Source organism: Amphiura filiformis, chromosome 7 (assembly GCF_039555335.1).
Source record: "Amphiura filiformis chromosome 7, Afil_fr2py, whole genome shotgun sequence".
Taxonomy (NCBI): Eukaryota; Metazoa; Echinodermata; class Ophiuroidea; order Amphilepidida; family Amphiuridae; genus Amphiura; species Amphiura filiformis.
Window position 1 is genome coordinate 15,747,611 of NC_092634.1, and position 72,089 is coordinate 15,819,699.

The following is a 72,089-nucleotide window of genomic DNA, read 5'->3' on the forward strand; positions in this document are numbered from 1 at the left end:
TATCTAGACCATTTGAGGTTTGTAAATTGGGATCCCAAAAATTTGGCATACGCAAGGGGGGGGCAAAGAATTTTTGGCAGGCCGAGAGGGGGGAAGCAAATTTTGGCGGGGCAAGAAGGGGGGGGGGCAAGTGATTTTTGGCGAGCCGTTTGGAAATCCCCCGGTTCATAATTATTGCGCAGCATGTCAATGATGGCTGCAGAAATATGCAGATAATTTGAAAACAGTCATTTGCCCATAAAACTTAGCTAATTTTTGATATACAGACATGGTGGCAAGACCCCTCATTTTTTTTAGTTAAATCATCACCTTTTTAAACAAAATAATTAAATGTAAAGGACCGTTCACAAACACTTGTAAGGGGGGACTTTACAGACCTCGAAAATTTCAGGGACCTCCCTTTTTGACATGAAAATTATGGGTCAACCCCATAGAAAAGCATAAACTCAATTTTTCCAAGAAAATTTGTGGTCATCACCTGGTCATTTTTTTCAGGTCCCCCAGCCCCCTTTTATAGAGAGGGTCAAAAAATTCAGGGCCACCCTTTTTGCATCATGCCCCCTAACAAGTGTTTGTGAACGGTAGACTTAGACTATAATATTTACAGTATTTTCTTGGCCAAACTGGAACATGTGCGTTGCGTCCTTGTAGCGTACTAAGCGTGTACGCAATGTAAGGCGCGTGTATGCTTTCTTCTGTACCACGCTATATTCGCGTGTGTTTATCGCGGAGCCACTAGCGTTTATAGTGTTCCAGTTTGGCCAAGAAATTACTGTAAATATTATAGTATTGGTTATATAAAAGAAACCCACCTTGCAGAGTCGTGTACACAACAAGCAACACAATCCAACATACAGCATGCTCAGCTAGATGTACACACAGACAAAGGTATGATCAATTGATGCATATATGAAAACATACGGGCAGGGCAGTGCAGTACATGGTAGTCAATGGAACAAATCTCGATATCTCGTCATGTTTTCGCCGTCTATTCGATGCGGGATGCGATGTCCGTGGCAATATTTGTCCTTAGTCCATCTTATTATTTGCTTCTCTGACAAGATGAATTGAAAACCTATTGCAAACTTGTCAAAGCACGTCGGTAAACGAGGCAAATAATGCGATTGATTTTCACAACTATCGTGTGTATTGCATTTTGTGTGTGTGTGAATGTCCCACTGGGCGCAGCCATGTTTGTGATCGAGGTCAGAGGTGAAATCTGTCAATCAAACTACTTTGCGATATTTTAGGGAAATATTTTGCCGAAGGCATTGAGGTGGTGTGTCCCCTTCCGAAGAAAATGATAGCCCCCTAAATATAGAACAATCATCATTCTGTTCAGATATTACTTTAATAGCACCTATACCATTTTTTACTGATATACTACAGATAATTTCATTTACAAAAATTAACAACGTAATATTTGTGAGAGAGGATGTTTACATCAGCTCCACGTGTTTAAAACCGCGAATCTGATTGGTTAATAAGCTGCACGTAACGAGAAAGAAGTTGCGCGTAGCTAGTCCCACGTTCTGAGCCGCTTAGCTTGCCATACACGTATGGAACATCGTTATCTCTCACAGTCAAACGCCAACAATACAAGATGAAACTAGATTATTTTGATACCAAATGAGCAAAAACTCAACATAGGTTGACCTGATACTTTTCTTGTTTTAACGCATACCTTAAACTATATTTCAGCTCCAGTGACACCTCATTAATTTCCCTAGACCTTTATAATCTAGCATTTCAATATATCAGGACTGTACGTGGTGTTAGTTTTCATGTAACTCCATTGAACATTGGGGATTATATCCTACCCAGGGTAATTTGCATGAGGTGTCACTGGAGTTAGAACCCGGGGGGGTCACTCCCATTGTGGCATGTACACCATCCGCGATAATCAACTTTTGAAAAGCACCCTAAACAAGGATTTTACCCTTGGCTGAAACGACACCCTAAACAGGGATTTCATTCATAGTATCAAATTTCATACCCTAACTTCATTTCCGCGTATTTAGCAATTGCAATTTTGCTACCCTTTTTTTTTCTTCCAATTTTTCATGTTTTTGACACCCTAAACGCGATACGCGCGTATCGTGCCTACCCACGAAAAACGACCTTTTTACGCGTTTTCATTATCGCGGATTGTGTACAGGCCACAATGGGAGTGACCCCGGGAGTTAGAACAAATAATAAAACCCGATGACGTTCGAATGAATTGTTGTAATATAATGAAAAAAATATATCATTTCGAAGCATAAAACACAAAATGTACATTTTTGTTATGTAACTTGAACAATTACAGTGATTTTAAAAGCAGCCTTTTCAGATGGCCCAGTAACAAAATAGTTCCACGTCGTAATTCCATGCATCGCCCAGACATATTAGTGGTATATAACCATATGGCCACAAGAATATTAATGTCAGGCCCCTTTTTAGGACTTGTTTGTGTTGCATTTTAGTTAATGTGTGCTTGCGATCTTCGTTCCCGCTTCATCCTTTTTAAACAGTTGCAGGCCTTCCACATTGTTGGCAAATTGTTATTCTCTTGCAAAAAGGGTCAGCATAGGAAAAAATATCAAACTTTTATAAATCAATCATCAGTGCTGGACAAACTTTGATTTGACAATATTTGATTTGTGGCATATAGGTAACGGTCCTGTACATAGTTAAGGAAGCTGGAGACTATAGACAATAAAAATCCCTTTAAAAAGGGATGCGTCTGGTCCAAAGAGAAGATTGGGTGCGTTGTGGGCATGGAAACAGACTTGAAGAATCAGGAATCAAATACTAGTATAATATGTACTCTCATGGCGTTTTATTATTCGACATATAAAAATAATTGTAGTTAGTGGTAATTAAATATAAAAATGATAAGAAAGTTTTGATATCTTGACAAGTATAGTGGTATTAGAGATATAAGATGCACTTGAGTTATGTCTGAACAATTATAAAAAAAAGACTTAAGTGAATGTGCAAATTGTATTTGTCTAACTGATTGTATACTGTTTGAATAGTTTAGTAGGCCTAAACTGTTTGAATAGTAATATAGCAGCGACAGGTGTTTTCTCTAATTTGATAGATACTTTTTGACACCATTGACCCCATATGACCTTTGACCAAGGATGACCTCTGATTGATGACCTCTGACCTTAGATGACAATTAATTAATTAATTCATTCATTCGTTAATTAATTAATTAATTAATTAATTAATTAATTAATTTTTTTTTTTTTTTTTAATTTATCAGTTTTCAGTTAAAACTGAAAACTCTTTCTGTCACCATTTATTAATTTATTAAGGGTTAACATATTTTTAAACCAATCCCTGTCACAAAATATGGCCACAAAAATTGTTGTGTACTTGAGGGCAACACAACAATATATTTTTTTGGCCTAGTTTCATATCGCCAGTCTATTAAATGGTGGGATGGAGAAAGTTCACTGACATCGACCTAGGCCAGGTACGCATGCTGCCCGTCTCTGTCTCAGACACTGTATGTATATACAGGTCCCGTGGGACCAGACGCGAAAAGCTAGTCACAAGCGCAAAGCCTTTTTTTCCAAGTTGACCTTCTCGTTATACATATAGGCTACGCTTGACGATTTGGATTTCTGTCAATTAGGTGCAATATTTTGTGGTTTTGAATTCTTATTTTTTTAGTTATTGTTGTCACCATACGCATCCTGTTGGAAATACCTGAAATTCTTTCAAATTAAAATATTGTGCAATTTATTGTTCGATAAGTTGAAAAAGCAAGCAGTCAGTATTTCGAAGATGGTTCACTAGATAGTGCCCTGAAAACACCCTTTCAAATTTGTGACCCGTTTTACGGTACAATTGCCAGCCTTTAGGGACCGTTCACAAACACTTGTTAGGGGGGGGGCATGATGCAAAATGTGGGGGGGGCTGAAATTGTTTGACCCTCCTAAGGGGGGGGCTGAAAAAATGACCACAAATTTTCCTGGAAAAATGAAGTTTATATGCTTTTCTATGGGGTTGACCCATAATTTTCATGTCAAAAAGGGGGGCCCTAAAATTGTTGAGGTCTGTAAAGGGGGCCGGAAAATTTTTCGCGATGAAATTTTTTTGCATCAGCCCCCCTTACAAGTGTTTGTGAACAGTCCCTTATTAGCAAAATAGATTGTGTTACGATTCAGAAATGCCTATGGACCCTCCTGTTCCAATGTTGATTTTTCTATAGCAATTTCCGTATAATAACCATCAGTAATGTAGCCTATAGGGAAACGGTATGTAACACAGACTAACTAAGCAGGGTTGGGAAAAACGACGATGCACTATTTCAAATGTTCAGTTTTCGCGAAGCGCGGGATTCGCGTCATACGTCACAGCGTCACGGGGGATGTCTGGGTACCGGGTGAGGTGCCCCCTAAGAAGTTGGAAACTGTTTCAAAATTAAGGACTGTTTGAAGCCATTTTGGCACGCGGGCGTCCAACAAAACAGACGGCCAAAACCCGAAATAGGAATTTTTACCCGGTCTTATGAGGAGTGTCACCCCGGTTATAAATTCCGCCCAAAAAAGTACACAAAGGGAACGTACCAGTGCAATAAGCACTATAGTGTATCAGTCTATTATAGCCTGTTCAATAGAATCTTGTGATCAATCCGTATAAACATTACTATCCAATTAAGTGATGTGTAGTAGACATTAATATCAAGTTCTGGGTCTTTGTAGGCCTACTCAGGATTGAAAATCCATAAATGAAACGTTAGAGGTGTTTATACACTTCACAAATTTGCAACAAACGAAAAATGACTTCACTAATCCCCACGATTTAAGTCAGACGCCTTACTCGAGGTACTACACCCCTGGCCAATGTTGTGCCTATTTTTGCATTTTTCTCAAAAATTATAGCGCATTGGTGACAAGTAAGGTATGTATATTATAGGGGCAAGGACTACAACTACTGCACTGAAAATTCAGCAACTAAAGGCAAGTAGTTATTGATTTATTACTAAAATATTGGTTTTCCCTCATTTTTGACTGTAACTCCACAACAGTTTACTGTTGTCTATGCTCAAATAAAATTTCCAGTGCAGTAGTTGTAGTCCTTGCCCCTATAATATACATATCGACCAAAAAAACGTTGACAACGTAAAGAAAGCAGCAAGTTTAAAAAGCCCTCACCTCGGCTCACTTTTTGAAACTTGGTCCCATTTGTAAATTATTAACTTAAAACATTTCCAGAAGTGTTATATATCTTTAATGTGCCGATGCGATATTAAGTTGTTAGCATTCTGGAACGACCAGAAAGGTTATTATGTTGTTCTTGGCCAATATCCTATATATGTTTTGTTTCATAATAATTATTAAGTTCATAATCAATGATTGCATTAAACGAATAACAAGTAGGCATGTTAATGGCAATGATTCTTTTGTTTAAATGTTAAAAACACCGAGTTGCTGTTGATATTCAAAAAAGTTTCAAAAAGTGAGCCGAGGTGGGGGCTTTTTGAACTTGCTGCTTTCTTTACGTTGTCAACGTTTTTTTGGTGGATTTTCCTTCTTCTTATGAATGTAGCCAAACAGCTCTAATATTGGAAAGTCATCGGGTTACGAAGTACTCCATAAAACGAATTTGAAATTATGTTATCATTGATTTATGACAGTAAATAATTTAATAAAACTTTATCAGCCGTTTATTTTTAAAACTTGCTGGTCACAGCTACCGCGTGACTGTAATGTTAATAGGGATACATATACATTTTAATATACTTTAATTATTCAAGGCAACTAAGAAAATGTAAATATGAACAACACATACCCAATGTTGACGATGCCAGCGAGACACAGAGTCAGTCCGATTTACCTCAAATTGAAACTGAGAAATGCGCGTATATGTAGCAAGGCTTATACTACGGAAGCGTCTAAGTTCCACGACTTAGCAAGATAATTATGTTTTAATGATTGTGGTTTTTGTAGCCCTGCGGGGCAATCTAGTTGGATATCCAAATTTCGCGGTTGGTAGTTCTTTGTAGCCCTGCAGGGCAATCTAGTTAGAGTTCCCTATTAAGCGGCGATTGTTGGCGGTTTTTCGCAGTTTGTAGTTTTAATATCCCTCATTCTTCATGCCCTACCCTCTATCGGGGTTAATTTATAGTTTAAGCGTGTTGGATAACTATACTTCGCGGTGTGTGGTTCTTTGTAGCCCTGCGGGGCAATCTAGTTGGATATCCAACTTTCGCGGGTGATAGTTATTTAGATTTATAGATCTAGTTGGATTTCCTATTAAGCGGCGGTTGTTGGCGGTCTTTCGCGGTTTGTGGTTTTTATTTCCCTCATTCTTCATGCCCTACCCTCTATCGGGGGTTAATTTATAGTTTTTAAAAGCTTAAAAGCTTGTTGGATAACTATACTTTGCGATGTGTGGTTTTTGAAGCCCTGCGGGGCAATCTAGCTGGATGTCTCTATTGAGCGACGGTTGTTGGTGATCTTTCGCAGTTTATGGTTTTAAATTTTGTTGGATATCCAAATTGCGCGGTTTGTCGTTCTTTGTAGCCCTGCGGGCCAGACTAGTTGGATATCCATAGTGAGCGGCGGTTTTTGGCGTTCTTTCGCGGTTTGTGGTTTTAATTTCTCTAATTTTTCAGGCCCTGGCCTCTATCGGTGGCTAATTTGTCTTTTAAACTGGTTGGATATCCATATTTCGCGGTTTGTGGTTCTTTGTAGCCCTGCGGGCAATCTAGTTTGACATCCCTATTGAGCGGCGGGGAAAATTCAATAATATCATAATAGCACTGGATGATTAAAATTGTGTTATCCTTGATTAATGACAATAAAATTATTGTTTAATAAAATATTGAAAAAATCAGTTGGTCATCGGATTTCGAACTCGAGTCCCCGGAATAGGCGTCCAATACCTTAACCATTAGACCACGGGACTCGGCTGTGCAATAGCGTGTCGATGTATAATATTTATTATATGAATTGATGTGTCGTCCGAAAAGAACAAAAGAATTGTGAAAAACTTGATTTTTTGGCGAATGGGGTTCGGAATTTGTATGTACGGTAGATCTGTAGCAGTGTCTAAAATTCTGGATCAGTATGATTTGCCACTAATTTTCGCTATGAAATACCGCGTGAAATGGAAGCAAAAATATTTGTTTATTAAGAACAATGATTGACTGTAGGATTGGTGGCCCTTTTGAATTAATGAGTTGTCAAGATATTACACCTGGGACTGTAAATAACATTTAGCATGGTTTTAGATACATTTTGTACCCAGCGAAAAATAACATCGAACAATAGAGTGTTTTAATGTTTATAGGTGTAAATATAGTCTCGCGGGAGCATCTGTTATTAGTCTTCTTAACAGTCTTTTTGCTGGTCACGGCTACCGCGTGACTCTAATCTTACTTGTCGCCAATGCGCTATAGTTTTTGAGAAAAATGCAAAAATAGGCACACAACTGGGCAGGGGTGTAGTACCCCTCTTACTTAAATTTGTGAGGGACGGAGTGTCAATACTAAACCCCTCAAGAAAAGTTTGGAACGTTTTTTCAAGCATCTATATCTCAGATTATTTGTTACAAGTTCATATCGTGTTGCATATCAATGAATAGCTACTTTATTCCCCTTTACAATAACACCAAATTTGAAACGGTGCCCAAAACGTCAATGCCAAAAATCGCTTCCTTCTTTCGACCTTACACGGCTATGTACACGTCTTGTGAATGGAGTGGGGTCTCAAACTGAATGTGCCAAATTGACCGTGCTCAGACAACACTAGTCACTAACCTCAATAGCGGGTAAGGTAGCGGGCATGCTGCCCCGGGGATGCTGCACACCAGCCTGGTAACACGTTGCTGTGAGATGGTATTGGGCTATTCCAGAAAATAAGTGCACACCCCCTATAGAGTAGTTAATTTTCAATCAAAGAAATGTCTGGATTTCTAAGTTTGCTTTCTGAGAACGACTGGAATGCCAGTTGCCAATGCCCGGGTGCCAATGTCACATGAAAAAGCTTGGAAATCCAATTTAATGAAGGAAAAATCACGGAAATGTCCAAAATGAGCTCTCAAATTGAGGATTTCTGATTTTGAACGATTTTTCTGTCGGATTTGTTTTGCGTTTGGACACTTTAAAAGTCTGGATTTCCAACAGTCACGATTGGGCAAAAAGTCCGGAAATCCGAACTCCTCTATAGGGGGTGTGCATCTATTTTCTGGAATAGCCCATTCCATTCTTCAACCAGGATTCGTCGCTGATCATTCAATATGGTTCCATTGGCTACTCATGGCACGCACAGCACGATCAAGGTGGTCCAACAAGACAGTATTCAATTGAGTTGAGGTCTGGGCTGATGGCAGGCCATTCCATTCTCGTAGGTAGTCGTTGACTACCCTGGTTTTAAAGGGGCGAGCGTTGTCATCTTGGAGGATTGCATCGGATCTCAGATTGTGAAGACGTGGGATTGTATATAGTTTGCTGCATAGAATAATGGTCAATTTGGCACATTCTGTTTGATACCCCACTACATTCACAAGACGTTTACTCAGACGTGAAAAGGTGATTATTTCAAATTTGGTGTCAGTGTAAAGGGTAATAAAATAGCTATCCATTGATATGCAACACGATATATCACAAATAATCTGAGATATAGATGCTTGAAAAAAAAATTCCAAACCATTTTTGAGGAGTTTATTAAAGTTATTAAATTCTTGACTGTTTTACAGAAATTTCAGGTTTCCATCTTAATAAATCAAAAATTAACCTAAGTACAGATTGGATTGGCGCAAGTAAAAGTTTAAAAAATGTGTCACGCGTTTTTCATGATTTCTGTTAGAATGAAACGTAGGACAATTGACTTCATTGATATGATGTTATCGATAGAAGTGATTATTAATATTCATAAACTATTTAATATGTTTTAACACTAACTATACCCAGAAAACACACAAATGTTTTTTAAAAGTTATAAACGTGTTAAAAAATGTCGGGATATATAAAGGTCATAAAGAAAAATGAAAAAATACTACAACGTAACAACATTTGAAGAATGGTGTTAAAATATTATTACCAATTTTCGTTCTTTCTTACTTATATTATGTTAAAATGTTTTGGATCAAGTTTTCACAAAGGTTTTCTGAATGTTTGTGCCAGTGGAAAGCGCCATCTTTGGCAATTAGAAAATACTGTTGTGACATGATGCTTACATCAACGTCAAGGGAGCAGTCCTAGCTTTCAAATACCGTTAGTTTCATTCATTTTGGTTTCGGCAATCCAGAGATCTGCCTCACCAAACACAAATGTATGAAAATGAACCCTTTTGTGCCACTTTTTTGAAAATTGAATACGATGTTATCTTGGTTATTTCCAAATACATGTACAGTACAGTTAATAAAAGAACATTCATTTGTAGGATTAGAAATGATTATGTAACAATTGCTCAGTAACATTTCAAACGTACGGTATACGATATGCAATATTTTGTTGACATGATTTTAATTTTCAACAGAGTGTGCAATATTTGTTTGCATTTTAACATGTCATGAGTGACAAAGAGAACAGTATTTATCGTGATAAAATCATTGATATGTACATGTATTTAATTTCACATCAGAAAGTGAAATATTCATCTGTTCAAGTGGCAAAAGAGAATCATTATGCCCGTATCATGATAAAACACAAGTAAAAGCAGAAAAAACTATTTTGTATTGTTGCGTAATCAATGCATTTCTTTTGATTTCAAGAAGGAACTCTTGATAAACTTGATGCTATCATTTATATACATGTACAGCCCTAAAGTAATAAGTGGCACAATTGTGATTTTACCCTTTCGTTGTTAACTAATCTGGAGATAAAAACAAACAAATTGAACAGAACAAACAAGCTAAAACTTCGCCCTTGACGTTGATGTAAGCATCATGTCACAACAGTATTTTCTAATTGCTTTTTTACTTGCACATTTTTTTTAAAGACAGGCTGTATAACGCAACATATATGGAGCAGAGGAATGCGTTTAAATTATGAATACTTCTGGTTGGTTTCGTTTCAGCTTTTTATCTTCCATATGGAACTGATGCAGACAGCGAGATGGAGGCTTGTGATGATTGCTCCAACGGTCCTGTCGACATCAGTCCTAATACATTTTACTTTTTCGGGGAACAATACAGCTCACTTTGGGTTCGTATATTATTAACCACTTTATTCTGCGGGGGGGCACTCGACCAGGGGCGTAGCCAGCTTTCTTGGCCAGGTAGGGGGGCAAAATAAAATTTTGGGGGCACAGACGAAAAAAATTGCAGTTGCATCATACAATACATAGATATTATATGTCTTCGAGCTTCCCGAAAAGGACCTTATTGGGATAATGTGCGCGCGTAGCGCAAAAAAATGGTATTGTACACTATTTTCGCCCATTATCCGGCTAAAAAGGGCTTTATTGTTACAATGTGCGCGCGTAGCGCGGAAAATGTTTGTATTTTACACTATTTTGGCCCTGAATTTTGCTAGAAAAGGGGCTCCTTGCCCTTTTTCTTTTCCTTTGCCCTCTTGATTTTCTCTTTCATTTTTTGTCAGAGGGGCACTTTTTCTTTCATTTTTTTGTCAGGGGGGCACTCTGCCCCCCCTGCCTCCCCGCTGGCTACGCTACTGCACTCGACATTGGAAGTGACGGGGATGTGCAGACAGCAGTTCAAAACTAGGGGTCTTTTGGTGAGCACCTAGGCACGAAAAAAGGGGTCTTTCGGTGAGAAGGCCCCCAAATAGGAAGTCTTTCCGTGACACAGGGAAAATTTTGGGTCAAAATATAAAAGTTGATACAAAAGTTTCAAATAGTCATGAAAATTTGAAATTGTTTGAAAAAATAATGAAAAAATGGGGTTATTCGGTGAGAGATTATCATAAATTTGTCCAACATTCTTGAAAAAGGGGTCTTTTGGTGACAGGAAAAAGGAGGTCAAAGGGTGAGAGGGAGTTGAAAAATAGGGTGAATGCACCCCCGGGTTTATTCTATGTTCCTTCCTTCCTTGCCCTCCCTTCAATCAAATTTATTTATTTTCCATCAATAGTGAACAACAAAATACAATAATTTTATCATTATATATATAAAAATACAACACGATGGAGGCGGTACAACGATAAGCAAAGCCTGTAACTGTTGCCCCCTGTATAATAGTTAAATCACACAATTAAAACAAAACATAATAATGGTTAATGGAAGGGGGGGTAATGATTTTCGTAGTCATACCAAAATGGGCTGAGCATGCACCGAGGGGTGGCCTGCACACGTGTTGCAACATGTTGCATAGGAAATTACCACTTGTGCACAGGCTTTAACGCGGCTGTGTACTCAAGACATTGTTTCTTTCGCGAATTTTTTTTGATATGTATGTACTTTGTTATGTCTTTTATAAATACAAGGAATGAAAATCCAGATTTGTAAACTCCAACTGCAATATTTTACGTATTTTATTTCACTATTCCACTCGTGTTTGAAATTTAAAAGGAAAGAAAATCTTTGTTGTACCAGCAGGGAACACGCGCGCAATAACGCATCGCGTTACGTATCGCGCAATTTGTTAACGCACAGATACGCTACGCATACGCGACGCCTATCTGCTTGCGCGGCGCATCTTATGGAAGCACCACGGAAGCACTGATTTCACAAAATCCTAGTTGTCAAATCGCTCCGTTTTAGCTGATAAAATGTGGGTTTTTTCAAGTTCTTTTCTCCGATTTAAATATCAAGTTATGAATGGATTTTGCTCAAACTTCTCAAGGGTCTGTGGATTTACCCGATGTTCACGTAATATAAGGTAGAAAAAACGAAAACTGCCGCATTCTCCTGTGAGATTCGATGAAAGTGCAAAATGTGACCACTTTAAACTTCAACGGCTATTATTTCAATGATCATTTTCTCGGTAAAATGACGATTTAGGTACACGATAACTCAATAAATACAGCATCTGTAGGTAAGCAAATATGATCATCTTAAAAAGCATGATCGACTCAAGAAACAGTTTTCTCATTTTTTTATATTTTGGTCTATTTCCGATTTTAGGCATCATTTTGTGCAAATAGGCGTTTGTGAATTTCAAAAAGTTCAATTTGATACCTTATGGTCAATATCTCAAAAACTAAGGCCAATATCAAAAAAATAAAAAAACTGTTTTTGGAATGGAGCCTCAAGATTGAGCTAAAAACAAAATAAAATATTTTGGAAAGAGCGTTTTTTGTTATGATGTACCTAACAAATGTTGCCAAAAACTCACTTTTTTGTGATTTTCTTCATAATTGTTGTTTTTACCCCAAATCTGTATTTATATTAAGATTTATTGATGTCTTGCCTTTATAAAAATGTATACTTTTATATGTCTTGCGCGAATAATTACAAAGTTATTGCACTTTTACTACATGCATGTCTGAGAGTACACAGCCTCCTTAATTATCGTTATTTTTATTTTATTTTCAGGTCAGTTCTAATAATTGGATTTTCCTGGAGTACGATTATTGTTGCGGTTGGGGATTTTCAGGTGGGAGTGGTCAAGCCAGTATAGCACCTCATGGTATGGACTACAGCCTTAAGGACGCTGGGACGGGGTATTATCGAAGCATGATACGCGATTCATGTACTGAAAACCAGTTTTTACGTGTAGAAAATTTACTGAACTTGTTTACTGGTGTTACTGTAGTCGCCAGCTGGATATTCGTATTTACTTTTGATGACGTTCCCTATTGGAGTGATTCGGGCGGACTGGTAAGTTTACAATGATAATTCGGCTGGACTAGGCCTATTGTTTTTCAGCAATTACTAGTATCTATGCCTGTGTAACAGGCCATAGATATTCTGCTTATGCTCTTTAGTTGTCTTCTTCGCCTTCTCCTTTTCCTTCTTCTTTTTCTTCTGATGACTCTTCTTTATCTGCCTCTAGCTCAAGAACCAAAGTAGCCTCAGGGCCCATACTTGATACAATGATGGCCCATGGCCCCTAGAAATATTTGGGGGTAGCCTCGACCCTAAAGGTCAAACGTCAAGGTCATCCGAGTATAGGTTGTGGATTTTAATTGTCTAGTAGGAAAGTATAGGTTTCGGCTTATAGTGCCGAAAGTGTCAAAGTCGTCCAAGTATATATAGTTGTAATGGATTGTCATCAAACTTGGTGGATGTGATCACCATCGAGTGCCAAAAATGGTCAAGGTCATGTCAAGGTAATCCGAGTATAGATTGTTAGATTGCTATCAAACTTGGTGGATGTGATCATCATTAAGTGTCAAAAATGGTCAAGGTCATATCAAGGTCATCTGAGTTTAGCGTTTACATTCTTGTATATGAGTTTACCCCTGAACTATCCCAATACCAAGTAAACATCTCGGGTTCGCAGCATTTACATGGCGGGAAGGCGCTATGAAAATTTGAACTCGACAATGCCCGAATACATCGTAGAGTATTACTAGTATATAATATTATAATGGAAGGAAAACGGATAAAAATGAAGAAAATATCACCAGGATAAAGGCGAACGTCAATGTACGCTACAGAAAATAGCCAGAGAAACCAACCATGTTGAACAGCAGCGGATTTGTATTTAACAATTGATGATTTGACACTGAAACAAATGATAAAAATAAAATTCGGACTATAGAACCCGTTTACCAATTCGGACTAAAGAACACGGTATCCGTTTCGGACTATAGAACCGTTTTGTAATTTCGGACTAGAGAATCTTTTTTCAAATTCGGATTAGAGAACCTATTTCTATATTCGGACTAGAGAACCTTTTTTAAAATTCGGACTATAGAGCCTATTTTCATATTCGGACTAGAGAACCGTTTTTAAATTCGGATTAAAGGACCTCTTTCAATATTCGGATTAGGGAACCTTTTTTTAAATTCGGACTATAGAACCTTCGAAATAAAGAACCGTCGGAATAAAGAATCTTCGTAATAAAGAACCATCGGATTAAAGAACCTTCGGAATAAAGAACCGTCGGAATAAAGAATATCATATAATATAAACGCATCTGACATTGTAGCCAATATCTAGCTTATGGAGTATACACATATTTTGGGTTAAAGGTCATTTGGGTTCATATCCAAAGCATTGATCAAGTACTAATTCGATCATTTGTCATTTCGCCAGTATGCTATTCATGTAGCCAAAGGTAATCCCTCCAATTATCTTTTATATTTAGAAAAACTCGTGGCAGTGTATTCTAGTGACGTCAACCACAGAGTCTTACGTTATCTTTGATTGGGATAGTATGCAGCGGACGAATGGCGCTTCAGATGGGGTAAGCGTGTAACTGTTTCTGTGTTTATGTGACGCGGAGGGCATGTGTTATGGGAAGATAAAATAACATCATATTGTAGCTGTAAATGTTTGGCAGAATATGTTTGTTTCTAAAGACATGTGTCACATACTGCAGTTACTGTCCGTTTTCCTATACACAATACACAGTGTTCTCACCATTGACGCGTGACCTCTACAAATAGTGTATGTTAGAAGTATAGGCCATTGCCTAGTTAACGTCACTGTGTGAAAATAACCGGCCAGTATTTAAAGTATTCTCTGAAATGCTAGAAAATATAGTTTGTAACATGTCCTAAATTTTTAGCTAATTTAGATGTTTGGAAATATTCGCACGTGGTGTTTTAGTGTATGTTATAGGTAATAGGCCATTGCCTAGTTAACGTCACTGTGTGAAAAATAACCGACCAATATTTAAAGTATTCTCTGAAATTCTAGAAAATATAGTTTTGTATCATGTCCTAAATTTTTAGCTAATTTATGTGTTTGGAAATATTCGCACTTTGGTGTTAGGAGGTACCGGTATATGTAAACGACAGATAACACCAAAAAATATGAAGAAATTATTTCCAAACCGTGTTAAGTCTACAACCATTATGTTTCTCATTTTCAAGAATGCTGGTTAACAATACGCAGAATATTGTCTCATTTCGTAAACAAAGGCTCACAGAGTATTGTTACCTTGCGTTTGCTTTATAATCGGTTACCCAACTGAAACTATAATACCAGCTCATTGCAATATCGGTCAGGTAAAACAGAAACATGTGTAGCGTGGATTTAACCAGAGAAGATATGATTTAACATAGTCGAGCTGTTTTCAATGAGTTTAATATCTTTTAATGGGGTTTAAGTCCTGCAAAGGTCGTGGTGAATTCTACTGTAGACATGACTGCATTATGATCCCTTGGTACCTACATGCATGCAGTGCTGGATGCCTCTGCGACCAGCCCTCCCTATATAAGGCCAGATCCATCTGGAGGTCAGAGGACATCAATTGAGTGGTGTAATTCCAAGGTCTGCCAGTCAATTTCTGGCAGCTTAGATCTATAGCTGATAGCTAAACAAACAAACAAAAAAACAACTGTCCTAACGTTCTGCTCATATATTTTACTCACGACTCGACATGCAGCTCCACCATGCGTTTCAAACGGTGTACCATTCACGTCACATCTGGGGTTTAGCTTTAGTTTCTATTCTGGATATTCAAGTTGCTGCTTGGTCTTGTATATCCATCAGTGGAGGCGGGTGACGGACATGCTTTGACAAAAATCATGTTTTTGTCGGTACAGTCATATGTTAGAGCCCTCTCCTTGTTCCAAAAGATGGCTACACCACTCAGGTAGCCCCCCCCCCCAGGAGTAACCCATTGAAGACCATCAATGTTGATCTGTGTTGGCTACGCTCACGTAGGCAACGGTCCAAGAGATAGCAGGAATTTCTTTGACAAAAATGACCAGGTGTCTTGTTATAATAGTTGGATAGAAAATCCCATGGGACATCTGAAAAGTGAAGTCTTGAGTGTCGTGAGCGGTGGAGCGTGACATCAGAGGTCAATGACCTCAAATTTGACACGTTTTCCTGTATAGTTCGTTTTATGCATGCCATTTATTAACAAAAGCCTCGATTTTCACATTTATGGTGTCTAATGAAAGATATTAAAATAATCCATCAAACAAAACCACTATCAATGAGATTTAACAATGTTTCGACCCTAATTTTGAGCCAAAAATGTCAAAATTTAGCATTTTACCCATATTTTGCAAATTGACCTGACATAAAACTTATAATTTCCTGAAAAGTGTGGGTCTATTACTTAAACATTCTTCCTCAAAAACCAGAGGATGATTTAAGCACTTCCCAGAAGTCTTGCAGTTAGCACAGCTGTGTGAGTGAACATGACACCACTGCCCGCCCACTGCATACACACGTGCATGGTTAAATTTGAATTTGGACAGATATATTTACAATAAAAACACCTTCAAAAGGTTGGTCGATTTCACATTTTATGTTATCTACAGAAGGTGTGAATTATCCTTCATGCATACATCACTTTAGATCTAAAATCGACCAAGTAATGACGACACACGGGCAATTCTAAAACAACATCTTTTGCACAGAGTTCAATGGGATTTGAAAAGTAAAGTGGCAGTTGAAACTCTAGTGATAACACTTTTACAGTACATGATGGGGCTTCCTTAAATCATCCTCTGCTCATAAACTGACCCATTATGTTCACAAAAAGATGATAAAAACAATGTGTGTGGGTAAAGTCGTTTTTGGGCAGGGACATTTAAAGTGCAATGACCTCTTAAATTTCCCGTGTAAGAGGTTTTCTGCACATATAGACTGTGGGCCATGCCAACCCCCTCCCCCTAGGAGGATTTTTGGAATCAGGTATTTTTGGGACCCTAATGAATTGAGGTTTTGAAATCCGCTTGCCTGCACATTGGCCAGCGGTGAGTGAGGCGGTGAGGGCGCTTTTTTTCAAAATGGCCGGCAAAATCACAAAAATCAACATAACTAGACCTGTGAAGCTCCTAGCAGCATAATTATGATGTCTACACCCATGTTTTCAGGGTCAAGGAATCCAATAGTATCACCTACAACAATATGGGACTTAAATTTCCAAGACACATACTTCAATTGAAAGATGCTTCATCAACACCAATCAGCAATGTATTGGAAGTTACTTCATCAACGCCAATAACAACAGTAGATAGCTAAACCCAGCAACAATCAGCAATTGTTAGCTACTTTATCATCAGCAATACCAGCAGCAGATCGATACCCCAGTACCAATCAGCAGTTGGTAGCTACTTTATCAACACCAATATCTGAATACCTTAACAACAACCAGCAATTGGGAGCAACTTTATCAACACCAGTATCGTATCACCAGTACAGTAAACCCAGCACCAATCAGCAACTGGGAGCTACATCATCAAGCTACTCTTAGCTAGCGTTTCATTTTTGTTCGTTTGAAGAAACTCCTGGAATTAATCCTTTTACAAATATAGTTACTGAATATGATTAGATTACTTGTTGATCTTGGAGTTGGGACATCGACTGTTCAGCGCCCAAGTGGGTACGTGCAATAGCCGCCATGTGAAGCTGCCATTGTGTATGTGAGTACAATATACAATATATTGCCAAATGTTCACAGGACAGCTATTGCACTTACCCACTTCTGGCACTTAGCAGTCGACATGTTTATCAGGAGTAGTAGTACTACTTAGGCTTTCATACTTCTTGTGTTTAGGCAATAGACATGTCGTTGATTATTTATGGTGTCATTATTGATGCCATTTTGAAAAAGCGCCCTCACCGCCTAACCCACCGTTGGCCAATGTGAAGGCAAACGGATTTCAAAACCTCAATGTATTTGCTGGAATCCTTGATCCCGACAACACGGCATATACATCAGAGACATGCTCCTCCTTAGAGCTTCAACGACTGAGATACAAGCCAAATTGATTTAAATGGCAGCCATTTTGAAATTCAGTGGCAGCCATCTTGGAACTTTGTGTCCTGGGCTGTTCTTAGTGATTTTATTGGACTCCTTGACCCTGTAAACATGGGTATAGACATCAAAATTATGCTTGCAGGAACTTCAAGGACTGAGATATAGGTAATTTTCATTTTCAATGTCAGCCATTTTGAAATTTTGGCAGCCATCTTGGAAATTTAGGTCCCATATTGTTGTAGGTGATACTATTGGATTCCTTGACCCTGAAAACATGGGTGTATACATCATAATTATGCTGCTAGGAGCTTCACAGGTCTAGTTATGTTGATTTTTGTGATTTTGCTGGCCATTTTGAAAAAAGCGCCCTCATCGCCTCACTCACCGCTGGCCAATGTGCAGGCAAGCGGATTTCAAAACCACAATTCATTAGGGTCCCAAAAATACCTGATTCCAAAAATCCTCTTGGGGGAGAGGGGGTTGGCATTGCCCACAGTCTATATGTGCAGAAAACCTCTTACATGGGAAATTTAAGAGGTCATTGCAATTTAAATGTCCTTGCCCAAAAACGACTTTACCCACACACATTGTTTTTAGTCATCTTTTTGTGAACATAATGGGTCAGTTTTTGAGTAAGAATGTTTAAGTAATAGACCTACACTTTTCAGGAAATTATAAGTTTTATGTCAGGTCAATTTGCAAAATATGGGTAAAAATGCTAAATTTTGACATTTTTGGCTAAAAATTAGGGTCGAAACATTGTTAAATCTCATTGATATTGGTTTTGTTTGATGGATAATTTTATTATCTTTCATTAGACAACAACAATGTCAAAATCGAGGCTGTTGTTAATAAATGGCATGCATAAAACGAATTATACAGGAAAACGTGTCAAATTTGACCTCTGATGTCACGCTCCACCGCTCACGACACTCAAGACTTCACTTTTCAGATGTCCCATGGGATGTTCTATCCAACTATCATAACAAGAAACCTGGTCATTTTTGTCAAAGAAATTCCTGCTATCTCTTGGACACAAGGGTGGACCGTGGACCACACGCCAGTGCTTGGTTGTTTCTTTCTATAATACATTTTCATTGTATTTAGAAATGTGTAATAATTTGTGAGTGGACGCGGCGAATCAGCCGTAAACTCGGCAAATTGTATTCTGAGTTAAAGTGTAAAATGTATGTGAAGGTCGTATTCATAGGTGTATCAATTCGTTGCGACAAGTATCTTATCAAACGCTGTTTAAATCAATCAATAATACTACTGCTGAAGAGGATAATAAGCTTCTACCTATTTCTATAGAATAGTTCTTGTCTTTGTTTGCTTTGGCTAAATCCTGTTCAAGTGGTAGATAACAAAGCATTGTATTTTGTCTAGGTATGTATAATCAACAATGAACAATGAGAGGATATTTCTGAACCTCGTTGACTTGGGGATGATTTGAAATGACCGCCAATTATGACTGTTGGATATTTATTACCAGAAATGTAGAAAAAGAGACACATGTAGAACCGATACAAAATACAATTTTGTCGAGGAACAGAGTTCAACAAATCATAACCCCGCTTTTGGATATCGTTTGAAGTCAAATGATATACCATTTTAAAGCTTATGGTATATATTTTCTAAACACGAAATAAAACAAAATTGACCGGGCCGACTTTACGGCTGATTCGCCGCGTCCAGTCACATTTGTTCTAACCAATGTATTGGGACAATCGATGAATTCGATTCGGATCATTCAGAATTCAGATAGATATTTTTGCTTTCAGCTTGCTAATTAATGTTATCATTTTATGCATAGGTTGGATTCCACAAGGGAGATGGGACATCATTCCAGGTACCAGGTATAGCCGATTATACAACTCTGGATACTATGCTTGGGAATACGGGATGTAATGGAATACGTGCGTTTCGAGTTGATACCGCCACTCCCTATGAATTGACACCTGATGTTTCTGGTATGTAGAGTAGAAGACGATAGAGATTTAAGGGCTGTGCAATAATTATGAGCCCTAGGGAGAGGGTTAAATTGGAGGGGGGGGGGAGAATTTGTCTGGTGGGGTATCGAAATGCGCGTGTGGCCAGGTCTTCGGAACCGGGATTCTTTTTGCCCAGTGCGCTCAAGAATTTGAAGAGCAGTGCACACAAAATTGTCTATTTAATTGTTGACCCCAATTTATTTTCGCCAAGGCCCGTCGTGTACCAATGGTCTAAGATGTACCGACGGTCCATGATGAACGGGGGAGGGGGAGTTGGGATGGGGGCACCGGCCGGCTACCCCCGGCGGCTACCCCGGCCCCTCATTTTGTTAAAATATTGTGAATACGATTGATAGTTCTGAAGCTATAAGCTTAATATTTGTAACGGTTGCGTTTCTTTTTATTTATGTTCGATAACAGAAACCGATAATTTCTCTTCTCTATGTCACAGCTCCTCCTGCTGTTACACCGTTCCTTAGCACTGTAACAACATTTGCTGTGAGCCAAGATGCAGGGGATTCCAGCAAACTGATGGTGTCATTTACGCCTGCCCCGGGCTCACCACCAGCTGCCGTTGTGGTCGAAACAGAATATGAATTGACGAACCGAGACCAGTGTGAACCAATCACATGCCCAACGACCCTGGGTTCTACTGCCATAGAACATTACCCATGTTTGTGTAGTGGGAGTAGTGCCACTTATCCTTCTGAGATCCCGGGTTTGGAACCGAACTCCGACTATACGGTATATGTGTATGCAGTTGACCAATGTGGTGATTTAGTCGATAGTAATACGGTATTATCAGGCACGGCAACTACAGTAGAAGCTGGTAAGCAAGTTGTTAGCTTCAAGTCAAAGGTCGTATTGTAGGCGTACCCGTGATATTAGACTTTAAGAGTCCATACCCGTCCCACCATGTTGTTGCTCAGGCAAACTGGAGTATCTCCGGTAAACTTTGATTTCAAATACGTGCCTGTTGGTGTTGTGTGTGCAATTAATTGGATTATTTTCACGATATCATTAAGCATGTTAAGAGAGAGGTTGCGTTTCCCTTGCAGGGCCGGATTTACCATTGGGCCAGATGGGCCCGGGCCCAGGGCCCCCAAAATTGCCCTGTGCAGTGTGCATCTTCCATTTTAGCCGAAAACACCATGTTCTGGGACAAAATAGCCTACAAAAATTGCACAATTTTGCGCGCTTCGCGCGCACTTGTCTGTTATATAGCACAATCAGCTTCAATCCGGGCTAAAATAGTCCAAAATTGAAATTTTTCGCGCGCTTCGTGGGCAAATGTCCTAGTAAACTCTAAAAACTTGGTCATTTGAGTGCACATGTCTTCCTCATGCTGCGTTTGGGGTCTCAAAATTTTGACTGGCCCAGGGCCCCCAAAAGGTAAATCCGGCCCTGCCCTTACGCCGTGATCGTACGCCATCTAAGTGTTCAAACTACTCTCGTTATTTTACATTTAGACAGTTCTATATGTATGACATCGTAGAAAATGCACACACTTTGTACTTTTTACAATATTAAAGACAGTCAGAGATACTGAACATGCGAAGGAAAGTCTAACTATTAATATGATCCATTTTGTTTGTCATACTGCAGTTACTGTCCGTTTTCCTATACACAATACACAGTGCTCTCACCATTGACGCGTGACCTCTACAAATGATGTATGTTGGAAGAATGGACACTTGCCTAGTTAACATCACTGTGTGAAAAATAACCAGCCAATATTTAATTTATTCTCCAAACTTCTAGCAAATATGTTTCTCTAAAACATGACCTAAAATTACAGCTAGGTTAGATGTTCAGAAATGGTTGCACTTTTGTAAAATATGAGTGAGGGCAAACCATAGCTAGCTCATAGCTAGCCAACTCCCCGTGTTAATTGAATGGAGATTTGACCGAAAATATTGAGCTATATTGGTAACGGACCGTTCTGAAGGATGCCACAAAAAACGGTACAAGCTACATTTAAACTATTCTAAATAGGTTCTAGAAAATATAGTTTTGTAACATGTCCTAAATTTTTAGCTAATTTAGATGTTTGGAGAGGGTCGCACTTTTGTGTTTTAGGAAGGATATGTAAACGACAGATAACACCAAAAACATGAAGAAATTATTTCCAAACCATGTTAAGTCAACAATCATTATGTTGCTCATTTTGAAGAATGCTGGTTAACAAAAAGCAGGTCATTGTCTCATTTCGTGAACAAAGGTACACATACCATTGTTTCCTTTCGTTTCCTTTATAATCGGTTACCCAACTGAAGCTATAATACCAGCTTTATTGCGATGTCGCACATGTAAAACAGACACTTGTGCACAACCAGAGAAGATCTGATTTAATCAGTTGAGCTGCTTCAATGAGTGTTATCTTGGTTTAATAGCTTTTAATGGGGTTTAAGTCCTGCAAAGGTCGAGATGAATTCTACTGTAGACATGACTACATCATGTAAGAACTCATTATAATAAAGCAATTTAAAGTAAAAAAAAAAATAAAGTAAAACTTTGACTTCATTCATACGTGCGGCTCATACGTGCAGATTGTCCATTGAAATATGTGTGAGATCGGCCGTATAAAGAGGCTCGGATTTGCATCTTTGATACAAACGTACACTTGTAACAACCGAAGACGTTGCCGATTGACAGTTTTGTACTGCGTCACGCGGTTTATGCAACACGACTAATTTTCCCACGAAAAATTAAGTCTTAATGCCAACCATAATAATTATTCGGAACGCACTGAAATACTATCAATTTTAAAATCAAAAGAATGCTGAAATAGGCATGAGATCCAGTCATAAGCCCTAGACCGTTAAATATCTTGTTTGTCGTCCCCTGTGACCAGATGTCTTCCACATAAGCGTTGGATGTTTGTTTGTTTGTTTGTTTTATTTCTTCTTTAACCTGGGACACTCAATCAGTTGAAAACACAATTAATCATCTGTTCTTCCTTGAGGCCCAGGATGTACCCTTGGATGTACCCTTGGATGTACCCTTAATCTCCTAATCTTAGTCTTGGCCCCACAAAGCGTTTGGAACACTGCCATCTCCCTAATAATATCTTTAGTTTTATGTTACTTGTCCGGGGTTACTTAATCAAATGTAGCAAAAATGTACCTGACCGTCTCTATTTGTGAATTTAGACGACCATTGTGGCTGGACCAATTGGGGGATTTGCCTTAGGGAGCGGAAGAGCGGGAAAGTGCAAAATGGGGGAGGGAAGAGCACAACAGATGGGATTCAGGTGTGGTTGTTCATCACTTCATGGTTGTTCATGTTACTAGTACTCCACCTTCAATTTAGGGATGGCTTCAAACGCAACCGCCGCCGGTGCCCTGGCATGGATCATATTCTACAGTTCCGTACAATTGAAGCCAGGCAGGATCTCCGGTTATATCCGAACTAAAATGCCCACCGGCGGTTGGGTTTTAAAGCCATTTGGACATACGCCACAGTGTTATGTTTATTAATATATTTTTATATAAATTAGTTTGGGTTTATGGTGTGTTTGAACATTTTGTTACAGCGCCTACAGCACCGCCAGACAGTATTATGAATACGGTTGTAGGATGCGACGACGCAACGTTTACATGGATTGATGTTCCATGCGGTGATCGTAATGGAGTCATCACAGGATATGATTACATTCTCTATGATTCATCTGGCACTCAAGTTGATAACGGCAATGTTGCCATAAAAACGGTAACTGTTACGAGTTTAATGCCAGGCACGATGTACACCTTTTGGGTCAGAGCAAAAACCGCCGCCGGTGATGGACCCTACAATGACCCTCCGCTTCCTTTTACGACAGCATCAGGTATGTGTCTCCAGAGTTTTATCCGGTACCAAAACATAATAATTTTGGGGTGTTCACATGGGCGAGGACACGCAAACTGAACGGTGTACGCCCGCGATGTTGAAGGTCTAAAAAAACATTATTTTTTTCAACATCGTATAATTGAAGTGGTTGTTTGTTGGATAGCATAGGTTACACATTCAGTGAATAATACAAGTAATCCTCTGCTCTTCCATAAGGCACAGGGGCCTTCTATGAGTTACCTTTTAAGTTTATGGGTCGTTAAACAAGCCTTTTCACTTTGTTTTGGTCACGAATATTTTTGAGTGTCTCAACACAACGCGTTTCATCTGCAATCTGGTAAAACGTTTATATTTCAATAGTTTCTATCGTTTTGTAATACTGTTTTGCAGGCAATAGGGTGGAAGGAGAATATAAGAGTTCATACTGTAAAGTGTTTTTACTAAAGTCCATTTGTCTTTCTCGAGTGAAACACGCGAGATAAAGGCGTTGTATCTGGCGCTAAGTGACGGCGCTCTTCATATACACCGCCCTTGATCACGCGTGTATAACACGCGGACGCTACTGTCTCGAGGAACCCAAATGGACTATAAGTACATTGATGAACCGAGTACAATACAGCACTAATACTGCTGCAGGATAAACTGATTGCTGGATACCCGGGCTGGATTTTTTAGATTCATGTTACGCATGGATTCTCTTGAATTAACAAATGTATCAGGCGGTGCGGCACTGCACCGTTAACTAGCCCTATATATGCCGCCCTCTTTCGCTGAGAACCTATTGGTAACATGAATTTAACGAAGAGATGAATCGCTATGCAACAGTATGCCAAAATCCTGACATATCAACTGACATTTATTCCTTTTCTTCATCATTCAGCAACACCTCCTAGCGGTGTCACTGGTCTCTCTCTCACTCCTGATTCGTCTGATGCAACACAGCTGTTGATGTCATGGACAAGCCCAGCACATCCGTTTCCGTCTTGTCCTATACCCCTTGGCTTTATTGTTACATTTGAACTCATCAATAGAGATCAATGTGAAGTCATCGCTTCTCCAATACAAATGACTTTCATCACTGATACAACTGATGTGGCTATTGTCATAACTGGTCTTGAGCCGTATTCAACTTATACCGCATGTGTAACACCTATGTTAGGCTCTGTTAATGGTCCACCTGAATGTGATATGGCTACTACCATTGAAGCGGGTAATTAAACACTTCGTCATAATTATTGTTTTAGAAAAAAAATGCTTTGTCGATAATTAAACTAGGACAAAAATATTTACTGCTCATAAATTTGTAGGAGAACATTAAATATTATCCAGTGGGCGTGGTCTAGCTTATAACACAAAATCTGAATGGACAATGGCATAATTTTGGGTGTGGTCTATCGGGCTTAGACGACCGTACGTCACCACAAGTATTATTGTGGACATGCCGATTGTAGTTATTATAGTTTCGAACAAAGATACTATGAGGGAGTGTTCATAAATACTTTGGTGGGGGGAAGTATGGGGGGTCGAACATTTTGGGGTTCTAAAAAGGGGATCAAAAATTCAGTCCTTAATAGGGGGTAACATGTACGACAAGGCATGCACATTCCAATTTTTTTGCGCGCTCCGCGTGGATAAATGTTCAGTATTCAATTGGTCAATTTTGTGCTTGCAAGTATCAAATCAACAAAATTCAGTTAGTATTAGGGGATCAACAAAATCAAAAGGATATTTTAGACATTGTATCTAGATATAGCATTTGTTATTTTTTGTCTTATGAGGGGGGGGGGCGGTCAATACTCCCTCTATTGTGACTGCTAAAATTTGAATCATAATCCACATTTTAAGAACAGCCTAAGAATGAGAATGAACGATAGGATTTTGATGATAAAGGGAGGTGGGGTGCCACCTGATTTTTTCTATATTGGGATGCCCCCCCTAAAAATCCTATAGGAAGACGAAATAAAGCAATAATTGGCTTATGTATCTTCCTTTTTAGCTCGAAATACGCCGTGTTTTTGGGTCAAACTAGGGTAAAATTGCAAAAGCTTGTACGCTTCGCGCGCTCTTACCCATCAAATAACAAAACGCACCTTCATTTAGGGCTAAAATAGCCTTCAATTGAAAATTTTCACGCGCAAATGTCTCAACTTCCGACGCCACTGAACAATCCTAATGGTATATTTTTCCTAATACAGTACCTATAGCCCCGGATGGAGTTACAAACAGCGACCTCCAGTGCACATCCCTTATATTTAACTGGAACCCCATACCATGTGGTGACCGTCATGGTGACATCACTGTTTACAACTACTTCCTTCATGATGTAGATGGTAATCTTGTAGATTCTGGTAACATAGTAGTCTCAGATCCAACCACTTTTGAGATTGTCGATCTAATGCCCGGGACAACATTTGTGTTCAGTGTGGCGGCAACGAACGGTGCTGGTACGGGTCCATCCAGTGAGGCCCTAAGCGTTACAACACTATCAGGTAATTATTATATCTAGTATATACTTGTCCATACTAGTCAACGTAGTCGAGACATTCGAAAATGCAAGAAAGATCACCATGTTTTAGAATCAATCCTGGAAAAGTGGGGCACTCAGGAACAACGTTCCAGTGAAATTTTGCCATTTGGGGACAAATGTTTGTCTTTTAAATAACGAAATACATAAGATATGGAAGGTTACCAGCTGAGGGAGATTGTTTTTATGTTCTTACGAATTGAAGCATATTTTCCAGACACCTTTAACTTTTATATAGTACTAGTATATGCTCTTATGAATACACAATCTGAAACACGGCGAGGTTGAAAGACGAATCTTGAATCAACAGTATACACTATTTCCTCATTTTCCTATTATAAAACTATTATTATGTTTCAAATCAACATACATAGCCCTACCCAACCCGGTTCAAGATCTTGCCGGTACACCAAATCCAACGGATCCAACTTCAATACTAGTGACGTGGACTGCGCCGATTCCGAATCCATGTGCCTTTATAACTGGTTATCTGGTGGAATATCTACTAACGAATCGGGACCAATGTCAACCCATCGTTTATCCAGTCAAAGTTACTTCCGGAACAACTCTGAAATTAAACAGGACCCTCACGGATCTGGAGCCCAATTCCATCTATACCTTTTTGTTACGACACAAACTATGGACGACATGAGTAGCGTTGAGACTGGGAATGCAACAACTATTGAAGCAGGTGAGTTATGACGAAATCATTTCATTCATCTTACTGAAAAAATCGAAGAATGTTCGTGAAATAATATGCAGACTGTGGGATATAAGGTTTTACGACAGGAGTTCTTAACAAGTTTCGTACTGTCAAGCTTTCGTCAGAAGTAGCTCTGACTTCTTCAGGACTAAGTTCTAAAAAGTATTTCTTGCAGCCCGCCCCGTAGAAGTTAAAAATGTTTGGGATAGGCTTTTACGACGAGTTCATAACAGTTAGTAGTGTTTTAGCGGGATCGCCGACGGACAAGTTTGGACAAGCTTTCGTCAGGAGTAGCTCAGTAGCTCTCACTTCTTCAGGACTGAATATTTCTCTCTGTCCTCCCTGTGCAAAAATGCTGTCCGGTTAAACAAATTATGGGATAGGCTTTTACGATATTCACATCACTTGAGGTGGTCGCATAGTACTTAGTCAAAATAATGAGGACCGCAACTTAACTGTATTGTATTGGCGATTATTAATTTATTATTACGGCCTCCTAAAATGAATCATAAAAATGCCCCACCATTCGTCGGTTCGTCTCGGGATATAGTCGATCATGTCCCATCGATTAATTCTTACCATCAAATTAAAAATGACATTCAAATGGACGCAGCTCAGATTTCCCAGAGTTAACAAGAAACGTGCCAAAATATGATATTATTTTCCCATGTGAGACATTAACGTGAACCATATTCCTGACCGATGTCACTATCTTATTCAATTTTGACACACATCGTAAGGACTGAGGACTTAGTGGCATCATGGTGTACACCAGCACTGAACAGAATGGAATTCCAAAAGGACATAGACGTTCTGCACTCACAGGTCACACTTACTGCTTGCCTGTCTCAAAGCTTTATCAATATCACCAGTACTCCTTCAATCCAAGGGCAGTCAGGTTGTGGAATAGCTTTCTCCGCGTATGTCGTTAACACACTGATCAAATTCAAGTCAGCTGTAAATCAGTAAATAGAGCAGTAATCGGGTACCAACATTGACCAATAGCAGTGTTCTCATAATGTGTCACGTTTTTTTTCTTCCATTCAGCCCCTACCTCTGCTCCAGTTGACCTGGCAATTTTGGAGATTCATCCAACATCAGTGAGTTTTTGTTGGAAACATATTTCATGTGGGGATCGCAATGGTGAAATCATTGACTACATGTATGAAGTATGTGTTGAGTCTGGTGTGTCGGTTAGTTCTGGTAGTGTCGGGTCCCCCAAGGAGGCTTATGTGATAAAGGATTTATTGCCATGTGCAGATTATTCGTTCCGTATAGCAGGAAAAACTAGCGCTGGAGTTGGACCCTTTAGTGCAAACATCAGTGTAACTGCCGCTCCTTCTCCAAGTAAGTAGATTTATGTACTGCATAATGGTATAGCACCATTGCGTGTACTTCATGGCATGTGTAGTTTAGATGAATGGATAATTCAGGTTGGTCTTTGTACAAATCATTTTAAGGGTCCAGAGTCTATTTTTGTCAACCGAACATGAGACATTGCTGACCCCAGTTTTTTAAGCTCGTGCCAAAGACTCTGACAAGCGGAGAGAGGAGACAACAATATTTCTTCAACAAATAGCAAGCAATACAATCCCATACAATACGCCTTATGCGCACAGAAACGAACATTTTCAGGACGCATGACAATTTATCATCCAATACGGTAAAGATTCGCCTAATAGCGCACTTGTGCCTTATGGTCAATTTCGTGTGCGAATAGAGAGTTCCCTCCTCTGAAATCCCAACAAGAATTAAGTTTCCGTGCCCGGTTTCCGTGCCCCTATTTGCTGGTGGGAATTTTACGTGAGGGCACTTTAAAGTTGTGCCTAAAATTCCACTTATGTCCAGGTAGCCCTTAGCGCCATTAGGCGAAGTTTTACGGTATACAACTGCAACAGAGACACATTAAAAATAGTTGCGCTTCTTATAATTTTTTGGGCGGAGGTTGCGTTAGCAAACCAACTCATTTGGCAAACTCACCTCAAAGACCGCATTGCTGGAGATCTTAAATACCTTGCGTTGGAGTGTAAAATTACAGCATGCGCATAATCTTAAATCTGATACAAAATATAGTGTTCATACTTTGTACTATTTCGTTTTCTTAAATTGGTCACGTGCACTCTGAGTATCGCCAGTAACTGTCTCTACGCAAACATTAAATCAGTTCTATTGTTGTTGTTCTAATTACACAAGGCTTGAGTGGTGTAGAAGATCTCGTGGTTGTTGAAGATGAGTCTAGCACATCACTTCAGGTTTCCTGGACTTATCCAATGAGTACACGGTGTCCTATACAATTCCTCGTTGAGTATGAATTGTTGAACATGGAACAATGTGAAATTGGCTGTTCAATGATCAAGGAACAACATGCTATTGTTTCATCATCACAATTGACGATTGAGCTGCTAGAGCAATTCTCAACTTACCGGGTTTATTTGACACCATTAAATGACGGTAGCACTGGACCTGTACGGTTTGCCACTGCAACAACAGGGGAAGGAGGTTAGTCAGTTCGCTACATTATAAACTCTTCATTCGTCAATTGCATCGTCTTTTTCTTCTACGTTGTCGTCTTCTCCTTCTTCTTTTCTTTTTCATCGGCTTCTTCATCTCCTTCTCTTCCTCCTCCTTTCTTTTTCTCTTACTTTCTTCTTCTTCTTCTGCTTCTTCTTCTACTACCACATCTTCCTTCTGTCATCTCTTATCATCATCTTAGTTCTTCTTCTCTCCACCAGTACCATTCTTTAAAAACCGTTTCTACATTCCATTCTTTCTTTTACTTGATCTAGTGCCATTACAGCTACCAAGCAATGTGATATCAACGGAAGCCGGACCTACCTCCATCACTGTCAACGTGGGCTCAGCCCCATGTGGCGATCGAAACGGAGAAATTGTAGGCTACCGCTATATTTTGATAGGTCTGGCGCCTTTTCAGAGTGACCAGGGTTTTGAGGTTGCACAAGGGCTAATTGATGTAAACCTTAATGGCATATCTTCGTCGAGCATATCAAATCTGAAGCCGTGTTATACATACGAATTACGTATTGCAGCGGGGACAAATGCCGGTTACGGAGAATACGAAAGTGTTATTGTATCTACAGAGACTACAGGTTAGTATTAACGTAGTATTATGAAGTTCAAACGAAAGAAAGATATTAACCATTTTCCACCCTGATTTGGCAGTGATGTCAGTCAGTGGTGAGAGCGTGAGTCATCCTATGGGGGGGGCTGGTTTGATTGGGGCACAAGCCGTTTTTCTAGCGGACACTCAAGGCTGACGTACGCACGCACGCACTTAAAGATGATGCCGCATGCTTGCCCAAAACAGCTGTCTCAACGCTTTGTCTTCACTGCCACATCAGATTGACAACTAATTAAAGTTGTATAATGGTCCGTGGAAATGGTAATGGTAGCACGGTGTTGGGTTGGGGTTGGAGGGAGGGGTTACGGCCATTTGTTGCGCCAATCCGGCTTGAAATGTGTGTGTGTGGGGGGAGGTTTGCATGGAACAATTGGACCTTATCCTCCAAGAATTGAATTTTGGGTTTTTAAATATTTGCACTAGAAGTGATCTTTATTAAACAAGATGATGTCGACACGAAAAGAATTTGTTTAAAAAAGCACCTGATTAAAGATTAAAAATAAAACAAATACGAATACGACAAGATAAATAGATAATAAAACAAGTACATAATGTATTCCTTTTTCTACAGCACCTTCGTCTGTAAAGGACCTCCGAGCATCAATGTCAAGTAATGTCATAGAAATCAGTTGGGGTTTTGAGACTACAACTGCCAATCCATGTCGTGCAACTACATTCTTTGTGGATTACCAGGTGCTAGATATCGAATGTAAAAGTAACATACCTGTACCTGCCCGGGTTGAGTATACAGAGACATCCGAAATGCTAGCGACTTTAAATGACATCTTGCCTGAAGCCATCTATCAAATCTGGGTTACTGCTGGTAACAGTGCTGGTAAAGGCCCAGAAATGACAATCATTGTTAATTCCAATGCTGCCGGTAAATAACCTCTCTTTTCCTCATTTTTATGTTGATACGCCCATGCTTATCGTTTGATGAGATAAACGTTTCAGTGCCAAGTTTTCTAGTTTTTAATAAGGCCAGCATAGACACACTGATAGAGTTAGACGTTTTGCTTTGCAACAAACGAAGCCGTAATTATGCAGTTGGACTATAACTGAAGTACAATGAAATTGCAGGCGCGTATTGTTTTCCCCCTACGTAGAAGATTAGTTCCTTTAAAGTAAAAGTTATATTTCTTGGTTTATATTCAGCACCTATTGCTGCACCACAGAACGTTGTATACCTGGAGTCCGCAGAGAGTCAAGTTACCTTTTCATGGGACGAGGTACCATGTGAATTGAGAAGTGGCGTTTTTGTATCTTATGCCTATGAACTGATTGACCAGACTGATAGGAACGGCAACCTTGATAGGAACGGCAACGTCAGAGAGACATCCGTGACTCTGACACTTGTCCCGAACATTGCCTATTTCTTCCGTGTCGCTGTTGCCAATGACTACGGCTTGGGACCATTCAGTGCTGATATTTCAGTACCAAGTAAGTTTTGCAAATGGAACAAATAGTTGGCTGTGTTCGTGTCATTTTACATCACAAACAACTGTGCCCAATGCTTTATTTTAATATGTCATTGGAATTAATACAGTAATTGTATTTTATAGAAGTTTAAAGATAAAAAATTGAAATTGTCTCCCAAAATTAATATTCTTAAACTTGTGCAAAAGAAGACCCGAATAAGAATCGGCAAATTCTCGCGTTACAGTTATTTTCTGGTCTTCTAATTAACCGCATCTAATTAAAGGAGTATTTCGTGATCCTATCATTTTTCAGTAGATATCTACGAAAGAAGCTTATTCCCAAAATTTCAGTTGATTCCGATTTTGCGTTTGCGAGTTAAGCATGATTATGTGTATTTACTTGCTCCATAGACAATGTGTTGTAATTTCGTTCTGGTATACCATTGTATACCAGAACGAAATATTTCACAATATCTTTGCTAAACGAATTAATCTGCAAGAAATCTTTTGTACATAAACATTAGCCAGAGGTTTCCAGTGATATAAAAATCTCAACTTATTTTTATAGAAAAGTGGGGGATGATGCTGTGGATCACGAAATGCCTTTTTAATGAGGGACTTCTAGAACACGTGGGACCGGGACGTGGAATTACATATTAATGTTTCGTTCTGTTTCGTAGTGACAGTGCAATACTCAAAAATGTTCACCGGTGCAGTTCTGTCAGAGACAGAACATTTTTGAGTATTGCACTGTCACTACGAAACAGAACGAAACATTTATATGTAATCCCACGTCCCGGTCCCACGTGTTCTAGAAGTCGTTTGTGTCCATTCCCTGTGGTTAATTGCTGCAATCCTAGGCTATTAAGGGCGTACTACACCCATATATTGGTTTGATTGGTCTAAAAAAATATTTTTTCATTTATAGCGAGGCGATATATGCACGGATCATGTGAAATAAAATTTTTTTTTTAATAAATAAAAAAGGTGTTTTTAAACCATTGTATAGTAAGTCATTTTAGCCCTATATATTTTTTTGTTTACCGTATCCTGGTAACTCAGATGCGTGTTTCATAACAAACCATAATTTATTCTTTTCAACATGTTCAAGTAGGGTACATGAATAGAATACATTAAATCCTTTGTTATACTCTCTATAGAAAATCTAGTGGTGCTTGCAAAATATATAACACTGAATAAATTAAATAAACACTTACACAATAGATGCATAGTCATTAGTCAATTTGATATTGATGTTGTTATTGATGTGTTGTTAGGAGAAGAAAAGGCTATTAGGTCACCGTATGTCAGGTTATAGGTCAATTGGTTCGGTCAAATTTAAGCATCAATTTTGAATACACATGTGAGAGTCTGTGATACAAAATGTATCATAATGAGGAATAATTTTGATATTCTGTCTTTAACTGGATATATATCGAGAAGTGCAAGGTGGATATACTAATATACCTTGGGATGTAAATGGTGAGTACAATTTAGAATGCCTAGTTGAGATGGATTTCACAAATAAATATAAAATAGTTACCAAAATCACAAAAGCTAAGCTTACGGAAAACTACCCAATATGGTGGTATAGGTGACAAGAAATACAATTTTTTCAACATTGCTGTAGTATGGTTGTGGTAACCTGTTACCTATGGCTTAATTAAGTTTCAGTGAAATAATGTCGCAAGTTAAAAATACAAAATATAGCTCAACATTGAAAATAGAAGCATTTTAACCAGTTCCTTTTTTGATAGTTGTGGAGCACCAACTTCATGAAGTCATAAAAGAAATCAGGAACCACTTATTCCCATTTTACATATCAACTTTATTTCCCTAACGTGTTAGCAACACATATCCAAAATTTTAACGAAATCCGTTGATATTAAGCTTTCCAAAATGAAGTGAATTTTTAAATTCACTTCATTTAAAAAATCATCAGTGATGTGCCACCTTTTGGCTTCTACTTTTAAAAGCATGTAAGCTACGTTGATACCGATGCCACCAATAAAACGAGAAGATTTGCCCCTTCATTTTGCATACCACTTTGTCCAATTTTTTTTTGTAATTTCTTCACAAAATGCAAAAAAAAAAAAAAAAAAAATCAATGGGTGTAGTACCCCCTTAATAAATCCACATTATTGGTATTATCAAGTATGTTAGTAGTAGTTACGTTATCATGTTATTGGTGATAAATCGTTGGTTAACGGAATATTTTCATTATCATCCGTAATTAATGATTCATTTATTCTTGGTTTTATCATTTAAGCTGTGGCATCGGATAGCGCACGTACATTGACCATCGCTCTCATAGCGGGCGGCACGGGAATCATCATGTTAGTTGTTATAGCCCTGGTATGTTCATGTGTACTCTACCGAAGGAGACTAAGTATTAAGAGGACCGTATCTAAACCAACAGGCTATCCTGGCGAACTGCAACAAATGACACAATTTTCACTTAATGACACAGGGGAAGATTTTTTCCAACCATGGTCTGTAACTATGCAGAATGAAGTAAGTTACTTTCCCGGCATCGAATAATATATATAGTATTTTTTGAATTGTGAATAAACCTTCCTTAATACTCACTGAAAAATTCTTTACACGTTTAGAAAATCGAGGGTTGAAACAACCCACTTTGTAGGATATATTACCATGCTTGCCATTAGTAGGACGAGAGTTAAAATTATCTTTTTTTTTCCAGAATGGCGTTTACTACTGAAGATTTGCCGAACACCACGGAAAATGTGATAAAACTGTAGCCAATTTTTTTTTCTATAAAGCTGCACATATTTTTATGAATACAATTTTTTACCCTTCTGGCTGCAGTCATAAATATGAGCGTTTTTATAAAATATTATTACTGCGTATGCCATATGCTATTGCTGGGTTTACTGACATGCTCGCGAAATGTACGGTGGTACAGGGTGAGTAAAAAGAAAATGCAATAGGGCAGAGAATGGAATCCATCTTTATTTTAAAACCAGGTTGAACTTTTTAGGTTTTAAAACGTTTAGTAAATGATATATTCACTGGTAACCTTGTGTGACAAAAATGAAGTAATTAGGATTTAGCGTTCTGTTTTTATGACACATTTTACAGCGATACCTAATTAAGGTTGGTCCACGAGACATCTAAATCTTTAATGTCAACACACTCTATGTAAGGTAGATTTTGGAACAACTGCCATTTTCATAACCTCATTGGCACTGAAGTAGAAATGAGCACTCAAAGTGTTATAGCCCTGGTATATCGTTTAAATAGAAGAAACATTATTTGTTGTTATTTTCATATTTACCTTTATTTTTAAAGCTGCTTATACTCTATAAACTAAACATAATGTAGAAAGGAAATGCGTGCAAATTGAAGTGGAGTGAATTACAAAATATCCAATAAGTTGGCCATATTGGGAATAGAAAAACTGGGTGACTATTGAGTGTGATATTTATAAAAACTTTCAACAATGGCAAAGTTCAACTTGGTTCTTACATAAATATCGTTTCTTTGCCCTATTGCACTTTTTGTGACTCACCCTGTATTATGAACATTGTGTCGTGTTGCATAATGTCACCTAAACCACTTGCTCAGGTGCACAGTCTAATGTGGGCTAAGTATGCAAGTTGTGAACTTGATAATAGAGAGATTGCAATTTCCAAACGTACGTATCGAACGTACGTGGAATATATATTCAAAACCACTCTCCTGTGACGATATTTTGAATAGATTCCACGTACGTTCGATGCTACGTTTGGAAAGCGCAATCTCTATTACCAGCATGGCCAGTGGAGGGTACGTAGATTATGTCGTGAAAAGAAAATTTATATTTGTTAATATTAACTCATTAGAATATTTTCAACACATTACATGTGTTTTTTGGACATCCGGTATAAATCGTCGGCCGCATCACATACTGACGTATTCGACATTTTTAACATTTTTGAGAAAATTGCTATGTTAGTTTGTTATGCTCTACTCTATATATTCACCAAAAATCATGCCTCAAAGTGGCTTAATTAGTAAGATATTAATTAATTTAATTATGTCGTATTTACAAAACCTTGAAATGTCCGCATCACATAACGACGTATTTGCCGATCACCTATACTGCGCAAGCCCAGTATATCGTATCTGCAATTTGAAGAATTTGCCGTTTCACATACTGACGTATTTGCGCGACGTATTTGCGCGACTGTGTCAATGCACGGCAAAATTGCTGTTTTGCCCTTTTCACATACTGACGTATTTGCGCAACTGTTTCACATACTGACGTATTTGCGCGACGTATTTATCATTTGAACGGCGAAATTGACATTAGTCCTTTTCACATAGTGACGTATTTTATTTAATATTAATTTTTTGCAGAATAAGTTACGCTCTGATAGTGATAAGTGAATTATATTGAAAATATGGTATATTTGTATTACTGTCAAACTGGTTTTAATCGACAATAATATTTTAATCAAGATTATGCAGCAAATGAAAATCGCTAAATTTTCAAGTTCGATTTTCTCGAAATGCGTATTTTGCAAATACGTCAGTATGTGATGCGGCCGACGAAATGGTTAATTGTAGATAGTTATAGATATGAGAAAGTAAACGTTTAACACTAGATTATATAGCAGTCATAGGCGTCTCCCAACAAAACAAATTCTAGATGATGTCGCTGTTTGTAAATCATTATACGGTTGGATCAGGGAAGTGAGAATAGATCCTGGGTAGGTGTATTCCGCCGTTCTCGGTATGAAAACTGTAGTAAACAATATATTCTTAAACACTTGAGAACGTTCCTGCAATCTTATTGGTTCTTACCCAGCTTTACCCGTGTGATATGACACAATATCACACGGGTCAGCGCGCGTGCGTCAACGCGATAGGCGTACTCGCTATTTGGACCAATCGGAGGCGAACAGCAACAACGAGACTGATCGATTTTAAGCCCTAGGTAATTCCTTGCAAAATGTAGATTTAATTTGATTAAAATTTGTATGATATTTTTATTTGAATTGATGTGTTTAAGAATGAGAATAAAGGTATTGTTTTTAGCCGCTGTCGTGCATCTATCGTCTCATATAACACGGGCGACATCATTATTTTTGGCGTAAAACAACTCGGCTTCGCCTCGTTGTTTTACTTAAAATAATGATGTCGCCCGTGTTATATGAGACGATAGATGCATTCCAGGGGCTAAAAACAATACCTTTATTCTCTAATTATATTACTAATAATATTGAGAAAGTAAAACAAATGGTTTATTGCATGGTATGTGAATATAAATTTGGATTCTCATCATAAGTGTCTAGAATAATAATACGGCTGCGTGCTTCCCCGTTCTCGGATGAAAAATATAGTAACAATAATCATACTGCACTTTCCTTTATTCACGGTTGTTTGATGTAATGTAATACCGTGTCATTTTTAAGCAAAGTTGAATAATGATGGCGCTATTTCTCTTAAACTTGTTTTTAATTTACACGGGGTAGACACTTGTAAATGGTAGAACACTCGAAAAAACTACTAATGGCAAGGAAATTGTCAGAAAACTTTTTATCATGAAATATAATGAAAATTTTAAATTAAAAATGTAAATAGCGCCCTCAATGTGCACACAAATGTATTTATAGAATAAAAATTACACAAAAGAGCAGAAAAAGAATAATAATTTGATATAGAAACAAAAATCTATCTTAAAAATGGCTTTAAAATATATGTGTATTAGTGTGATAGCTGTTGGTATTTTTTGTTAGAAAACTTGATGACCACACCAAACAACTGTGGATAATGAATATACGAGTACATTATTGTAATGGATTCTCAGATCATGTAGCTGTCTGAAATATACGGTTGGGTTTTCTCCATTCTCGGGATGGAAAATACAGTAAATTGTAATGTATTCTCAGATTCCGTCAGTAAATATAATATTAATTATAGATATGAAAAAGTAAAAGTGTATAGCACTGGAATAATGTAGTTTTCTAGCAGTCATCATGGTCATGGGCGTCTCCCATCAAAACAAATTCCAGATGATGTTACTCTATGGAAATTGTGTGTTTTCTGCCGATCTCGGCATGGAAACGGCTGTAATTACTAAATTTATATAATAAAGTTAAAACAAATGCATATTAGCATGCTATGTAAATATAAATTTGGATTCTCTATATAAGTATCTGGAATAATACGGTTTATAAGTATCTGGAATAATACGGTTGCGTGCTTCCCCCGATCTCGGGATGAAAAATATAGTAAAAATGATCATAATGTACGGATAATGAATATATACTTTTGTATTGGATTCTTTGATTACGTATAGTTCTGGAATATACAGTTAGGTGCTTCCTCCGTAAGGGTTCTCGGGATGAAAATACAGGAAATATCAGTGATATGTACATTTAATGTGTTCTCAGATGATGTAGCTGTTTGTAATAATATGGTGGAAATAAATAAAATATTACTGAATTCTAGCTATGAAGACGTATTATAAATGTCGTCCATATTTTGCCAGTGAGGTTGCTGAACTGACTATAGACGAATCTAACGAGCCAAGTCATGGTCAGGATTTGGTCGGCCATGACGGGTCCCCGCATGCACCACACTGGTGTAGTAACTGCCCAATTGGGTGGATTAAAGCCGCTTAAAATTCGATGTTAGATTATTTTGTGTTGTATTCTGTCATTATTCTTTTGTCTACGTGTAACACAGGTGATAGAATGCAGTTTAAAATACCCTCCAAGGCCGCATTATTTCACATTTTATGTGAGATTGAGCCGACGGGGACCCAACTTTGGCAGCCATTAAGGTATAGGAATGCGTGAATTTGGATTCGTCTATATGCCCTGCATGAAATTATCGACTGGCTCCAAACAAAAGATTTGAGCCGGTGTCCTTCACCGTAGTTATGGCGGAGTGCAGTCCATTCAATCAAATGTTGTCATTAACCTATTTGATAGCTTTTGATCGTAGTGCAGGGTTATGTGTGTGAGACGAACTGTCACGGCAGATTGCAATCATGCTTTTGTTGAATGCATTTGAGTAGTTCACCATATTTACGGGATGATACGTCACATGCAAGGCCTCTATATACAACAAAGGTGATGTTTCGCTTTATAGAATACCTAAAATGTTATGTAACGTAAATTTTACAATCTTAGGGGATGCATGCGTATGTCATTTATACGACACGGTGCACAATCTACATGACAAGTTGCTGAATTTAATCAGACACCACCTTATAGTGATCTGCATAGTTTATAATGAAACATCCCGGAAAACTGCACCAAACATGCCAAAAGTGGTATATCATCATGCAGTTATTGTTAACTACATGTATGCACACAACACAGGGCACTCACATAGGTAATTGACCCGTACTAGTAGCGCTGTGCTGTGGGTATAGGAGATGAACTAGTTATCGTCATATATCAAAAAGTATAGAAGCTCTGATTTTAGTACTTGCTCTATGTTTCAATTACTTATTCGTTTCAAAATATCTGAATTTTTAATCCGGTACAAGCTTTAATAACGGGGGAGCATGCATTTGTATGAGAAAGGAAATATATCATCTTATCCAAACTCCCGTGTTAATCCAATGCACATTTTGCTTCACCGGGCCGCCCTGACTTGGTCGCGTTTGGAAGAGGAGTGCCACCAAACCGTAATCATGGTAATAGGTACACATTTAGTACTTTCTGTCAATCAAGTATGGTTTATTTTCTACATGTCAATCTTTAAATTATTAGCATAGTCCTTATAATAACGGTGGAGCGCCTTGATGAGTAAATGATAGCAAACCAGTGAAAAATCCCCAAAACTCAGTGGAGCTCCACCCGTACATGTCAATAGCGTCATTATCGATTGCATTAGTCGACCGTAGCGGACAATTCGATCGCTCATTGGATTAATATTATCACGTGGTAAGAAATGTGCATTGGATAATCGATTACTATAATGGTTTAGTACTGCATGTATCGGTTTAATCTTCATAAGCGGGTTTATGGCTGAAAAGGTCACGGTGAATTTGCCGTGGACAAAACTGAACTATGTAAAGTCAGGTCACCTCGAGAGGTAAATATGCGTACGTCGTTTATACGCATTACGTCTATAGTAGCTTATAATGTACCAGAGAAGATGTAATAAAGAGGAGGGTCAACAGAATTATATCCTTGAGATAATCCCGTAGGTAATCCTGTCGCATCTATTCATAGTCCTTTATTCTCAAGTAGTTAAACATCCACTTGAAATATCCTATGATGTTATGTGTGTGACCGCCCATGGTTGACCGATTTTCACTTCAGAATTGGAAATATTTCCAATGTTTCTATAGCGAATTTGTTGAAAAGTATGAAACGCGTGTGTTAGGCTGCGTTCACATAGAAGTATACTATTCGGGTATACGGTGCACGTTTTGCAGGTGCACGCCTATAGCTCAAATCGAGCAAGGCAATTTCATAGTACCGGGTCACATAAGGCTACGGTCGCATAGAAGTATACTATTCGGGTATACGATGCACGCTTTGTAGGTGCATGCGTAAAGCTTAAATCGAGCAAGGTAATTTCATAGTACCGGGTCACATAAGAGCTATTCGAAAAGGCCGTAACTCAGCCTGATCGAATGAGCGTATTTCGATTTTAGTGCAGCGTATACCGACTAATTTCAAAAACCTAAACCATATGTGGGTAAATTCATTTTCTTAATAGATGCTATCTAATTCTGCAAATTATACACCTCATTGATAGTATATGTGACCTCAATGCGTTACAAGCATTTGTGCAGAAAATAGATAAACTGTACTCTATTCGCTATAAAAACGCTAATTCGACCATATGGTTGAGGTAAATTAATTTTTAATAGATGCACTATACTAATTCTGCAAATTATGACACCTCATTGAATAGCAATGTGACCTCTATGAAATTACAAGCATTTGATAAGCGAAGAAAATAGGTAAACTGCATCGTATACTCGCTAGTTACTTCTATGCGATCGTAGCGCTCATTCGATCAGGCTATGAAATTGCCTGATCGATTTAAGCTATACGCGTGCAGGCTGTAAAACGTGCACCGTATACCCGAATAGTATACTTCTATGTGAACGCAGCCTAAGGACCTGCTGCTTGGATGGAATACCACATGTGGATAATACAAGAAAGAAATCGAGTGCTGTAAAATTTCCCCCAAATCCGCCCTTTTTTTAAATAAATATATACATTTCTAAAGAAGAAATTTTTAGGATTTTTTTAGAGAGGTGACGATTGTTGATCATTTCTATTTTATTATTTTATGTATTTTGCTGTCATTTCTTGCAAACCTAATAAAGATATTCTGACAATTGAAAACGTTCTTTATCATAAATAATAGAGGCTGAAAGTGGCAACAAGCAGCAAAAATTATAATTTGCCATGGAACTTCAGTCATATTTTATCCGAAATCTGACAAGATGACAGGGTCTGCATGCATGGTGTGCATGGCATGATGACATGCACACACTGACCTATCCCTAAAAGCAGTTAGCTGCAACTTGTGTATCACACCCATCCCGGGTTCAAACCCCATTGTGGTATTCTATTGTAAAGCAGCTAAATAGGGTGATTCATCATTTACTTTGAATGAGTGGTCTCACACATATTTTGTTTGAGGATAGCTTGTTCAACCTCCTCTTTATTACATCTTCTCTGAATGTACCAATTTCATTATTGTTCGTGTTATTTTCCATACCGTCGCCGCCTCAATGGTGGGGTTGGGGGAGGGCTAAACTTTAGAAGTGACGGGTATTTACATATCGACGTCGGGAAATAGGGGCGTATCGCGGGTATAAAATGTTTTTTTTAAAGGGGGGTAATTGGGGGAACCCGTATTGGGTATAACGAAATTTTAAAAGGGGACACATTTTTAAAGGGATCATTAGGATAATGAAAGTTGATTCCAAGTTTCCCGTCACCTGCCCCCGACCACCTTTTCCTTTTAGCCAAAACTTTCATTATTTCAGGACAAAGTCAATTTGAAAATTGAGTGGAAATAATCAAAATTTTAAATTATCAAAATGTCATACTTGCGTACCCTGCTGATGATTTTAGCATTTTGTATTATATAGTTGTAGGTCTATATGGGTAGAGGCTGTATGTAGTAAATAATGAACATTTGATCCTCTTTTTCCAGTCACTTAAGGAATCGGATAACGACGTTTGCAAAATATTTCTTGTGGGATCTGAGAACACATCAGTTACCAAATTGCATTCCGAGTACGAGGAATGTCCTTCTGATATCAAATAATTAAGATTTTTATATAATACACTGAATTTTATGGCAAATTATTAAAATTGATATTTTGACATTTAACAGTCCTCGAAGCAGACTTTATAAATCTAATGATAAGTACTTAAAGTGTATGTAGCTGGGAGGAAAAGCCGACCATCATTGGAAAAAGTTTGACCTTTCGTATTGAAGATATACATTTTTTCCAAAAAGACCTAAATTTTGTAGATATCAGAATGACATTCCTCGTGTAGAATGCAATTTGCTGTATTACTAGGAGAGCAAGAAGCACCTTCTTTGCACCCTCCAGAACCAAACAAAACTAACTGCTTTCGGTTCCTGAGGTGACCCCAAAACATAATCAGGATGTTGAATTCCCAAAAAGATAAACTAGCCCCAAGGGGGGTTTTCCAAGAGGCGTCCAAAAGGCCGCCAAATGCAGGTAAGCAATATAAATTTTGAAAATACACCGACTCTTAGGATTTTTTAACCTTTATATCAACTTGAGTTTATGCTGGGCTCTTTAATTGAGCTAATAAAAGTTAGTTTGTTTCAGAAATACCATTCATATATGGTCATTTATAGTGATTACCTGCATTTGGCGGCCATTTTGGGCGCTATTTTGAAAATACACTGACTCTTGAGACTTTTTTTTCTTATTTTTGGGAACATCCTGATTATGTTTTGGGGTCATCCCAGGGGTCATCCCCTAGTATATCTGATGTGCTCTCAGGTCCCACAAAAATATGAAGATCTATGCTGAAAATCATGGAGAAAATGTTTTGAAAGCTTTGTGACAGCAGAAAATCGTGATACAAATAAAATATATGTAAATTAGCCAATTAATATGGTGTCCCATTTACCCCACAACATATCCACTAAGTGAGTGGGACAGGGATTCTTGAATTAATTTTTGATACAAACAAAAAACAAACTTAATACGTTTATTAAATTGCATATAATGTTGCCAACAGCTCAAATTAATACTGAACATAGGCCTACTAAGTTGATTATTGATTTTGTGGCTGAGAACCACAAAGGGTTTTTGGGGGCTTGTTACCAAAAAACCAAGAAAATGTTTTTTTTTTTTAAATCGGCTCATGTATAGGCCTAAAGATGAAAATAATAAACATATAATAATATTATAATATTTATAATTTTCCGGTTATTTTCTGGAATAATTATGTCAATAATACCCAATTGCTTCAATATAAATAGCTATGGCTGTAAAACGTTCTTTTAATGTAATAATATCATGAATAGGCCTATGTCCAATTTACCCCTACCCATGCAACATGTGTCCCACGCGATAAGTGGGACGTAATCCTACGTACAGTTCCCATCAGGGGTGCAAATTGTGATTTCTTCCTTAGGAGCAAGGTTTTAGGCTCAAGATTTCCTCAATCATACCATGCATAAAATAGCTAAGTTTATTCTGCACTTCAAAAGATGAGAATGTTAACATAGCGTGTATTTTTAGAGCGACTCTATGTTAGTCTTTGAGCTTCAAACAAGGGTTTAGACAGACAATGTATGCGCGTAGCGCGCAAAAATTTGGTATTTTACACTACTTTGGGGTCAATTGTGGTGGGACAGAGACTCCTTTCCCCTTTTATTTTCCTTTACCCCCATTTCCTCTTTCATTTTTGGCCCCCATCGTCCAGATGGTTGTTTGTTTGTTTCTTGTATATCTTTGTTTCTTTGTTTAGCTGGCTGTCCGGGCGGAAGCAAATTCATTAATCCACTGTGCAGCTCCAACGCAATGGCCGATCAACTTCAAACTTGGTCTTGTGATAGTATTCTTTATATTTACCAACCTTTGTTGTGGGGGGTCACCTTAATTATGAACCGCGTAATTCTAGTTTGTCAGAGGGAGCACAACTTCAGTGCTTTATCGTTCTTCTTTTAAATTTCATCAATAGTTTCCAATTTGTCCTCTTCTCAGTGGCATTAGTATTAATACACTGAATTCCTTCACGACTTTTGCTCCCATAAAATCCTCATTCCTGCCTCTCTATACATTTCCTCAGATATGATTGCCGCCTCTCTGTAAATTTCCTCAGATATGAGCCCTGTTTCCACCTGCCTTCCTCCAAGCTTTTTTCCTGTTAAATTACATTGAATACCTCCTATGGTGGACAAATTGTAAATTTCCTCATATCCCATTTCCATATTCTAACACCAACACCTTCCTCTTTTTTGTTCTTATTTCTTGAACAATAAAGTGAATTCCTCCCAATTTTGCACAACCAGTGTCTTTAAAGATTTCCTCTCTTCCATTCAGTAGCTTCACTGCCTCACAGTCCACCCATATTATCTTGTACCTCACTCCTCTTCTTTCTCTTTCTTCTTTTTCCCCTTCCTCTCCTCTTTCTTTTCTTCTCTCTCCCTCCTTTTTCCTCTGTTTCTCTTTTCTTCCCATGGCATTATTTCCTCAATTTTGACTCTCGTTTCCTAGGAGCGGTCAGGGGTGCAAATTGTGATTCCTTCCTTAGGAGCAAGGTTTTAGGCTCAAGATTTCCTCAATCATACCATGCATAAAATAGCTAAGTTTATTCTGCACTTCAAAATATGAGAATGTTAACATAGCGTGTATTTTTAGAGAGACTCTATGTTAGTCTTTGAGCTTCAAACAAGGGTTTAGACAGACAATGTATGCGCGTAGCGCGCAAAAATTTGGTATTTTACACTACTTTGGGGTCAATTGTGGTGGGACAGAGACTCCTTTCCCTTTTATTTTCCTTTACCCCATTTCCTCTTTCATTTTTGGCCCCCATCGTCCAGATGGTTGTTTTTTTCTTTTCTTGTACATCTTTGTTTCTTTGTTTGGCTGGCTGTCCGGGCGGAAGCAAATTCATTAATCCACTGCAGCTCCAACGCAATGGCCGATCAACTTCAAACTTGGTCTTGTGATAGTATTCTTTATATTTACCAACCTTTGTTGTGGGGGGGGGGGTCACCTTAATTATGAACCGCGTAATTCTAGTTTGTCAGAGGGAGCACAACTTCAGTGCTTTATCGTTCTTCTTTTTAAATTTCCTCAATAGTTTCCAATTTGTCCTCTTCTCAGTGGCATTAGTATACACTGAATTCCTTCATGACTTTTGCTCTTTCATTTTTGGCCCCCATCGTCCAGATGGTTGTTTGTTTGTTTCTTGTATATCTTTGTTTCTTTGTTTGGCTGGCTGTCCGGGCGGAAGCAAATTCATTAATCCACTGTGCAGCTCCAACGCAATGGCCGATCAACTTCAAACTTGGTCTTGTGATAGTATTCTTTATATTTACCAAACTTTGTTGTGGGGGGGGGGGGGGTCACCTTAATTATGAACCGCGTAATTCTAGTTTGTCAGAGGGAGCATAACTTCAGTGCTTTATCGTTCTTCTTTTTAAATTTCCTCAATAGTTTCCAATTTGTCCTCTTCTCAGTGGCATTAGTATTAATACACTGAATTCCTTCATGACTTTTGCTCCCATAAAATCCTCATTCCTGCCTCTCTATAAATTTCCTCAGATATGATTGCCGCCTCTCTGTAAATTTCCTCAGATATGAGCCCTGTTTCCACCTGCCTTCCTCCAACCTTTTTCGGCCTGTTAAATTACATTGAATACCTCCTATGGTGACAAATTGTAAATTTCCTCATATCCCATTTCCATATTCTAACACCAACACCTTCCTCTTTTTTGCTCTTATTTCTTGAACAATAAAGTGAATTCCTCCAAATGTTGCACAACCAGTGTCCTCCCATATTATCTTGTACCTCACTCCTCTTCTTTTCTTTCTTCTTTTCCCCCTTCCTCACCTCTTTCGTTTCTTATCTCTCCCATCTTTTTCCTCTGTTTCTTTTTTCTTCCCATGGCTTCTTCTCCTAGGAGCGGTGCTCCCCGCTCCCGCACAATTTGCATCCCTGGGAGCGGTGCTCCCCGCACAATTTGCATCCCTGGTTCCCATTTCCAGCTCTGCAACTAACATGTAGGCCTAGGCCCTAGGAAGCCCCTACTTGATCACAAACTACTTAAGAAGATATCTCATTAGCAGTAGTAGTCTAGTAGTTTATATAAAAAGGCAGAAAGATTTCTGCAAAACGTACCGGTATAGGCCTACCATTCAGTGACTCTGTTATGAGCTCATGATAAAACGAATTTTGGCATTTGTTTCCAAAAATTGACCAAATTTGACTTTCATTCCTTAGCTTTGTTTCATTTGGCAAAACAGGATAAAATGCCGGGATAAAATATTTTTTTAAACTCAAAAAAATTCCCGGAGGAGGCACTCGAATATGAAAGTGACGTACCGCAAAACTTCGGTCAGCGGGGTAACTTTGGTCAGTCAAATATATTTTTTTAAATGGTCATATTTTCGTACAGCAATATTGTTTTTAGTCATATTTGGTGTCAATTTGTTAAGAATATGTTTGAAAGAAATAATAATCGCTCATGTCCAATTTCCTCGAAATTTACGAAAAAATTGGGATTTTTGACCAAAAATTAGCATTTTTTTACATTTTTTCAGAAAAACTAAAAGTCGATATTTGTGAGCAAGGATGTTTACTTGGTTAATTTTGCAAGGGGTCAAATGTCACAAAAAAAAAAAACTTGTCCATATACAGCGAAGATCAATTTTTTTGAATTTTTTTTTCTTCATGGAATGTAATGCTCTGACCAAAGTTGCCCCACATGCGGGGTAACTTTAGTCAGGCAATTTTCAACCCCTAGGGCACCATTACAAAATTATTCAAAAATCTTTTTCAACTTTAAAGTGTAGAAGGGAACCCTTAAAAAGAGTTAATTATAAATATAATTGGTTTTGTTTGGAAGCAGTGGTTTAAAAACTCTGAAAAGTGCCCAAAGTTACCCCATTTTAGGGTACCTGTGCCCACCAGCGTAGGGCTACGAATAGGTCTAGACATTTTCAGAAAAAAGGGGGTCATTCGGTATTGGCAATGTCCAAAATGGGGAATTTTTTTTACCCAATTTTACAGTACAAAATAGACATTAGGCTGCTCGCCGGATTCGCCGGAACTTTTTTTTATATTTCAATGTTTATAATTTTTATTGATTTCAGCAAACAAATTAAGAAAATCAACAACAAATCACAAAAAAGCAGCAAGAATTAGACATATTAGTAATACAAAGTTATGCAGTCACACTATACATTCTAAGTTACATAATAAAATAACCATATCAGTCCCGAAATATAAAATACAGTTACACATTCCTAAACAATACAAGCTAAAACTGAAACTAAAATCCTTAGATGTCAAATCTCCATTTACGAAAGTGGCAAGAGAGTTTGTTTTTCTTCTTAGCAATGAAATACTCTGTTTCTCTATTAATAAAAGCCTTGAGACCAATACTGGTGGGAGATTTGCCTTGAAATTTACATACATAAATATAATATTTCACACTCAAGAACAAGTATGTCAAAAACATGTCATCAGGCACCCCAAAAATTTTATCAAATGTTGAGATATCAAAATCAATATCATCTTTATTTCTAATAGTTTTAACCATAATCCCAAAGGGGTTTGATGATATCACAATCACAAAAAACATGGGTTATTGTTTCAGGCATCTTATTACAAAAGGTACATTGCGGAGAATCACTCCTTTTAATTTTGAACAAAAAATCATTGAAAGCAATAGCTTTGTGAAAGATTTTAAAATAAAATGAACGAAATCGAGAATCAATTTAAAATTACGAAGATGAATTTGTTCCCATTCCAAGTCCTCAGGGTCATTAACAAACTCATTCCAAAAACACACCCGCTTTTCAGGAACACATTTCTCAATCATGATAGAATAAGCATATCGAGGAGTTTTTGAGCTTGGATAAGGTTATCAACCAGATTATTAAATATCTCAGAACTAGAAATATCAAAGTTTGGATTATCAATCCAAGAAGAGGAACATTTTTCATAAAGAAATTAAATTTCTTCCTATCACGATTAGAAATATCAAAATCAAGAATTAATTCTTCAAACAATTTACTACCTGGATGGGGAGGATTAAGTAAATCATCAACATACACAATACCTTTATCACACCAGTCTTCATAGTAAAAATACTGTTTAGATTTTGATCGAATATTTCTGTTAAACCACAAAGATTGGCAAGCCCCAAGATCTGAAAAGTGAATGCCAAAACTGATGTTCACAGCATTTTCACGGAAAACATACCACGTCCTGAGTGAATCGGCCAATTGAGTACAATGAAGCTTATTTAAAACACTTTCAGGAGCATAAGATTTCCATAAAATATCACCATACATACGATTTAATACAGATAACTCAATTGTTTTCCATAAACTGTTAAAGTTATTATCAAGGAGTAATTTAACCCAATACATTTTTTGAGCCAAGGCAAAAGTATAAGGATCAATCATACGAAGGCCACACAGAGAAAAATCATTGCACACACATTTTCTTTTGACTCTATCATTACCACCATTCCAAATGAACTTGAAAACAATTTGTTAAGTTCTTTAAAAAAAAGAATTGGGAATTTTGATACTCAAAACTGAAAAAAAAAAAAAGTAGAGCAGCTGGGGCAAAAGAAGTGTTTTAATAACACAAATTTTTCCAATCATAGAAAGATTTCTAGCGCGCCAGCAATTTAAGGTTCCCTCAATCTGTTTCAGTTTAACCTTATAATTAAGATCAAACATTGACTTAAAATTCAGAGAGAAATTAATACCCAGAGTTTTAAAATCACTAGATCTCCAAAGAAGACCCTGCCCAGAAAAAGGATGATTTAAAGAACCTTTCTTCGAGCCAATCCAAATAGCTTCAGATTTGGTGAGATTAATTTTACAGCCAGAACAAGTCGCTAATTTTTGTAAAGTCTCAAAAAGGTTGTTAAAGGAATCAGGCGAACCATCCAGAAAACAAGTTGAGTCATCTGCTAACAATGAAATTTTTAACTCTCTCTCCTCAATAGGAATACCCTTAATGTTAACATTCTGGCGAATAGCAAGTGCCATTGTTTCAATAACCATCAGAAATAATTAAGGTGATATAGGACAGCCCTGAAAAATTCCTTTATCCATTATGATGGGTTTTGTGAAAAACCCATTATTAACAACATAACTTTTTCTTTGAGAATAAAGAGTTTTAATCCAGTGAATAAAATTTTCACCAAAATTAAAATGTTTCAAGACTTGCAGTAAAAATTCATGGCTGACACTATCAAAAGCTTTCTCAATATCTAAGAGAAGGATTGCACCTGGGATTTCATTAATATCAGTAAATTCAATGATATCCATAATTAAACGAATATTATTACCAATATTTCTTCCTTTAAGAAAGCCAGATTGATCAGGATTAATAAGATGGGTCAAATACTTTTTAAACGGTTTGCCAAAGTCTTTGCAAGGATTTTATAATCTATAGTTTTTAATATAAAGGGGATCTTTATCTTTCTTAGAACATATGTTTATTCTTTGTGTTTATGTGTTAACTTTGTGTTTGATTTGTGTTTGGAGTTTAAGTGTCCTATACACTTAGTTCGAAATGGATAAATAAACACCTTGCATTGTTAAAAAGTGTTACAAAAACCCTAAACACTTGGATTTACAGTGTATGTTTTATACGAAGTTTTGGGTATTAATAGGTTTGTGTTGTATAAACACTGTTTGAAGTGGAAGCAAATAAGTTCAGCTATATACTGTAAGAACACTTTGCCAAGCACTTGAACACATAAATTGTACTTCGTATCATTTTATTTGGTGGAAAAATATAACGTTCAAAACATATAAAAATAGTAGTTACTGGCAAAAATAAGGCTGTGTTGAAAGATTACATGAAATCTGGTTTGGCAGATGAGTTGTACAGTTTGTACTGGTAAATGTGGACATTATAAACGTATTTAAAGTTTAAATGGGGAGAAGTACATGTACATTTGTGATGAATACAAAGAACACATATAATACATAAAGTTAAACTAAGCTAAAGTTACAAGCATTGAGTTACATTAATGAAATTTGGCGGAATGAAGTTTATAAAGTTCATGTAAAGCATGTTTAAATGCAATATGTCTAGAAAATGTGAATAATTTCTGTGATGCTGTGAATGTAGAGGTTGCTCTTCGCCGGCGTAGTGAACGTTTATGGCAAGCTAAGGGGTCCAAAAGCGTGGAACTGCTACGCGTAGCTTCTTTCTCGTTACGTGCAGCTTATTAACCAATCAGATTCGCGGTTTTAAACACGTGGAGCTGATGTAAACATCCTCTCTCACAAATATTACGTTGTTAATTTTTGTAAATGAAAATATCTGTAGTATATCAGCAAAAAATGGTATAGGTGCTATTAAAGTAATATCTGAACAGAATGATGATTGTTCTATATTTAGGGGGCTAGCATTTTCTTCGGAAGGGGATCCCAAATATAGGGGTCATACTTTTTGGAAAGAAAAATAAGGGGAGGGGGTCATAAATTGATAATGACAAAATGTAGGGAGTCACAAGATGACTACAGATAGTGTGTTTAATGTATTCAAAAAAACTGATTTCAATACAATTTTAGCCTGTCTAGGGGGTAAGGTGTATCGGTGGTGGGAGTCGGGGGTCATAACATTTTGATGCCGAAATAGTGAGGGCCGCAATTTTATTGACGCCGACTTTTTGTAAATTTAGGACCCCCCCGTTCCGAAAAAATGATGACCCATTTTACTCTCTCCATATTTACACAGTGGCATGTGATATCGCTTTCCCTGCAATATCTTTACACAGCGCTTTACATCAGTAGTAGTTGTTGTTTGACCTTCATATCCCCTCCACCGCTAATACAGCCCGAGTAAAGTTACTTGCTATTAAACACGGTGTAAACTTGGAAACACTAAATAAATATGCTTTGTGTCATTTTAGCCAGGTATTAGCAACATGTTTCCTTGACACGTGCTGTGATTTGGCCTCCTTTACCCGTTCGTTATCTATGCTAATTCCGTAAATTAATTACAAGATAATAATTGTGAAAGAGGATACCTATAACTATACTACGCGCAGCTAACGACCCAACCACGTGATTAAATTTGACTATTTTGATTGGTCAAACAGCTGCTCGTAACGAGAAAGAAGCTACGCGTAGCTGTTATACGCTTTTGGACCCCTTGGCTTGCCATAAACGTTAGTATATTTGCATACTTACACCAATCACGTAATTGATATACCCCCGAAGCCCTCACGATACACGAAGAGCAATCGTGTCAGCTATAATACACCAAGTTTAAGCAAGGAAGTACTACATGTACTAGATGTACTTCCATGGTTTAATCTATACTATGATGTTATTTAGTGGTTTCATATGTATTTAACAGTGTATTTATATATAGAGATGTTCATTTGTTTGTTTTTTGGTCAAATAATTGTTCCTCTAGTTGGTGCTATATTATTTTGTCATGCTCTTTTGATTTGATATGTGTTAATAATTTTTGTTGTATTATCTGTAATTTTAAATTTCTGTTGTGCAATTGTTATATGATGCAGGGCCCCGTGTAAGAACAGCATTTTTGCTGATCGGGTTACCCTGAGTAAATATGATGTAATAAATAAAATAAATAAATCACGTAATTGATACACCCCTTACCAATTCCTGAACCCCTATACCATAAACGAATGTTACTGTGGCCATTACGTAACTCGGAAGATCTGCCCAAGTTCAACTATGATACACCAATCACGTAATTGATATACCCCTACCATTTCCTGAACCCCTATACCACAAACAAGTGTTACTGTGTCCATTATGTAACTAGGAAAATCTGCCCAAGCTTTTAAAGACATACCATTATATTTTTAGGGAACATAAACTTGTAATCGGGCAAATCAGAGTTTGCTCCTAAACACACAAAAGACACGCTGTAGTTGATAAGCTTTTTCAAGTTTCACTAAGTACACAAGTCACTTTGTAAAATGACGTGTTGTTTCGTTATTAATAGTGCAAACTCTTTGAATTCACAGAATAACCCCCCTGCATATACCCGTGTACCATTTCCTGAAGCTTTCACCATAAACGAATGTCACTATGCCCATTACGTCACTCGGAAGATCTGCGTAACTTATAAAAGACATACCATTATATTTTTAGGGAAACATAAAATTGTAATCTGGCAAATCAAAAGTGTTCCTAAATTACACACAAAAGACACCATTATAATTGGTAAGGCCCTGTCAAGTTTCACTAAGTTTCACTACGGGCACTACAGTCACTTTATAAAATGGCGTGTCGTTTTGTTTTTAATCAGAGTATAGTGCAAACTTTTGAATTCACGACTGAATAATATAGTATAACCCCTTCAAAATCTGGTGGTCTCACCTTACACGCCTAGTTAACCTCCACTTAGACTGTTAATACATACTACAAACCGGCCAACCCTTGCACATACTATTAAAAAGACAAACTATGTTTATTCTCTTTCTCAGTCATGTACTGCCATACAAAACAAACTCATAAAAATACAGAATGTGCATGCGCCTAACCTACAATTTTCGATCTCATTTGAGCTCGATGATCGTAATGTATTTTGAATGGTGTATCAACGAAAGTTGAGGCATATCACCTAATCGTATGCAAGTCATTTCAGTGAAATTAAATAGGGAAGCATCGCCTGCGGGCGCTGCTTCAAAAAAAAACCTACTGTCTGTTCAATTAGCTTAGATTCTTGAATTTGTAAGATATTCGAAAAAATAAAAACTTGTGGCCAAATTCATCAAAGAAAAGTGTTAGCACAGCCTTAGACCTAACGTGATTTATACTTTTCAAATTCCAAAGTTCAATTTAAAACCCCATTTCTTTTCAATTTTGCCTCATTTTAGGCAGTTACTTGGGTCCACCAAAAGGGTTCGCGACCTTTTACAAATCGAGTGGGACGGTCCATTCTCAATTTACGGCATAGACCCTATCCAATTTAGCAAAACAATCTGTCCACCAACCTGTCCTGCCATTTCAATTGTTATACCGTTCCGGTTATTGGATAGGTTCTATAGGTGATGATGGTCCACCGGTTTTGTTACACAAAATTATATGGCACTATTACGTTTTATGCATAACATTATTCTGAGCAATATTTTTTCCTAAACAATGACATAAAAATTATGGATTTCGTTCTTATTTCAACTTTGTTTAATACCACCGTTCCTTCCCAAGAATATCAGCATTGGCTTGACATTTTCAGATACAGTGACTTTACAAGAATTGTTTTCTGTAACCTAATTTTTATAAATAATATTTTCTTGTACAAAAGTTCTTTTGTTTCACAATGTTTTCAGTTTGTATTCAACAAACAAAACGAAATAACAAATTGAAAATAAATGTGTAGTTTTATAATAGGCCTATAGGCCTACACCTTCTCAGACCCATTCTCAGAACCATTCGCAAAATAAATAAATAAATAAATAAATAAATAAATAAATAAATAAATAAATAAATAAATAAATAAATAAATAAATAAATGAATACACAATGAATGTATTTATATAAGCTGGGCCTATTTTAGAAAGCCTTAGTTCATAAATAATAACGTAATGTTTCAACAGTTAATTAGGCATACTGGCAAATATTTTGCCTGATGCGAATGGTCGAATAAATACTAACTCTGCGCATTGTGACATTCGTCCCCATTGCTTTTTGGTACCCGACGTTCTACGGCTTTTTATATAAATATCGCGGGAAAAGACCAAAATTGAAAAGAAATGGGGTTTTAAATTGAACTTTAGAATTTGAAAAGTATAAATCACGTTAGGTCTAAGGCTGTGCTAACACTTTTCTTTGATGATTTTGACCACAATTTTTTATTTTTTCAAATATCTTAAAATTTTTAGAATTTAAGCTAATTGAACAGACAGTAGTCTCCTCAGCGGCAGCAAGTTTCTTTCAACTGATTTGGTCCCCAACAATTAATCACCTTTATGGAACTGAAATTTGGCTCAGTCATTACTCACTTTAGCCTATTTGCTTTAAAACGGTTATGGATGGTTGCTGAAATTTATTACCCATGCAGTTGGCAGTGTGCCGGTCTAAAAGCCCTGGATAACCATGAAATGCCTCTGTTCTTTCAAAATAAGTCATCTCGTGCTTTGGACACTCAGACTCAGGTTGAATTTTGAAATCAGTGGTTGGGGTACACAATTTGATTAGAAGCAGAGTACATGTATGTCGTGAAACTTGGATAATGGCTCACCGCAAGGATTCGCAGCTCTTGTACTTAATGTTTCTCCTGTTATCGAATGTACAGGTTAAAGGTAAGCATTGCCTGAAATATCGGGTTTAAAAAAATTACTCTCTATCAATTAATGTAAAAAAGTGAATTTTCAATAATTCACCCTGAGAGAAATGGAATGGGGTGAATTGAATTATTTCCAGAGTGAAATATGCTTAAGGGATCTGGAATGAGCGTTTTGAGCGTTTCGACAGTATTTTTTTGTGTGAGTGAGAACACATCAGACATATGGAATTGCATTCTGAATACGAAGAATGTCTTTCTGATATCAAATAATTTTCATTTTATGAAATTCACGATATAATACAAATTTTATGACAAATTATAAAAATGGATATTTTTCACATTTTTCTCGAAGTAAATTTAATAAATTCAATGACATATTCTTAAAGTATATGTAGCTGGGAGGAAAAGCCGACGATCAATTGAAAATTTTGACCTTTCATATTGAAGATTTTTTCCCAAAAAGACCTAATTTTTATTTTTGTGTTTTGGGAAAAAAATCCGTATCTTCAATAAGAAAGGTCAAAATTTTCAATTGATCGTCGGCTTTTCATCCCACCTACATACACTTTAAGTATAAGTCATCAGATTTATAAAGTTTACTTCGAGTACTGTTAAATATCAAAATATCAATTTTAATCATTTGCCATAAAATGTGTATTACATTGCAATTTCAAAAATCAAAATTATTTAATATCAGAAGGACATTCTTCGTATTCAGAATGCAATTCGATATGTCTGATGTGCTTTAATGTCCCACAATAAATACTATCCAAACGTTCATAGCCCACCCCTTAAAAGCGCGAGCAAGAAGAAACAGTATAGCTATTGGGGTGATCAATAAGAGCTATTTTTTATAGACGTTTACCAAAGAAGATCGAAACTTTGATTGGTAGCAGAGTAGCATAACAGAATAACATAAAGTACTCTATTCAGTCAACAACCTGGACAACAGATTCTTTTGTTCTGCTTAGTCGCGCTAAAAGTCGATCGATACATGTTAAAATCAGCACAATTCAGAGATACACCTTTTTGCTGTGAAATTAATTTTCTCGGTCAAATATAAAGCAATAATTTTTTTTTTCTTCAGTAATGTCAGTTAAAAACTTGGTGCTTGGATATACATTTAAAAAAAAAAAATCCTGGTGTTAAAATTAAGCATCAAATTGTGTCTTTTAGTGTGATATTTTTGATTTTTATAGGCCTTGAATTCGCCTGCGAGCTTTTTACGGAATTCATGTTTTAGCGTCTCAAACTAATATAGTTTGCTAAAGAAAGATATTTCCCACCCCTGTAAAGCACATCGTGTGGGTCTATATGTTATAGTTTTGTCAGAATTTCCGTTTTTGTTTTACCCTTTTCCCCTTCATGCTCCGAAAATGTCTAACTCAGTACTTTTATCTCGAGAGCAACCAGCAGAAATAGTCGATATTTCCTTTGTTGTTTATCCAGGTCAATTTTCCATTGAAAGCAAATTGCCCGACCAGCGATTTGGTAGCCCAAATCCCCAATTGAGTGTTCTGGTTAAACGTGATCAGTAGGAGCGCTATAGGCCTGGGAATTTCTTTGCTATATTGAAGTTCTAGCAACACTGTAGCCATGCCGGTATTCCTATTAAACCCAGGGATATCGATCCACAATGCTAGTACTAGCCTTATAGATTTCACGCGTTGATTTTGAAAAATGGTCAGCCGGCAGTAAAACTGGTGAAATGAAAACGCAAATTCTGACAAAACTATGATATATCGCTCACGGTGATGTGCGTTAGAAAGTTGGGAAAAATCCTTCATTAGCGAACTATCTTACTTTGAAAAGCTAAAAGGTTGATCCAAAAAAAGGCTCGCGGGCAGAGTTTAAGCCTATCAAAATCGAAAATCTTACACTAAATGACTAAATTTCACGCCTAAGTTTAACACTAGAATTTGAAAAAAAAAAAAATACAGTATCAAGCACTACAATTTTTCCTGACATTTACTGAAAAAATGAAAATGATTGCTTTTCATTTTGGCCGAGAAAATTAATTTTACATCGAAAAGGTGTAACTAAAAATTTAGCTCATTTCAACACCAAATTCGATCGTTTGTATTGCCTCATTAAATGACTGAGTGAGCCTTGCATAACAAAAGAATCGGTTGTCCAGGATGCTAACTGTATTTGGATAATCAATAACAGAGATTGTTTTTACTCTAGATCGATATATACATTGATTGGAAAAAAAAAAAAAAAAATAGCAGCATAGGCTTGATAATATTTTGATTAGAATATGTGACCAGCTCCAACAAAACCCGGAACAAGTCGCCAGGCATGTTTTTGATTTTTATTGTCTAAATCAATATATTTTTGAAAAATAATACTTTGATGTTTTGCAAAAGTTCATTATACAAATCATATACTTTGAAAACATGCTTAATTTATTGTTGTTAATAAGTTATGTACATTTTACAAAAGTGTTGTTGTTTCAGCCCTCTTTACAACATAACTCAAGAACCACATGACCCACAAAATATTTCTGTGATATTTGAATTCTTCTACACGCTCGAAAGGAAATGAGCAATGCAATTTTTGCCAAAGCTCACTACCATTCGCAAGATGTTGTGAACTACCAAATCGCAACACTTTAAAATAGTGTATTACCTTAAGGGGGAATAATATCCTGATTTTCATCAGTACCCCTCTTCTTTTTTTTCTTGCAAATTTATGAACTACATAAATATGTTCATCATCTCATGTCCTAAACTTATAAAATATCTCTACCTACAAAGTGATTTTCAACCATTTTAGTATATCATGTTTGCCCTATATACTTTTTTGTTTACCTGTTACTATGGGATTATAGTAACTCAGTATGTGTGCCTCACTCATAACAAAACATAATTTATTCTTTTCAAATAGTACTTGAATAGAATAAATTATATCATTTGTTATACCATCTTCAGACTTGTGATCAACTATATCTCTTCCTCAATGATTGACAATGAATGGTATAGCAAATTTTATACTATCATGTCTCTATCATGTGTTGTTTGGAAAAGAGATTTCTATAAGGTTATAGGTCATCATAGGTCAGGTTATATGTCACCTGGTTGAGGTCAAATTTTACCCCATTTTGTATACACATGTGATATATCAACATAGCTACAATGAGGCATCAATTTTGATATTTGGTCTAGTTTGTCTTTTTTCTGGATATATAATGCTATGATGGACAGAATAACATTTGTTGGGAATGGATGTAAATGGTGAGTACAATTTAGATTGGTTTGTCCAATCCATTTCAACTAGACAAAGGTAAAATTGGTACCAAAATCACAAAAATGAAGCTTACGAAAATCTACCTAATCTGATGGTTTAGGTGAAGAGAAATGCAATTTTTTCAACATAACTGTAGTTTGGTTGTGAAACCTTTTACCTATGGCTTAATTAGGTTTCAGTGAAATAATGTCGCTAGTTAAAAATACAAAATATAGCTTAACATTGAAAATAGAAGCATTTTAACCACTTCGTTTGTTGATAGGTGTGGAGCACTGAAAATTACCAAGTTCATGAAGTCATCAAGAACCATTTATTCCCATTTTACATATCAACATTATTTCTCTAATGCGTTTGCAACATATATCCAAAATTTTAACGAAATCCGTTGATAGTATGCTTTCCAAAATGAAGTGAATTTAAAACATTGGTGATGTACCACCTTTCGGCTTTTACTTGTAAAAGCATGTAAGCTACATTGATACCGATGCCACCAATAGAACGAGAAGATTTGCCCCTTCATTTTGCATACTACTTTGTCCAATTTTTCTCTCATTTCTTCACAAAATACAAAAAAATGCGAAAAAAATTCAATGGATGTAGTACCCCGTTAAATATGACATTCCCATAAAAAAGAATCAAATTTTGGGGAATTCTTAATTTCATGGTATTTGACCTTGGGACTGAGTGGACTTTCAAATCCTTGAAAGTACTTATTAAAAAGAGGTTTATTTAATCAATAATTGACAGTCAGCCAACATCTATCAACTATACAAAATTTTGTGGGATAAATAAATTTTGCGGGAAAATTATTTTTTGGGGAAATTATCGCGTATCGTACGACGAGGGCCATTCAGGGCGCATTACACCAAATCACTGCGCGAAAGGTGCAATGGTGATGAGTTCCGATTAAAAGTATGGCTACTGGAGACAATGTGGTGTCCTTGTGGATCATGTTCTTCGTGAGGTCAGCATGATCTGATTTAAATGAAAGATGCTAACCTGTTAATGACTAAAATAGATATGGAATTATAAGCCTACAAATCGATTTTCCGTGTTTATAGTGACGTAAAAAGTCCGGATAGGCCTATAGCCTATAGGGCTATAATAGGCCTGATTTATTAAAGAAAAGTTTCTGGGATAATAATTTTTCTGGGAAAACTATTTTTTCTGGGAAAACTATTTTTTCTGGGAAAACTTATTTTTTCTGGGATAAATATTTTTTCTAGGATAAATATTTTTTGTGGGATAAATGTTTTCTGGGATAAATATTTGTTCTGGGATAAATGTTTTTCTGGGATAAATATTTTTTCTGGGAAAACTTTTTTTTGGGATAAATATTTTTTCTGGGAAAATTATTTTTTCTGGGAAAATTATTTTTCTGGGAAAATTATTTTTCTGGGATAAATATTTTTCTAGGATATATATTTTTTGTGGGATAAATATTTTTCTGGGATAAATATTTTTCTAGGATAAATATTTTTTGTGGGCTAAATATTTTTCTGGGATAAATTTTTTTTCTGGGAAATTTTTTTTTTTTTTCTGGGAAAAATATTTTTATTTCTGGGAAAAATATTTTTATTTCTGGGAAAATATTGGCCCTCATGGTACACCTAATCCTAATCGATATAGCTACAAACTGACATAAGGGAATTCTCCAATTCTTTTCGCATATTTGAAGACCAATGTTCGATAAGCACTAAAATCACCTATCATTATTGTTTTCTTCACTTTTGAGAAATTGCATTTGAGACCAAATTTTAAACAGTTGCCGTGATGCCCTTTTGAAATATTACAAATTGCCGTGTCGCCTCGCCTTTTCAATGGAAATAAAAGGCAACTATCAACTTGCCCTATGTTGCCGTGACCCTTCAGATCCTTAATTCGAGGGCTGATTGGGTGTTTTAAATACGTAACGCATAAAGGTTTTGGCATCATTGAATGGCTGCCTTGTGCTGTTATATGCTTAGTTTCTATAATAATAATTATTATTTTCTTTATTCATTGCTTTCTTTTCCTTCGGACCCTTGCCTTTGAAATTTCAAGGGTCTTCACCAATTTTAAGGGTCCGACCCTGGACCATTGCCTTTGAAATTTCAAGATAGAGAATTAGCTACAGCGATCACGGTATGTAGATTATACAAAATTGAAAATCCGGGTTGAAATCTTGATGGGAAACTAAAATGAAAGTGTACTCAGGGAGCTGGACGTATTATGTGAACCAGAGTTTCCAGTTGAACAGCAAAACTAGGATTTTCTGCTCTTTGCTTGGTTCAATTTTACGGGTCACGCGGACCCGTATCGTAGGAAATTTGCGGGTCCGCGCCTACTTTTCACGGATATTTGACGCAAGGACGCGCCTTATTTCGAGTGCTGCTCACTTGCCCCCGGCTTTTAAAATGGATATTCGTGATTACGAAACCCATTTGACTTTATTTAATAGACCTATATGATAATAACCTACTGCGAAGTAGTTAATTAAATAGAAAGTGACAGATAGACCTATAGACGAATCCAATTTCACGCATACCTACACCTCAATGGTAGCCATAGCTGGGTCCCCGTTGGCTCCATCCAACCTAAAATGTGAAATGAAGCGGCCATAGCAGGGATTTTAAACAGCATTCCATCACCCGTGTTGCATGTAGACAAAAGAATGATGAACGTTTATAACACAATACAACATATAACATCGATTTTAAGCGGTTTAAGGGGACCCAGTAATGGCGGAATGAATTCTGACCATCACTTGGCTCGTTGGATTCATCTATACCTGGTCATGCTGGTAGCCATGGCACGTTGTTACGGGCAATCGATTAGCAATTCTATTGAATTTATTTAAATGAGGCGCCTAAATTAAGATGGGTGTTAAATAATCGTACATCGACGGTAAAGTGTGCTTTTGTGTGCTGGCGAAGACTCAAGTCACACCGTGGGTCGTATGTCAACAAAAGGTACCTCACTCAAGTGGGCGCTCTCACATGACACTCTTTTGATCACTTATTGACAGTAGCCTGCCTTGTAAAGCGTTATACGCTGTCAGGTTAGTTACCGATTTAATGGCGGAACCCTTTTGTCCTGAACAAAAGATATCTCTCGATGAATAGCTTGTCGGTAAATCAAATCGGCACAAAGGAACAATGCGTTGCGTAATCTATTGTGCCTCCACGAATATGTTAGCTCCACGAATATGATCCTTTTTGTTTGTAAGAAATCATTGTAATAAAGCAACATTGAGGCGTAAAATTTGACTTCATTCATACTCGCGGTTCATGGATTGTCCATCGAAATGCGTGTGAGATTAACCGTATAAAAATTAGATTGGGATTTGCCTTTTTTTTTTTGCGCGGTATATATGCATGTCTACGTTGAAATTTACATTTTTTACTGGGTCACGACGATTCATGTATCGCGCCTAATTTCAACAACCAAAAAGTCTCATTTTGAAAGTAAAGTCATGATATATGGATGCAGTGCAGTGGTCCGTAACCCTAGAACTACGATGGGGGCCCTAAGAATTTTATCCGTGACCATTTAATTTCAAGCGCTTCGCCATCTTGTGACCAGATCAGATGTTAGTCTTTGTTTTTGCTATGTAACTTGAACAATTACAGTGATTTTAAAGCAGCCTTTTCAGAAACAAATAGTTCCACGTCGTATTTCCATGCATCGCCCAGGCATATTAGTGTTATATAACCATATGGCCACAAGAATAAGTTAATGTCAGGCCCCTTTTTAGGACTTGTTCGTGTTGCATTTTAATTTATGTGTGCTTGCGATCTTCGTTCATGCTTCATTCTTTTTTAAACAGTTGCAGGCCTTCCACATTGTTGGCAAATTGTTATTTTCTTGCAAAAAGGGTCAGCCTAGGAAATAATATCAAACTTTTATAAATCAATCATCAATGTTGGACAAACATTGACTTGACAATTACTTGATTACTTGATTTGTGGCATATAGAATATGGAATTCTCTACCTGCCCAAATTCCAGCCATTAGATCGAGGGCCAGCTTTAGCAGGGAGGTTAATCGCTTTCTGGGTGCATCCTCGTCAGCAGCTTCTAAATGATTTATTTGTCTCTGCTGTTAATGCCCAGTTATGCCATGTCGTAAAAAAATATATAGGTAAGACCTGTACATGTACAATATTCTGTGGTTTTGAATTCTTATTTTTTAGTTATTGTTGTCACAATACGCATCCTGTTGGAAATACCTGAAATATTGTTTCAAACTAAAATATTGTGCAATTTATTGTTCGATAAGTTGAAAAAAGCAAATAGTCAGTATTTCGAAGATGGTTCACTAGATATAGTGCCCTGAAAACACCCTTTCAAAATTTGTGACCCGTTTTACGGTACCGTACAATTGTCAGCCTTTATTATATATTGTGTAACGATTCAGAAATGCCTATGGATCCTCCTATTCCAATGTTGATTTTTCTATAGCAATTTCCGTATAATAACCATCAGTAATCATGGTAATGTACCGAGCCTATTGGGAAACGGTATGTAACACAGACTAAGTAGGGTTGGGAAAAACGACGATACACTATTTCGAATGTTCAGTTTTCGCGAAGCGCGGGATTCGCGTCACAGCGTCACAGCGTCACAAGGGGATATCTGGGTACCGGGTGAGGTGTCCCCTAATTTGATTTTATTCGGTACTCAGAAATGACGATGTTCACATATAAATAGACAATTAACAATAATATAAGATGTACACATTTTTAAAAACAACACATTAAGATGATAAAACATTATAAAAACATTATAAAACAGCAGAGCACCAAGGATAGCCCAAAAAGCTTTTCAAAAGAAAAGCTTATTTCCATTGGGGTCCTTAAACATATGAGGGGAGGGGGAATGCAAAGAACACTGAAGACAAAAAAAATACAGTTCAAATTTCAGGAACATACAAACATTAAAAATGGTAAAAATCAACGAAGTAGCAGGAGCAAAAGGTGATGTAGCAGCCACTCAGGCGACCAAAAGTGTTCAATTGAGTTGAGGTCTGGGCTGATGATAGGTGTCATGTGCCCTGAGTAATTTAATTTGATGATTTATCTCTGTGTACAATTAAAATCTATTTAATGAGACATTTTAGGATTCCTTTCTTGCATCAACTTGATCAAAAACAAGTTGAATCATTTCTAATTTTGGATTATATGGGAATTCCCCTGATATTATAAAGTGAAGATACCACGGGATTCCCCTCGGGAGGTAATGAGATGTGAGGGGTTGATGTTGTAATTAAGACTTGGGAATTTCCCAGACTGCAGAATAGTGTGAAGGTAGTAATAGCCTATTGATAGAATGGGGTTTTTCCCAATGCTTGATATGTAAGAAAATGTGGACACAATTGTTGTCACAGTTTATGGTGTTGATCTGGGCTGGCTGGCTAATGTGCTTGCAGTTCAATTCCTTCAAGGAAAGGAAATTGCAAACCAGAAATATTTTGTGTGGTCAAAGTACTACTATTTGCCAGTGTTGTCGGAGAAGGTCTGGAATGCGTCGAAGAACCTACTTCTTCCAGGAGGGGAAAATATATTCGTCTGTCGACTTGCTGAAGTCTGGTGTTACGTTTAGAGGGCAGCACAAGGAGATAGCGCAAGGAGAAAGCAACGCCATATTTGTGTGAGGATTTTAAGCGCAAGGATATTTATCAATGCAAGTGCAAAGGACTTCGCTGATTTTCGCAGGGCAAGAGAATAAGGATATACATCAGCCGTCAAGAACATTATAAGAACTCTTTATGATCACCAAGAAGAAGAATGCTGGCTAAGTACTAAATAGTTAAAGAGTGATTATATTTGATTATTGTATATGTGCATTTGTTGTCATATATTGTACCAACCAAAACTTGCTTTCAATTAAAGACTTAGATTTTGTTAGCTTAAACAGACAGTGTATTTGTGTTGTGCATGCGTGTGAGTTCGGGAAAAAGGTGATTTTGGCCTTGAGTCAAGTACGACTCGTAACATAGGCCATTCCATTCTCTCTACTCCCATATTCCGTTGGTAGTCGTTGACTACCCTGGCTTTAAAGGGGCGAGCGTTAATCTAGGAGGATTGCATCGGGTCTCAGATTGTGAAGGCATGGGATTGTAGCTTGCTGCATAGAATAATGGTCAATTTGGCACATTCTGTTTTAGAACCCACTACATTCACAAGACGTTTACTCAGACGTGAAAAGGTGATTGTTTCAAATTTGGTGTCAGTGTAAAGGGTAATAAAATAGCTATCCATTGATATGCAACACGATATGTCACAAATAATCTGAGATATAGATGCTTGAAAGAAGAAAAAATCCAAACCATTTTTGAGGAGTTTATTAAAGTTATTAAATTCTTGACTGTTTTACAGAAATTTCAGGTTTCCATCTTAATAAATCAAAAATTAACCTAAGTGCAGATTGGATTGGCGCAAGTAAAAGTTTGAAAAATGTGTCACGGGTTTCTCAGGATTTATGATAGAATGAAACATATGATAATTTACTTCATTGATGTTATCGATAGAAGTGATTATTATTATTCATAAACTACATGTATTTGATATGACACTAATTATACCCAGCAAACACACAATTGTTTGGAATAGGTTATAAACGTGTTGTAAAAATGTCGAATTAAATTATTATAAAGATCATTTCAAAAACATTTTATTTGAAAAACACTACTGCCAATTTTCCTTCATTCTTATTATGTTAGAATGTTTTGGATCAAGTTTTCACAAAATATTTCTGAATGTTATTAAAACAATTCATACCCTTTATATAACGCAACATAATTATATGGAAAGAAGAATGCGTTTGAATTTGAATACTTGTGGTTGGTTTTGTTTCAGCTTTTTTTCTGCCATATGGAAGTGGTATAGACAACGATCTAAGCGCTTGTGATGATTGCGTAAACGGACCTGTCGACTTCAGTCCACAAATATTTTACTACTACGGGGACCAATACAGCTCACTTTGGGTTCGTATATTTATAAATACTTCATTCTATGTTCCTTGCTTCGTTTTCCTCCTCTCTCTCTCTCCACTTTCCCCTCTTCAGTAATAATAAAGTAAATTATATAGTATTTACTAGTGACGATCCGACGATGATTATGGCCGTAGCTAGTGTGGGCACGAGTCAGTAATAATAAAGTAATCATGGTAATTATAAAAGTAATAAAGTAAATTATTCCTCTCTGTTTCTTCTGTCTCAAAGTTTGTCATAAACTGTGTTTTTCCTTTGTGCATTTGCAGTCCCACGTGTATACTTTCTTTGCACCAGCTGTTAAGTTGATCTTCCATATCCTTCACCGATGTTGTTGTTAACTTAAAGGCAACGTCATCTGCAAATCTAAGATCTGTTAACATCTCCCCGTCAATGTTGATTCCTTCTCTCTCTAGGTTGGACTTTTTGAAAACCTCTTCCAGTGCTGCTGTGCAAATCTTTGGTGATAATGCATCTCCCTGTCTCTCCTCTCTCTATTCTCACCTCCTTGGAAACATCATTATCTATGTGTATTGTGGCGATGACATGTGTATATATATCTTCTAGGATGCAGATGTAATTTTCATTTATTCCGATCTTCCTCAGTGCATCAAACATATCCGTATGCTCTATGGAGTCGAATGCTTTCTGGTAGTCTATAAAACCAAGACATAAATCAATGTAAATCGAGCTGGTATTCAGTTGATTTATTGCCTGTAGGTGATCTGTGGTTGATTTTGGCCTAACGTAGCTTTTAATCTGATTTGGATGATTTTCGTGAATATCTTATACACATGAGAAAGAAGGCTGATTGGGTGGTATTTTTTTATTTCTTCCTTGTCTTCCTTTTTGTGAAGTAAAATAATTTTAGCTTCTTTCCATTTCTTTGATTTCTTCTTTGTTTCCAGTATTTGATTGTAACATTTTGTGAGCTGTAGTATTGCCTCTTCTCCCCCGGCTTTGATTATGTCACTTGCAACTTCATCAATGCCTGGTGTCTTGTTGTCCTTCATTTGTCTTAAGGCCTCTTCTACCTCATTCTGTAGAATTGGAGGTAACTTGCATTGTAACAACGCTTGTATTAGTGTCTTTTGGTTTGCCTTTCTCTTGAGATTTTGTTGAAGTATACAGTAGTATATTCACCAGAGGGGGTTCCCATGCACCGAGTGCTTTTTTTCTAACATACATTTTTGTAATCCTGAAGGTGTCTAGTAAATGAATTTTGATGTTCCCAAAATTAAATATTGTCCCATGGGGTTGATTTGGCGGCCATCTTGGATTCCGACAAAATTCAATTAAATTGACATAACTTTTGAACCAGACATCATAGGAAGACAAATGACCCCATTTTTCGGGATAATGTGGACATGAGCAATCAATTAAAAGGGTTATTTTCATGATTTAAACATGTTGGATACATTAAATGCAAAATATTATGTCCCATGGCGACCATTTGGCGGCCATCTTGGATTCCGACAAATTTCAATGAAATTGACATAACTTTTGAACTAGACATCATAGGAAGACAAATGACCCCATTTTTCGGGATAATGTGGACATGAGCAATCAATTAAAAGGGTTATTTTCATGATTTAAACATGTTGGATACATTAAAATGCAAAATATTACTAAAAATATTATCTTCGAGGCATACTCGTATGTATATAATAGGAGCTCTTTTTGGTACATTGAGAAGGATATTTTGATGTTATTGATTTATTTACTATTTTCTCTTCTAGGTGCATGACTTAACTTATTATTAGCTAGAACTGGTGTTAGTGAACTAAAAATCGTAGCATAGTTATAGTGAAGTGGTGGATAATCATGCCAAAACGCAAGGGTGATAAAGGTACTGAGTCATACTCACTGCAGAATCGTCCTCCTGTAAATTGTATTTTACATGTGAGTGGTATTGAGCATCTAGATTTTACGCCGCTCAGTAAAGTAAGGGGCTCTGCCACTGACAAGCTGGCTCAGCTACATGACATTCGCGACAAAAGACACATTGAACATCATGATTCACCCTATCGCATGGATGATGTCTGTAATCACATTCCGGAAAGTCTTGCTGGTGTAGATTTAGAAACAATTGGATATCATAGAGGCTGCTACCAAAACTTTACTGAAAATCAATATCGTTTGAAATGTAGTGCAGGAACTAAGGAAGCTTCAACATCACAATCCTCTCGTAACCGTAAGTTACCATTATCAACGTCCGTGCGACTGTTCGCTCCAGAATGTATCTTTTGTGAAAGACTGGAAATGAAAGTGTCTGGAAAGACTGAGAGATGCATCAAATTCCCAGCATTCAAGGACAAAGACGGAGCATTTATGGAGCCTAATTGGAAACAGATTGAGCCTTGGGCACTAGAACTAGGACTATATCGTCTACATAGCATGGTGCAAGGTGAGGACCTGTTTGCAAGAGAGCGAATTTCCACTATTCCTGTCGCGATTCTTTCAACACGAAGTACACAACTTACCTTCGTGATGAAGCGAAACGACAATTGAAACAGAGCAGGATCGTAAAGCTGCTGCACATCTGCTGGCATTCACTGTTGTCCTTGATTTCATTAAAGACCGAGTTGTTGGGCAGAAGGAGGTTATGTTACTTACATCGCTGAGTCTTCTGTACAATCATACGAGAGTTTGAAAGAAGTGGCTTCCCCAATCCAGAGTACAGAAGTGACAAGCTGAAGGTCCGACTTGAGAACCATAATATTCATGACTCGATCACCTTTGCCAAGTTTTATCCGGGTGACAAAGGCTATATCACATAAGTATAAGGATGTGGCCCTGTTTCTTCTACCAAACTACCAAAGCACATGCTGCACTAGTATCGGGCACCTCTATAGAAGCAAACAACTCACCACTATCTTCAGTAAGCTGGGTCACTGTGAGACATGCAACTTCGCCTTAGGAACTAGAGACAGTGCTGGCTAAGGTTTCCACATAATACTCCGCAGATTATTACCAGCAAGGGAAACGACGTGTTTCATCTCGTATGGGACAATCTAAACAAAACAATGACGAATATCCATGGCTAAAATGTTGTGAACAGCACTGGTGGGATAATGATACAAGATGTGAAACCCGGGTTTGATACCACTAACCAGGATCGAACTCTCTCTCTCTCTACGCGCGGAGCAAGGTGCGCTCCCTAAAGGTAGATACACCCGAGACCATGGCTCCTGATCCTGTTCACATCTGTGGAAGCTATTGGGAGCAGCAACCTGTCCCAGGGTTTGGTGGCTGATCTCATTACCAGTGGCTCCCTACGTAGTGTATGGACAGAGAAGGCATATGAAAAAGCACTGTTCTGCCTCTAAACAGTCAGTGAAGCCGGTGAAGCGCTTGTTAATTGAGCGATTCATCGAGGAGGAGAACGTTGAGGTGACCAACCCCAAGACCTTGCTGAATCTCGTACAGACATGTACTCCTCGTGAGACCCTCGACCTCGCTTTACAGGACCCCTCCACTTTTACCATGCTTGTGAAGTATGTCACATATGAAGACAAGGACATACTCCTGACCTTGGATGGTGGCATCCTCTGACCACTTTAGAAGCTCCTTGAAAGTCGAGTATTCGGTGAAGGGGTGATGGATAGGGGTGAAATAGTCGATAGTTGACTTTCTTTGGGGTTTCACACCGGTAGCTGAGAGGAAGCCACCAATCCCTGGGACAGGCTGCTTATCCCCACTGTTTCCCGTGTAAATGAACAGAGACGATATTCTTGATGCATGTTGAGTACAATTCGCTATTTATCATGGGCGGAGTGAACACGGTTCCCTCAGGAAATTTGGGCCCGACTTGACTACAGATATGAACAGAAGCCATGGTCTCGGGTATATCTACGCTCGTAGAGAGGGAGAATCCGATCCTGGTTAGTTAGTGGTATCAAACCCGGGTTTCACATCTTGTATCATTATCCCACCAGTGCTGTTCACCACGTTTGACCCATGAATATTCATCATTGTTTTGTTTAGATTGTCCCATTCGAGATGAAATACATCCTTTCCTCGCCGGTAATGATCTGCGGAGTAAGGGATGTGGAAACCTCATTAAGATCCTTGGCTAGCATTGTCTCAAGTTCCAAGGCGAAGTTATATGTCTCAGTGTCACAGTTATATCCAGCTTACTGAGAATAGTGGCAAGTTGTTTGCTTCTGTAGAGGTGCCGGATGATAGTGCAGAGCAGTATGTGCTTTGGTAGTTTCCAGTCACCGCGTCTGCGACAGAGATGATGCCGCTGTAGACCAGGTTGTTGGTGATATACCCTTTGTCACCTAGATGAAATTTGGCATAGGCGATCGAGTTATGGATAATGTGGTTCTCAAGTAGGACCGTCAGCTTCTCATTCGCCTCTCTTGCAAAGATGTCCTCACCTAGCACCATGCTATGTAGACGATGTAGTCCTAGTTCTAGTGCCCGAGGCTCAATCTGTTTCCAAGTAGGCTCCTTAAATGCTCCGTCTTTGTCCTTGAATACTGGGAATTTGATGCGTCTCTCAGTCTTTCCAGACACTTTAATTTCCAGTCTTTCACAAAAGATACATTCTGAGGGAACAGTCGCACGAAAGTTGATAATTGTAATTTACGGTTACGAGAGGATTGTGATGTTGAAGCTTCCTTAGTTCCTGCACTACATTTCAAACGATATTGATTTTCAGTAAGTTTTGTAGCAGCCTCGATGATATCCAATTGTTTCTATATAAATCTACACCAGCAAGACTCTCCGGAATGTGATTACAGACATCATCCATGCGATAGGGTGAATCATCAATATCCTTCTCAATGTACCAAAAAGAGCTCCTATTATATACAGACGAGTATGCCTTGAAGATACTATTTTTAGTAATATTTTGCATTTTAATGTATCCAACATGTTTAAATCATGAAAATAACCCTTTTAATTGATTGCTCATGTCCACAAAATCCCGAAAAATGGGGTCATTTGTCTTCTAATGATGTCTAGTTCAAAAGTTATGTCAATTTCATTGAATTTTGTCGGAATCCAAGATGGCTGCCAAATGAACGCCATGGGACATAATATTTAGCATTTTAATGTATCCAACATGTTTAAATCATGAAAATAAACCTTTTAATTGATTGCTCATGTCCACATTATCCCGAAAAATGGGGTCATTTGTCTTCCTATGATGTCTAGTTCAAAAAGTTATGTCAATTTCATTGAATTTTGTCGGAATCCAAGATGGCTGCCAAATGAACGCCATGGGACATAATATTTTGCATTTTAATGTATCCAACATGTTTAAATCATGAAAATAAACCTTTTAATTGATTGCTCATGTCCACATTATCCCGAAAAATGGGGTCATTTGTCTTCCTATGATGTCTAGTTCAAAAGTTATGTCAATTTCATTGAATTTTGTCGGAATCCAAGATGGCTGCCAAATGAACGCCATGGGACATAATATTTTGCATTTTAATGTATCCAACATGTTTAAATCATGAAAATAAACCTTTAATTGATTGCTCATGTCCACATTATCCCGAAAAATGGGTCATTTGTCTTCCTATGATGTCTAGTTCAAAAGTTATGTCAATTTCATTGAATTTTGTCGGAATCCAAGATGGCCAAATGAACCCCATGGGACAATATTTAATTTTGGGAACATCAAAATTTATTTACTAGACACCTTCAGGATTACAAAACTGTAAGTTAGAACTAGATATCCTCAGAAGGCTGCAGAAGTCCAGCCGTGACCTTGAAGTGACCTTCTATGACTTGAAAAAGATTTGGAACACAATTGCCTTTTCATAAAAAAAAAATGTTGGCATTACGTTTGATAACAATCTACCTAATAAAATAATTTGACCTTTGTTGACCTCTGATGACCTTGAAATGACCTCCATTTTGTTTTAAATCATATCAATACTACATATTCTAATTTAGATTTAAAATGGACGAATTTTGAATTTGACCCATTTTGACCTTTTGGTTGACCTCTGGTGACCTTGAAATGACCTCCATCATATTTTGAATCCTATCGTGATTACATATACTAATTTTCGTTTGAATTGGGCAAATTTCAAAATGTTACCTTTTGACCCCAAAACAGACCCCTCCCCATGTTCAAGCCAAATCTGATTATAACCCTACATGCACCCAATGCTATAGTCATTTTGGCATTATTCTGATGATCACAGCACTTATATGCAGGAAAAAGTGAACTTTAAGGTGATTTTCAGTAATCAACCCTATTTTACCCCTTCATGACCTTGAACTCAAAATCCGTGTTTACCCTATAGACACCAGCTAATGTCAGTGCATATGTGTCAATCTCATCTCTGTACTATGTAATCTGTAGGAAAGGAAGCATTTTGAAAGTATTTGGTTATGTGCAGAAAAAAATCCCTTAATGACCTTTGACCCCAAATCTGTGTTAACCCCATAGACTCCAACTATAGTCGATGCCGATGACCAAGTTTCATTGCGCTACCATGTAATCTGTAAAAGAAGAAGCATTTTTTGGTAAAAAATCGCATTTTTAGCCAAAATTACTCATGCGTGATATTTGACCCCAAATGGGTCATGTCAAATGTAAAGGCTGGGGTAGTGGAGCCTTTGCCCAAGTTTGGTTAGAATCGGTCAAATAATTAGGGAGCTAGAGCCAATTATGTCAAATGTTGACAGAAAGAAAGAAGCAGAAACCACTGATGTAAGAGTCCAGCCGTTGCTCGGCTGGACTAAAAAAAAAGCACTCGGTGCACGGGAACCCCCTCTGGTGACTATACTACAGGTCTTGGTAGAGCTCTGCACATATTTGCATAATTTCTGACCTGTCTGATGTAACAGTTCCATCTGTGTGCTTTAATTTATTAATTCTTGACTTTTTGCGGTCTTGTTTTTATAACAGTTGTTGGACCTTTTCCACTTTGCAAAATCTTGAGTATGCTTGCATGTTTTCTCTTTCTTGTTCGTTGTCTTCTCTTCTTCCTTACTGTTTTTACAATTTCAGCATATTCAATCTTCTCAGCTCTTGATTTGGTTATTATATTTCTCACAGCTTAATTTTCTTCTGGGGTCAAGGTCTTCAATAATGCTTTATCCTCCTCAGATTTGATTCCATCCTCTATTTTGATGGTGTATACTTGCTGCTTCCTCTAACAATGATGTAGTTAGGTGGTCATAGTTTGTATCCATCTTGTATCTATGTCTTGTATCTCCAGACCCGCAAAGTGGTTCTTCAACTTCAGTTGGAATTCCTTTTTCCTCTCTTTCAACTTTAGATTGTCAATTCTTTTCTTCTTTTTTATTATTGATGAATTTAAGCCTTGCAAGCTTAGTGTTGATGTACATTGTTGCCTGACCATTCTATGGTTACTAGCAATGTCTACCTTAGTGATAACGTCACAGTTATTCACAATTCCTTTTTTTTTTTTTTTTATAAAGTCTATCTGGTTCCTGGTTACTGCATTTGGACTTTCCCATGTCCAGAACCTCTTTGTTGGTTATCATGAGTTTTTGTTCTGTAGGCAAACTCAAGGAGCATTTCTCCTCGTCTATTCCTTTCTCCAACTCCGAATTTGCCCAAGATTGATTCTGCTCCATTTTGACATTCTCCAACCTTGGCGTTGAGATCACCCATAACAATTGTGTATTGCCTTTGTTGTCTTTAAGGGCAGAGTAATGGGAGAGAACATGGACCTTTTCGGGCTTCATTATTTAGTCCAGCCGAGCAACCATTATTATGTTTTGATGAATCCAGCTGTGTTATAAAATATTGGATCCAACACATAAATATATACAATGATAAAATTGATGTTTTACGCTAATATTTATTAGATTGTCTCGCTATGAGTTTTAAAATATTGGACTCGACTACGTCTCGTCCAATATTTTAAAACTCATAGCTCGACCAATAAATATGGGCTCAATTGATCCAATTTTATATCAGACTTGGGCAAAAAGCTCCACTACCCCAGCCTTTACATTCGACATGACCCATTTGAGGTCAAATGTAACGCATGAGTAATTCTGGCTAAAAATGCAAAAAAAAACAAAAATGCTTCTTGTTTTACAGATTACATGGTAGCGCAATG

The 72,089-nt window shown here is 37.4% G+C and overlaps 2 protein-coding genes and 1 long non-coding RNA gene across 3 annotated transcripts in view; all 3 read left to right on the forward strand.

The window, feature by feature from the left end:
• The first annotated feature begins 10,028 nt into the window (after positions 1–10,028).
• On the forward strand, positions 10,029–26,064 carry LOC140157671 (tyrosine-protein phosphatase Lar-like). The gene is made up of 8 exons (XM_072180911.1): positions 10,029–10,150; positions 12,441–12,725; positions 14,161–14,259; positions 19,553–19,709; positions 20,182–20,559; positions 23,266–23,556; positions 24,439–24,768; positions 25,754–26,064. Exons 1-8 carry the CDS (start codon positions 10,061–10,063, stop codon positions 26,062–26,064), a joined length of 1,941 nt encoding a protein of 646 aa, XP_072037012.1. The 5' UTR covers positions 10,029–10,060.
• LOC140156798 (receptor-type tyrosine-protein phosphatase F-like) lies at positions 23,398–34,164 on the forward strand. Its single transcript, XM_072179781.1, has 11 exons — positions 23,398–23,556; positions 24,439–24,768; positions 25,754–26,047; positions 26,457–26,773; positions 27,833–28,132; positions 28,979–29,284; positions 29,572–29,892; positions 30,496–30,804; positions 31,080–31,364; positions 33,612–33,856; positions 34,047–34,164. The coding sequence occupies exons 4-11, from the start codon at positions 26,551–26,553 to the stop codon at positions 34,062–34,064; spliced, it is 2,007 nt and encodes a 668-aa protein (XP_072035882.1). The 5' UTR covers positions 23,398–23,556; positions 24,439–24,768; positions 25,754–26,047; positions 26,457–26,550; the 3' UTR covers positions 34,065–34,164.
• Positions 34,165–53,727: 19,563 nt separating this feature from the next.
• Positions 53,728–72,089, forward strand: part of LOC140156799 (uncharacterized) — a 21,603-nt gene continuing 3,241 nt past the window's right edge. Inside the window, exons 1-2 of the long non-coding RNA XR_011859593.1 lie at positions 53,728–53,818; positions 63,890–64,017. This is a non-coding gene — a long non-coding RNA (uncharacterized lncRNA). The remainder of the gene's footprint in view (positions 53,819–63,889; positions 64,018–72,089) is intronic.

Coding starts and splice junctions, on each gene's coding strand:
- LOC140157671 (XM_072180911.1), top strand. CDS start 10,061: ATGGAGGCTTGTGATGATTGCTCCAACGGTCCTGTCGACATCAGTCCT. Junction 10,151..12,440: donor AACAATACAGCTCACTTTGG/GTTCGTATATTA, acceptor TTTTATTTTCAG/GTCAGTTCTAATAATTGGAT. Junction 24,769..25,753: donor GGCTACTACCATTGAAGCGG/GTAATTAAACAC, acceptor TTCCTAATACAG/TACCTATAGCCCCGGATGGA.
- LOC140156798 (XM_072179781.1), top strand. CDS start 26,551: ATGTGCCTTTATAACTGGTTATCTGGTGGAATATCTACTAACGAATCG. Junction 29,893..30,495: donor TGTATCTACAGAGACTACAG/GTTAGTATTAAC, acceptor CTTTTTCTACAG/CACCTTCGTCTGTAAAGGAC. Junction 31,365..33,611: donor TGCTGATATTTCAGTACCAA/GTAAGTTTTGCA, acceptor TTATCATTTAAG/CTGTGGCATCGGATAGCGCA.